General features: G+C 35.9%; 4 protein-coding genes, 1 non-coding gene and 1 pseudogene across 16 annotated transcripts in view; 2 read left to right on the plus strand and 4 right to left on the minus strand.

Annotated features, from left to right (window-relative positions):
- Window positions 1-6,197, minus strand: part of LOC104236759 (U-box domain-containing protein 4-like) — a 10,174-nt gene extending 3,977 nt beyond the window's left edge. Inside the window, exons 1-4 of one of the 7 annotated variants that reach the window (XM_009790759.2) lie at window positions 6,006-6,197; window positions 5,755-5,847; window positions 3,261-3,479; window positions 2,647-2,721 (exon numbers count right to left, since the gene is read on the minus strand). The gene's annotated coding sequence lies outside the window, so the exon portion shown is untranslated. Of the gene's footprint in view, window positions 1-2,646; window positions 2,722-3,256; window positions 3,480-5,754; window positions 5,848-6,005 lie in introns of all 7 variants that reach the window. The other 6 variants (XM_009790763.2, XM_009790761.2, XM_009790757.2 and 3 more) reach the window with 6 other exon arrangements.
- Window positions 6,198-14,315: 8,118 nt separating this feature from the next.
- Window positions 14,316-20,047, plus strand: LOC104236758 (uncharacterized; annotated as a pseudogene).
- Window positions 20,048-21,700: 1,653 nt separating this feature from the next.
- LOC104236757 (calmodulin-7) lies at window positions 21,701-25,021 on the plus strand. Of its 2 annotated transcripts, none has more exons than XM_009790754.2 (2): window positions 21,701-21,920; window positions 24,313-25,021. In XM_009790754.2, exons 1-2 carry the CDS (start codon window positions 21,845-21,847, stop codon window positions 24,684-24,686), a joined length of 450 nt encoding a protein of 149 aa, XP_009789056.1. In that variant the 5' UTR covers window positions 21,701-21,844; the 3' UTR covers window positions 24,687-25,021. The 2 variants fall into 2 exon arrangements, with proteins under 2 accessions (XP_009789056.1, XP_009789057.1); XM_009790755.2 differs by lacking the exon at window positions 21,701-21,920 and adding an exon at window positions 21,961-22,737.
- A 5,006-nt stretch (window positions 25,022-30,027) lies between these two features.
- Window positions 30,028-35,739, minus strand: LOC104236756 (SNF1-related protein kinase regulatory subunit beta-1). Its single transcript, XM_009790753.2, has 4 exons — window positions 35,445-35,739; window positions 31,669-31,847; window positions 31,391-31,553; window positions 30,028-30,510 (listed from the first exon to the last, which is right to left on the minus strand). The coding sequence occupies exons 1-4, from the start codon at window positions 35,658-35,660 to the stop codon at window positions 30,190-30,192; spliced, it is 879 nt and encodes a 292-aa protein (XP_009789055.1). The 5' UTR covers window positions 35,661-35,739; the 3' UTR covers window positions 30,028-30,189.
- A 3,458-nt stretch (window positions 35,740-39,197) lies between these two features.
- LOC104236755 (uncharacterized) lies at window positions 39,198-41,919 on the minus strand. Its single transcript, XR_011402988.1, has 2 exons — window positions 41,827-41,919; window positions 39,198-40,112 (listed from the first exon to the last, which is right to left on the minus strand). It is a non-coding gene; the product is annotated as an uncharacterized protein (transcript).
- A 2,992-nt stretch (window positions 41,920-44,911) lies between these two features.
- Window positions 44,912-51,791, minus strand: LOC104236753 (GCN5-related N-acetyltransferase 6, chloroplastic-like). Of its 5 annotated transcripts, none has more exons than XM_009790744.2 (9): window positions 51,493-51,790; window positions 49,819-50,041; window positions 49,652-49,704; window positions 49,496-49,532; window positions 48,499-48,570; window positions 47,345-47,449; window positions 46,804-46,960; window positions 46,604-46,680; window positions 44,912-45,385 (listed from the first exon to the last, which is right to left on the minus strand). In XM_009790744.2, the coding sequence occupies exons 1-9, from the start codon at window positions 51,606-51,608 to the stop codon at window positions 45,320-45,322; spliced, it is 906 nt and encodes a 301-aa protein (XP_009789046.1). In that variant the 5' UTR covers window positions 51,609-51,790; the 3' UTR covers window positions 44,912-45,319. The 5 variants fall into 5 exon arrangements, with proteins under 5 accessions (XP_009789046.1, XP_009789047.1, XP_070016740.1 ...); XM_009790745.2 differs by lacking the exon at window positions 44,912-45,385 and adding an exon at window positions 45,981-46,277 and having other exon boundaries at window positions 51,493-51,791; XM_070160639.1 differs by lacking the exon at window positions 44,912-45,385 and adding an exon at window positions 45,981-46,337 and having other exon boundaries at window positions 51,493-51,791.
- Between the last annotated feature and the right edge of the window lie 20,298 nt (window positions 51,792-72,089).

Genomic DNA, 72,089 nt, shown 5'->3' on the forward strand with positions numbered 1-72,089 from the left:
AGTTCCAATTTATGTGAACTTGTTTGACTGGGCACGGAGTTTAAGAAAAAAAGAATACTTTTGGAATTTGTGGTCCTAAACAAGTCAAAAAGGAGTCTAGAATATTTGTGTGGTTATAAAAGCTTCTTATTAAGTGTAGCATTGGAAATTTAAGCTAAAATATGTCCAAATTTAAAAAGGGGTCATTCTTTTTGGAACGGACCAAAAAGAAAATAGATTCACATAAACTGGAATAGAGGAAGTATCGTTTAATAACATATCGTATAGTATTGTATTGTATTCTACTGTATCGTTTTGGTGTATACAATGTTTGGCTATATTGTATTATTTGTCGTCGTTTCATGATATCATGCACCAACAATATGAAGAATAAACTTGCAATATTATTTTAACAAAGTAGGATACGAGATAGAATTATTATAAAAATAGGCAGGGCAAAGGATAAAACAGAATTAATTGATAATAAGGAAGGGCAAGATGAGAGGGGGAAAAAAAGGTAAAGACGCGACCATACCAAATCGGTTGTTCCATAAAGTGATACTTTTCATCGTTACGTAACGACGGATTTAACGATACGATACAATAAAATTTAAGTAACAATCAAAACAAACATTGTATTAAAGTAACAATACGATACAATACAACAGGTAACAACCATCCAAACAAGCTGTAAGTAAACATGTCGCTCCATTTAGACATGCATCTATCAAATATTTAAGCATTTGCATTATCTAGTACTAGAAGTTCTAAGTCTCAAATGACATGCCCATACACCCCACAGCAAAATGGGGTTGCAGAATGGAAAAAGAGACATTTATTGGAAGTTATTAGGGCACCTTCCTTTGAGATGAATCTTCAAAAGTCTTTATGGTCTGAAGCAGTGTTAACCTAGGTTTACCTGATTAATAGGGATGCTTTCCGTGGTATTGAAAGGGACCTGTACAAGTGTGAAATCCTAATGCTAAAAACTTTATTCTTCTACCTAATTTCTAAATGTATCGAAGTCCTGGGTAGTAAAGAAAAGTGGGATGCTATATTTCCAGGATTGGGATTCGTAAATATGTTAATAGATTCTTGATCTATATCTTCCATTTTTGGGTGTGTGTTATGTCTATGTAACCGGGACCTCTCATGATAAATTGGATCCTAGAGCTGTGAGATGTGTCTTCACTGGTTATCCGACATCACAAAATTCTTTGATCCCATTACAAAAAGAAAGTATGTCTCTATGGATGTTACTTGATTTTCAAATCAACCCGATTTTCATGACCCAACCAAGAAAACCTTGAGTCATCAACAAGAAGAACCTGAGTCAAGTGATCAGCCGTGTTTTATAATCCCTATGTCATCTGCCCATAGAGAAAACAATGCTACTACTCCTCCAGGGGAAGATGCGGTCAAGACCAATTAGTGGAAGACATACTGACCTGACGAGGTAAGAGAGGACTAGTTGTCCCTTATGTTCCTCTTGTTAACAGCGAGGATCTTTCCCTTGAATTGGGAAATGTTAATATGCCTCAAGATGAAGAGAGTGAAAGACCTAACGGACTAATCCCTTATCTAGGATCGTAGATGCTAACGGGGCGGGAATCGAAGTGGGGGACCCCTCTACCGCCTGTGTCTATCTCCTGTCAAGTATGCTCCCCAGACATAGACTACGTACAGGGTAGTACTCTTGGAAAGATAGAATATCACCGCGTGAACATAACATTACATTAAGTTACGAATGTAACTCCCGAAGGATCGACCACTATTCTAAATATAGTAAGGCGGAGAACTGTTGTTCAGTGGAGCGCCGGAGTGCGGAGGTTGTTCCCATCATTGAAGTCAGGGTGTGGGACTGAGATGTACCTTGTGGGGGGGGGGGCGGCGGTCCCCTGGACATAGTCCTTTCAGGCAGTGGCCGTTTAGTCCATGGTCCATTGGATGGTCGGTGCAAGGCCAGAAATTGGAACACATTGATTCCGCTCGTTCCCGTCCTTCGCTTCAGGGCCTGTCCCTCTTGCTTGTAGCTATTGAAGTGACTCTTGCTTGTTCCTTTCGGTGCCGATGCCTATATTATATCCCCAGCTACTACCAATTCCAGCTTGCTTTTGTTCCTGCTTACACTCCTAAGCCAATACTCCGAAACCTCTTATTCTGGCTTTCCCAAAGTGGCGAGGGGGATGAGCAGAAAAAGAATTCTGCTCTTTTGCTTAGCCTTCGGTATACTATTCCCTGACCAGTATCATCATCTTTCACAGAGCTGAAAGCATAAGTACTTATCTACCTATCATAGGAAGCGAAACTACTCCTGATGATGCTTGCCTCATGGCAACTTATGGAAAGGAGAGTACGAGACAACAAGAGGGTCTGTCAGAGAGCAAAAAGATCGGGAGTCTTCCTTGGAAGATCTCAAAAGGATGCTTGCTGCTTTAAATGAAGAGGGGTTGGCAATAAAGTTCTTTTATTTTTGTTGGTAAGTGACGATGGGCAAGTAAAGAAATTGTGAATAAAAGGAAGAAAGAATTCAAAGAAATAGATGATATAGCTCAACGTATTATGATTTATAGGTTTGATTGTGCACAATAAGGAATAGAGAAGTTAGATCTCACGTCATCTGGAACACATGGAAGAAATGGCTACAATGAATAAGAAAGTACAAACCTTATTAGCAAAAGCTTCAGCTACAATAAGCTGTATAACTTTCTCATATTGTGTATCCAAATAAATCAAGTTAACCTACATCCAAGAGAAATATTCTTAAATCATTATTAATAATATAAAAGTTGTCCAAGGTACCGAGGGAGAACATCCCCTAGTACCTTTAGCAATTCATATTTTCTATTAGTACATAACATGTAACTAAGACAGGTCAACATACGTCTCTGTGATATGGAATAATTTCCCTTAAACATCCACTGCAATGGCCATCATTGTAAAAATATTAAAGAAAGAGTCACTAAGATAGTAAACTGATACACTTAAACATTGCACCACAAGAATGATGAAAAGTTTTGTATATTGCTGACTCTGGTATTACATAGTTGTTAATAAGCACATAATATCACGTTTATGTTCTTCCACTCAAAATTAAGATGAACAGTGTTAACAGAAAAAAAGTACAAAATAGTTCACAAACTTACAAGCAAAATAGCCTGGAAGGTGAGGTCCTATCCAGGTAAGTCTAGAAAAATAAGAATTGAAAGATCTACTACAAGCTTATTCAAATATAGCTATGCCTTATTTAAACATACGATTTCTTAATTTCACATACTTACAACAGCCCAGCTTCCTAATTAGATGAGCCCTCTATCTTGCCCATTGGAACTGTTCATGCCGATTAAAAACTTTAGAGGTGCCTTGAATATCTCTTTCTCTGATTCCTTTCTATGAAAGTAATGAGCTTATAATTTCCCTCTCTCATTCTCTTCGCCTGTTACCGGAAGCAGGATGATTTTAAGTGCAAATATTTCCATGGTACTTGATCTAAATACACTCTGCCAGTTAAGCATTTTTTTAAACAGTTAATACACCTACCAAATCAGCATTAAAAGTTATAATTAAAAACAAATAGTATTTGTGTTAAACATGAGTCAGAACATTCAATTTACAGCATTCCTAACAGCTTCGTGAAATCTGCACCAGATTTGAAATTCTGGCAGTAGTAGCATCACAAGATTCACAATTTCACAGAGTCATTTTTTTTTCTTGAAACGTGTTTGTCAACTCAATAATTACATCGCAGACCAAGATCGAAGATGTAACCAAGCTCAAGCACCTTCATTCATTCAGTTACAAAAGAAGAAACTTGAAGTATTAAAGGATCGGAACTAATTCACAGCATATAAAAACATAATCCTTCTTGATATACAGCATTTGAATATTCCTCCTAGAGTAAGTACTGGTTCAATGATAGAAAACGAATTCAGAGACAAATTATTCAAGTCCCATCCATCAAAGAAGTTATACGGGCAAGACCAAATGGCCAACGCCTAGTGAGCCTCTTAGCACTAAATCTGACGCAAGGGCTTTGGCTCTCAACGAATTGAGCATTAAAGTCATTATTTTTGGTACAGCATAATCAAGGAAGAAGGATATATGACTTCCTTTTAATCTAATACTCCATCCATCCCAGTTTATGTGGCACTGTTTGACCGGCACGGTTTTTAAGGGGGGAAAAAAAAGACTTTTGAAATTTGTGTTCTAACACATGCCTTAGATATTTGTTTGGCTGTAAATCATCTCACTATCGGTAAAGGGAAATTTTAAAATTAAATTGTTTCTAATTAGAAAGGTGACATTCTTTTTCGGATAGACTAAGAAGGAAAATGTGCCACATAAATTGGGATGGAGGGAGTAATTAAGACTTAAGTTCGACATTATTAAAGAAAACCCTATGCGGTAACAAGAAGTAACCATTCCTATTTTGTCCTGTAGTAATAACTTCCTCTTGAGCAAATTTGTATTAGTATATTACTAGTTAATCATGGTATTTAGTAAATTAGAACAAATAATTATATAGCAAATTGAATCCTGGCCACATAGGTGAGAGTTACCTAATAAATTTTTTTCTCGAAAAGAATTTATTTAGCAAATCTCCTTGCCACTGACCAACTTACCATAAGTATCAATCAACATTTGAATTCATTTACTTTAGCCACTAAAAGCATTCATATTAAGTTAGTATCTTTCTACTCTAACCGTATTTCCAGGATCTTTCTGGATGAAATTTTCCATTACTTTATCTTCCACAATTATAGTTGAACTGCTGCTTCAATGTGTCAGAAGATTACTTGAACCTCAAAAACATAAAGTCAAAGCTGGAGTTAATGAGATTTAAAAATTGGAAAGCAAACAGGGCAAGGCGACTTTAATAGCTGATATGCCTATTAATACATAGTAAACTCTATTATTACGTATGAATTTTTCCTCTATATTCCCTTTTCTTAAATGCACTGATGCATCTTTTTCCAGCTAGAGTTTCATCGATATTCAGCTACTATCAGCTCCAACATCATCTGTAGCCCCTACGTCTTAATTCCCCAACACGAGGACGGAGCTCGCTCCTCAACAATTTCAACCGCACTCATCCAAAATATTCATTGTTGTATACTTGTATATATCAATCAATTGTGCCTCAATTCCAACTATTATATGTATACCTTCCACGCCATTCAAACCCATTTCTTTAGTATTGAGAGGATTGATCATAGTTAAACTATTTTTACACTAGTTTTCAACCTACCACAACCCTCTTCCTTTTCTCGTCTCAGGATTCGGTATGCCTTGCAAAACTCATATATGCTCCAAACTAAAAAGGAAATAATCAAGCAGCATATGCATTGACCAAAAATGTGTGACGAAAACAAATGACACAAAACTTTGCATACAGAGATCACACAAATACAAAACGGCATCAACATGGTAAGAATCACAACAACCATCAATCCAGTTACAGATAAATCCAATGACCTATTTCTTACTAAGCTAAAAATGAGAACTGCAACAAAATTACACATAACTATCATACACCAATCAATCAACTAGTTGTAGTCTTGAGTATATGAATCCTTTTTATCCATTTATCGATCTTATTTCATTCCAATACTGGTAAATAATTTGTTTTCTAAATAATACAGGTATCCAATGGAATTGTCGAGATGCCCACAAACTGGCTAGAACACCACTGTCGTAAAAAATAATTTATTATTTAACAGTTTTAAAATTAAAAATAATAATAACAGTCACAATAAGCAAAAAGTAAAAACTCACCTATTAAGACATTGAAAAGACGATCTTTTTTAATATCTTCCTTTTTCGACAAACCGCAATGAGGCACTATTTCACCCTCATGTGGCCTTAGGGCTACAAAAAAAATGAACAAAACCCACAAACCTAATAAGATAATAATAAACTATAGCAATAAAATTCACCTCACATACCCCAAAAAAATCAAAGTATTGAGAAAAAATTCAAGATTTTATAAAACCAGCTTGAGGTTTTGTATTTTGACTACTTTGTACCTTGAATTTTCCACAATTTGTATGAATCAGATCCAGCCAAAATTGCACGAGAAATGTTGAGAGCTGGGGATGGGATTGCGGTGGGGGTGGAGGGTGGGGATTTAGGTTCCTCTGATCATAGTTGCAGGAGTTTTGAAAATGGTGACAGACATGCCGAAGGAGTAGTACTAAAATGAATTTTTGGCTTTTTTGCTAATAAAATAATGAGATTAAAGTTTGATTTTATATGTGTGTTTAATAGTGGTTATTTTCGTTTTTGCTCGGTGTATAATTTAATTAAGAATAAGAAATATTTATATGTGTGACCAAAAAGAATGATGCTTTCGTTTATATGAGGCATCAAATAATTGTTAGTAACATTAAAACTTAAAAGGTAAGTACTATATAGCGGTGGTTAGATGGACTATGTAGTATGAGATACAGTGTTGGTTAGCGAAGAAGTCTCATGTTCATAAGATGAAGGTAGCTGAAATGAGTATGTTGAGATGGATGTGCGGTCATACCAGATTAGATAGAACGGAAAAGGCCTAAAAATGTACTCAACTTTCAGAAATGGTCTATCCATGCCATCCGTTAAAAAAAAACTCATTTCATGTCACTACCGTTATACATTTGGTCTATCCATACCATTATTGACTAACGGCTCAATTTTTATTTGGATCATCCATGCCACTGTCGTTAGTCAATAATAGCAAGGATGGGCCAAATGTATAACGGCAGTGACATGAAATGAGCATTTTTTTAACAAATGGCATGGATAGACCATTTCTAAAAGTTGAGTGGTATTTTTAGGCATTTTCCGTAGATAGAATCAGAAATGGATGACCCTTGGTTAAAATCTGGCATGACAATTCGTTCTTTGGTAACCAACTTAACAAAATCGCCCACCCCTCCATCTAACTTCTCTTGGATATGGATACTTCTCATACAACTTAAGATAAAAGCGTTTGTTTGGCTTCTATATCATAATAGGCTACACACTAAAGTTTACTTAGAAATATTAATTTAATACAAAATGCTTCTTGTATTTACTGCCACTATGAGGATGAAAATATTAAACACATCTTTCTTATATGTGATAATGTTGTTACATACTGGAAAGAATTAGGCCTTAATAATCTTATTACTAATCTAAGAGGCATACAAGGCACAAAAAACTGGTTGCAATCACTAATCAACTCTAATGGACTAACTCTTCCATATAATATAAACCCTAAAACATACTCACCTATAAGCTTGTGGAATATTTGGCTAACTCGTAGTAAAAATAACTTTAATCCATCTAAGGAAAAGATTAATGTAAAACTCACAACCTACCAAGCAACTGAATTTTGCTTACCTAAATGCTTACCATCATAAACCTAAGAAAAAACATGCAACTAATCTTCGATGGAATCCTCCTAAACAAAATCACTACAAGTCAAATACGGATGGGGCTAATGCTACAACAGCAGATGGTATTGGAGGAACAATTCGAAACTCAAAGGGTGAATGGATCCTAGGATATGCAAGAGCTATCCAAAAAGGATCGTCATTGTCGGCAGAATTACATGCTCTAATTACATGACTTAAATTGGTAGTACAATACAATTTGCAACCACTAGAAGTCGAGGTGGATGCAAAAGAAATTATTACAATGTTACAAACTAATAATATTTCATTTGCCAATGTGTTGAATGACTGCAGGTACCTCCTCGACCAGCTTAACAATTCACTCGTCCAACATGCGTACAGAGAACAAAACCGTGTAGCAGATCAGCTAGCAAAGGCAGACAAATGTTTTGCAACATCTTCTGAGCCATGTGTTTACACGGGTGCACCAGTTTTTGTGAAGGAAGTTTTTGAAGATGATAAAAAGCACCTTTTGGAATTAGATCTAAGGCAGGCAACGATTGAATGTAATAGTAATTACAATGCAAACAATCTTATGTATGTTAATAGTAGTAGCACTAGTAGTATATCTTCCTCTAGTCATAGCTTAGTACCATATGATACTAGTATCACTTGTAATGGAAGGCTAATAAAGCCACTCTCTGTACGCAGTATTAATATATATATATTATCTTTTGCACCAAAAAAAAAAGTTATACGGGACAAGATGGGTGTGGCCCCTGTGGAGGACAAGATGGGGAGGCGAGATTGCGTTGCTCCAGCTTATTGAGGACATGATCATGGATAGTATGGAGATTTGCTCCAGCTTATTGAGGACATGATCATGGATAGGAAGGGTATAGAGATTTAGAATAAAGGTAAAGGGTTAGGATAGGTAGCCGAGTTGGGTTGTTATATTTTTTTTTGTTTTGTTTCCCACCTGGTGTCCGTTACCCACATTGGGGCCCGACCAAATCCGGATTCGCGCCGGGAAGTCCCATATTGGTGTTACCCACATTGGGGCCCGACCAAATCCGAATTCGCGTCGGGAAGTCTCATATTGGGGGTAAAGCGCTCCCTAACAAAAGCGACTCCATACCCAGGGGCTCGAACTCGAGACCTTTGGTTAAGGATGAAAGAGTACTTACCACTCCACCACAACCCTTGTTTGTATATTGGGTTGTTATTGTCGTTGTTGTTGTAATGTTATTAGATTATTTCAACGTAATAATTATAAAATTTGTTGGTATTTATTGTAGTACTCTTTACGCAATTCTTAAAAAGTAAATTTTGCTTATAAAAAACTAAAATCTAAGTTCATACCAATATGTAATGTGTTGCTTTTATTCAAATATAAACAGATTTTAGCAGCTCTTTATTATCTTTCACGTTTCAAACTTATAGTAACTAAAAAGAATATGTGGTGAGATTGTTGAAATATTATTTTTCTAATATAATTGTTTCTAAATGAAGTTTCAGTAAGTAATTGTTATATTGGAAATGAAATTGTTGAGGTTCTCGAGTTTTGTTTTTTTTTTTAAAAAAAAAAAAAAACCTAATAGCATATTTACACTTACCTTCCCCTAGTTTGGTTGATTTACATATTTAAGTTGTGCAAAATTTCAAGTAGAAGTTTTCAAGTATCTAATCTATTGAAGCTTATTACTATGTGATTTTATTTGCTGGAAATGATCAGTAACTTTTTTAGAAAAACCAATTGACTAAAACATTCCATATAATTAATAGCACTTAAGACAGAACCGATGATATAAAATAAACATTTTTCAGGAAAAATAAAAAGAAAATTATCGCGCTATTTTTATAGTACATTAAAGTAATATATGTACTTTTTATATACGCTTTTAGCGCCAATCAGTATTAGTTATTGAGTATTTTCACCTTGATCTATTACTTAACTATTTGGCAAGGCTTCTAAACTACTTGTTTTGATAAACACTTTTGTCCAAATAGCTTTTGAGAGGATTTTTTTTTTTTTTGAGAGAAGCGATTTGCGTTTGGTCAATCACTTAAAAAGTGTTTTTATTTGATAAACAGCCTGTATTTAGCCAATTTTTATAAAAATTAATTTGAGTGTCAAATGAAAAAAGACAGTATTAAGTTTTATTTTACAATTAATATTATTAAAATAACGAATATTTTTACATACTTTTATGAATGCTTTGATTAATTTTTATTTATTTATTTATATTATAAAAGTAATATAAAAATATATATTATGACTTTTATAAATATAAATATAGTTAACACAAACATGAGGAGAAGCGGGTCGAAACATTTTTCTGCTTTTGCTTATTGGACTAAGTAGAAATTTATAGCTTCTCCCAAACAGTAGAAAATAAATTTCTTCTTATTTTGTTAAACATCTCAATTCTCCCCAAACAAAAACAAAAATTTGTAAAAGTGCTTTTGGCCTTTCAAAGCTTACCAAATAGGCTAATAATCATAGTAAGTCAATGTGATTTGATGTCAACGTTATATTCCCTCCTCTATTACTCTTTTGACGATTCTTGTGGGTCTGTATTGTGTTTGAGACTTGGGCGTATGCCCGGAATTAAATATGGAAGTACCTAGCTTGAATTATCGCCATTGACAGAAACTAGAAATTTAAAGATTTGAAGAATTCCTAAATTTGGCCATAATTGGATATTTTGTTGATACCGGGTCCCGATTTGGATTCCGAGAGCTCGATCAGCTTCGTAACAATATTTATGACTTATGTACAAAATTTGAAGTTATTCCGAGATGCGTAGGCACGTTTTCCATTAGTTTTTTTATAAAAAAAAAGGTTTGATTTTATAAAGCTTGAATTTCTAAAGTTTGACCGGAGATTTGACTTTTGAGCAAACGACTCCGGAATGGAATTTTGATGATTCCAATAGCTTTGTATGGTGAATTTGGACTTTGGCGCATGTCCGAATTTGAATTTGGAAGTCCATAGGACAATTCGACGCATTTTAGTGAAAGTTGGAAAATAGAAGATTTTTGGAAAGTTTGACCGGAAGTTGACTTTATTGATATCCGGGTCGGAATCCAGTTCTGGAAAGTTTGATAGGTCTGTTATGTCATGTATGACTTGTGTGCAAAATTTGAGATCAATCGGACTTGATTTGATAGGTTTCGGCATCGAATGTAGATTTTGGAATTCGTTAGGTTTTATTAAGCTTGAATTGGGGTGCGATTCATATTTTAATATTGTTTAATGTAATTTGAGGCATCGACTAAGTTCGTGTCATATTATGGGACCTATTAGTATACTTGGTTGGGGTCCCATGGAGCTTGAATGAGTTTTGAAAAAGTTTTTGGAAGAGTTTGGTGTTTTGAGTATAAGTATATAATGATCCAAAGGAACATTTTTAGTTCTAGAGATTGAAATTCGTTTTCAAGACTTCCGGGAGTTTGATAAAGAATTATAGGAATGATCTGGAATGTTTGGTCTAATTTCATCAAGTCGCGATTGGGTTTTTAGCGCGAAACATGAGTTAATTATTTAATGAGAAAAATTGGTATCGCATTGAGCAAATGAGCTCCAAATTGAATTTCGATTGAACGATTAGGTTTGTATTATTATTTGTGACTCATAGGAACAAAAATCGTCGAATTCCGAGTTCGTATGATGGAGTTAGAGCCTATTTAGTGAAATAATAAATTTGTGGTGCAAGCAGGTTCTCGTGCGGACCTTTAGTGATGGGAAATGGACTTTTAGTGATGAAAAATGAACTTTTAGCGACTAGATTAGTGTTTTTATTGGGCAGTCTTTTTATAAGATCATTTCAACATTTTTGGAGCTAGGGAACTCGGATTTGGGTGATTTTTTAGAGGATTTTCACCAAATGGATTGTGGTAAGTGTTTCCTACTCAGTTTTCATTATATTTCAAGATTCCATGATTATTTTCATCTTTTATTAGTGAATCAATTGGAAGAAAATGGGATTTTTGCAAAAACTTTCAGAAACAAAAATTTAAGATTTGAAGGTCGATTCGTTGCCGGAATTTGATAAAATTGGTGTGGTTGAACTCGTGTCAGAATGGGTGTTCGAATTTCGTGATTTTGCATCGGGTTCCAATATACGGGCCCCGTGGTTAACTTTTGAGATGACTTTTAGAATAAAATTGAAAATCGACATATTATTATCCGGAATTATTTTCTATGAATTGTAATTATCTTATGTGATTAATTTGACTAGATTTGATCCGCCCGGAGGTCATTTCACAAGAGAATGCCATTTTGGAATATCGACCTAACTCCGTTAAGGTAAGTGTCTTGTCTAACTTTGTGGGGGGAAACCACCCCTTAGGATTTGAGATGATTGTGTCATTCGTATTATGTGAAGGTCGTGTACGCGAAGTGACGAGTGGATACACGATCTATATGTGGTAGTTGACCGGTTTGGACTGTTAGGCTTCCTTCATGTAATTAATTGCAACTATCGTTTCATGACTACATCTTTGTTGTTAGAATTGTTTGTACGTGCCTTACTTGAAATTGTTAGCACATGTTCCATCTTTGTTGTCAAGATCACATTTTATGCCAATTATTGATTGTAACCACTCGTTGAGTTCATGCTTTACCTGCTACATGCCTTAATTGTTAATTGATGCTCATAAATTGTGCCTTGGCTTATGGATTGTCATTTCCTTGGTATTTGATTTCGTGAGGTATCGTGTAGCCTTTTTCATTAGTTGTGACTTCTTTGTGTAGCCTCGTTATTTCTTTTGATTTTGTGGTATATCATAGTTGTAGATGTGGCCACGCCAACCCTTTCGTTCTTATCGCTCCAGATTCCGATCTATATGACCTCTGGGCGGTACAAAGTAAACCTCTTCCGTAGAAGCAGGTATAATTGGTTGTAAATTGGTTGACTAATATTGTGAGGGATCGAGTTGCACGCCACAACAAATATGATTTAATATTGAAAGGGATCATGTTGTCGCCGCAACATATATAATTTATTATTGTGAGGGATCGAGTTGCACGCCGCAAACAGATATGATTATAAATAAATCATTCAACAATATAAAAGCATTCATCACAAAAGTCATCATATATTATAAAGATATCATAAAAATAAAAAGAAATATTTATACATTAGGAGTGATCAATAATATAATCTCTAATTCTAAGTATTAGATTTAAAATAAGTAAGTTATTTTGATATATACTGATGATAGGCTATAATTACGCATTTTAGTTGATTATTACACTCTAATTTACTGCACTTTAGTTGAGTTTGCGCTTTAATCGCTAGTGTTTTGCAATAATTATGTATTTTATGCCTTGTAGGTGTGATTCCGAGCTATATAGATGTTATGGAATGAATTTAAGTGATTTGAAACTTTGAAGTCTGAGTAAAAGCTCAAGGAATTAATCCGGGATCGTGTTCGGGGGTCAAATTTGATAGTTGAGGACAAACGAAGACTCGATGAGGCATATTGCGCAATGTCTAATAAAATACACATAACTTTTTACTCAGAACTCCATTCTGGCTCCATAATATATTGTTGGAAATATAACTCAAAGGGCTACAACTTTCATGTTTTGCATTTTTCCAAATTCCAAACGGAACAGGATGAAACACCGCGGCAGAACCGCGGTAGAGTGCAGACGCAGACAATTGAAGAATCAGAGGCCATGTTTGGCCGTGGTTTGACCGCGACCGCGGTAGAACCGCGGCAGGAGGCAGAAATTTCACGGACTAAAGTGCAAAACACAGGATTTTTAGCCCAAAACCCTATTTTAAACACTAGACTTCGCCCAAGAGAGGCATGTATTGTTTTGGAGAGTATTTTGGCAAGAAGAACAAGTGTGAGAGATCACCCAAAACATCTTGGTTTCTTTTTCTCTTTATTTTTCTTGCAAGTTTTATGATGAATATTGTTTTAGTTTATTTACCATAGTTATGAGTAGCTAAATCTTTTGTCTAAGGTTTTGATGGAACCTATTTGGGGATGAACTTCTTGTTTATGCGAATACAAATTGCTAGTTTCAATCTTTATTTATTCAACTATGTTCTTGTTGTAGTTAATTGAAAGGATCCTCAATTAGTTGTGCCTATTTAGTGTGCATAACCCGGGAGAGAGTGCATATTTAGGTTATTGTTGAATAACACCACTCCTAAAGTATAAGAGGAATCTATAACTGCGGGTTTAAAGGCGGGATTAGGGATAACGAAGCCTTGGGTGCAATCTTAAGTGAACTGTGTTAATTAAAGCTAGCTAGTGTATCTCGGGAGAGTGCAATAGTATATTACTGTGATTACTCGGGAGAGATTTACGGTAAGAAAAGTGTTCATGATTGATAGAGGTGTGTTGGTCAATTTGTATGAAGCATAAACAGAAGGGATTCCATCAATAGGGAAGTCATTACCTTAGCGTTTTCTCATTATTGTTTACAACCTTAGCATCCTTAGTTTACAACTGTTTATTTAATTGCAATTTTAGTTATTGAAGACACCTTCAATTGTGATTCAAAAGTTTGGAAAATTGGTTCTCAATAGTTTAGTGGGTCTAAAGATTGTGATTGATATGTTAACTCTCAGTGGATTCGACCCTGGGCGTAATACCCGGGTTATATTTGCAACGTCCGCATTGTCCTTTTTATAAGACATAGTTGGGCGTGATCATATACCATATTTTGATAAGTGTATTTTTGATAAGAAGAAAAATCAAAACGGCCTCTGCTTCTGCGAAGAAACTACTTTTTTGTGCTTCTCTAAAACTGCTTCTCAAAAGTAAAAATGCCTCTGCTTCCGGGAAGAAGTGTCTTTTTTGTGTTTCTCTAAAATTACTTCCCAAAAATATATTTTTTTTTCCAAAAAAGCTTGGCCAAATAACTAAAGTTGAGAAAAAGAATGCTTTTTGAGAGAAAAAAAAAAGTGGGGTTCCTGTCACACCCTTGTTAATTCCAATATTCAATTTCTCCATTTTCAGCAGCAAAAAAAAAAAAAAAAAGCCTCTCAAATTCCAATGGCTCCGAAGCCTAAAGACAAACCCAAGGGTTCGCCGGCGACAGTTGGCGCTGTTGGCCTCGAAGATCTCTTCACATCGGTCAATCGCCACATTCAACGATCCGAGTATGAACAATCCGTCAAAGTGTCTGATCAAAGTCAGTTCAATTTTTACTCGCATTTCGTGAATTCAATGAATTTAGCAAATTTATGACATTTCCTTAACTTCTTTTAATGAAATTTAATTAATTTTGCAATTTTTACTTGCATTACACATTTTCACTTATTTATTCTGCTATTTTCTCATGCATCTGTGTTGGATTGTGTATACCGTCTTAAATTTAATAAACTTATGACATTTCCTAAAGTTCGTTTAGTGAAATTTGATGAATTTTGCCCTCAAAGTTTTATCAAAATTAACTCAATTTTACTGCGTTACACATTTTCACTTATTTATTCTGCTATTTCTCTCGTGCATCCGTACTTGATCGTGTATACAGTCGTAAATTTTGTAAGTTTATGATATTTCATGAAGTTAGTATAATGAAATTTAGTGAATTTTGCAATTTTTCTTGCATTACACATTTTCATTTTTTGATTCTACTATTTTTCTCATGCTTCTGTATCTGATCGTGTATACAGTCGTAAATTAAATAAATTTATGACCGTTACTCTGAAATTTCGTTTAGTGAAATTTAATGAAATTTTGCCGTCAAAGTTTCCTATCTAAATCAGTTCAATTGCACATGCATCACACACGTGCATTTCCAAAATTCTGTTTTTTCCCTTCATCTATGTGTGTTTGATTGTGTATAACGATGAATTGGGGACATTTTCTGACGTTGAAGTTTTTTGTATGAGCAAGCCGTTGAAGTTTCAAACCAATGTCAGTGCAATTTCACTTGTATTCACATGTTCATTTTGAAATGGTGTTATTTTGTCATGTCTGTGTACTTTATTGTGTATACAGTATTGAATTTGATGAACTTGTGGAAATTTTAAAGTTCCTTTGATGAAATTTTATGAATTTTGTTTTATGTGAATAAGTGGTCAAATCTCACTTGCATTCCACATTTTCATTCCGAATTCTGCTATCTGTTGATATATGTAGGTTTTAAGTGTGTGTAAGTATTTAATTCGGTGAAATCATGACACTCTCTGAGTTTATGTGATGAAATATGATGAATTTTGTTTATATGAACAAGCAGTCTAAGTCTTTGATTATAACTAGTTCAATTTCTTATACCTAACATGTTCATTTCCGAGTTGTGTCATTTGTTTGCTTGATTGTGCATACCATCTTGAACAAAAAGAATTTGTGAACTTCGTTTGATGAAAATTTATGAATTTGTTTTGAAGTTCTAGCTGTTGCGCCTGGAGATGAGGACGCGATTCGCTGTAAGTGGTGGCATTAATCAAAGCTGATAGTATTGGAGAAGCGCTAGTTGCTATTCAAGAGTCCAAAAAAGCTGCTATTGATCTTAGCTTTTTCAAGGTAATTTATACTTTATAAGAAACTTCCCAGATAAATATTTGAACATTGAACTCTGCCTAACATAGCTGGTGCCGAGTTCGGATAAATGAGAAGGGTTGTTGCAGGTTGAAAGGCTAGACTAAAAATAGTCTAACTATCACGGATCCTGATTTTACGGGCCTGGATAGAGGGGAATGGATACATAGATTTTTAATAGAAAAACCTAATTCGTGATTGAAGTGTTGTTGTAACTTCAGTTCAGAGAGCAATTACTCGAGTTCCCTAACTTGGAAATTTCACCTGAAAGGGAACTTTAATATTTGGATTATCTGAGCTACTTTTGTGATCCTAGTCACACTTTTTTTCTGCTGTGACATAAGATATCTGCTAATATCAGTTCTAAAACATTTCGTTTTACATGAATATGGCGTAGCCATGTAGGTAGATGGCAACTCTCTTTGTACTGTAAAGCTTTAGAAGCTGATCAGAAATGAAAATAATTGAGTGAGAAAGGCTTAAAATGGTTAATGGGCAGATCAGGTGATAACTGACAACCAAGAAAAGGATTCTATTACATGTCTGGTAAGAGCTTTATAATTTGACATTGCTCTCTTTCATATAAGGCCAAACTAATTAAAAGTAAAAGTATTGGAATGATGTTTCTATATTAGACAAAGACATACCATACATATAGAAGAGTGCTCTGGTATATTCATATACTACTACATTCTCCATAACTGGTAACAATCAGACGCTCTATTGAGTGGCTTTTAGTTGAGGTGCCTTTGTGCAGTGGACTCCCTAGTTAATTTAAATGTTGGAACAATGAAGAGACCTTAATAAACCTTTGGAATTTTGCAGTTTGATTGCTTAATTGGACATTTCAAATGGATTTTAGAAGGCAGGAGAAGCTTCTGCTATTGAAGAGATATTTGTAGTTGTTGAGCCTTTTTGTGAGCAGTTTTCTCTGGAAAGTGTTAAGGAATAACGAGGAAACCAAGGCATGTCAATGCTTATGGATTTCCATTTGCCTTACACCCTCACAGTTTTTGTTTCTATTAATATGTTTAGAACTTGAGCGATGAAGTTACTTTCGAAAATCCTTATAAAAATTACTTTCTGAAATATTTGGTTTCTCAGTCAAGACTTCGCTATGAATTTAATTGTAAGGAGATTTAGCAATATGATTTCTTTGTTCACCTTATTGCAAACCCCTATGCTTACCAGGAAAAGAGTTCATTTTTCTTCAGCAATGGAAGTTATCTCTCATTAACATGTTCCTTTTCATTGTGATGTTGCTCTTTCGAAGGCTTATTGCTTATATAGGCAAAATAAACTGGATCAAGCGTTGGAGTCCTTAACGGGGCAAGAAGGAAGTACTGCATCAATGCTGTTGGAATCTCAGATTTTATATCGTTTGGGAAAGATGGAAGCTTCTGTGGATATATATCAAAAGCTCCAAAAGCCCCAGATAGACTCCTTAGAAATTAATCTTGTTGCTGGTTTGGTTTCTGCTGGAAGAGCTTCTGATGTGCAGGGAACTCTGGATTCCATCAGAGTTAAAGCAACTAGCAGTTTTGAATTGGCATATAACACCGCCTGCTCTTTAATTGAGAGGCAGAAGTACAAGGATGCTGAGCAACTGCTATTGTCAGCTCGAAGGTAGGAGATTTTTGAAGCTTATAGTTTACAAGGTCATACATGTCACCGGCACGGTTTTTAAGGATTAGTGAATTTGTTAAGTCTTGTATTTAGTATGAGATTCTTAATTAGTTTCTCTTTGATGAACCCCATGTGACAAACTTGATTTGGAACAGTTAAGAGTAATTCAACATCAAGAAGTGTGGAATCAGCAGAGAACATGTTCCTTTAAGCTGATTAATATAACCCAAGCTACACTTTGTGCTGCTGAAAGGATCAAGGATCTACACTGTATCAAGGATCTACACTGTATGCCTAGTACCACAAGTCTGAAACAAATATTAATAACCGTTATAAGAGATTGCCTATTCTTTTTCCATGTGGTGCTTGTCTGTGCTGTATTGACTGTAGGGTTTGGAACTTCCAGTTCTTAATATGTGCTTGGACACAAATGAGATAACTTGCTAATTTTGCTGGTGAAATAACAGAATTGGTCAGGAAACACTAATGGAGGAGAATTTAGCTGATGATGATGTTGAAGTCGAATTGGCACCCATTGCTGTTCAACTTGCATATGTTCAACAGGTAAAATTATTTTATAACACGAGTTCGACTTTTCTGTTTGCCTTGATGTGTTGCAAATACATGAATATCTATGTGTTATTGCAGATTCTAGGAAACACACAAGAAGCTGTTGCATCTTATACCAACCTCGTGAAAAGAAATTTGGCAGATGAGTCGTCACTTGCTGTGGCAGTAAATAACCTCATCGCTTTGAAAGGTCCTAAAGATGTATCTGATGGCCTAAGGAAACTTGATAAGCTAGTAGAGAAAAGTGATGGACCACAAAAGTTCCAGCTTGGTCGTGGACTGGACTTGAAGCTTTCTCAAAAGCAAAGGGAAGCTATATACACCAATAGGATGCTACTGCTACTTCATTCTAATAAGATGGATCAGGTAATTAATCTGAAACCTAACATTTCATTTTGTTTCTTTTTTCTTTTTTCAAGGTTAAATGGAAATACATAAGAAGCAAAAAAGAAGACCCCGAGCTACGGCTGGTTATTGCGTGTTCTTCTTTAGATGCTTAATTTTAGTTCATGGATTATTACAGGCTCGAGAACTTGTTGCAGTTTTACCGGATTTATTTCCTGGTAGCTTGATGCCAGTACTTCTTCAAGCTGCTGTGCATGTGCGAGAGAATAAAGCTGGTAAAGCTGAAGAAATACTAGGACATTTTGCAGATAAGTTTCCTGACAAGTGCAAAGTCATCCTGCTTGCAAGGGCACAGGTTGCTGCTGCTGCTGGCCATCCTCAGATTGCAGCTGAGTCTCTGGCAAAAATTCCTGACATTCAACACAAACCTGCAACTGTTGCGACCCTCGTTTCTCTCAAGGAAAGGGCAGGAGATATTGATGGTGCCGATGCTGTGTTTGATTCTGCCATCAGATGGTGGTCAAATGCAATGACAGAAAACAATAAGCTCAGTAGCATCATGCAGGAGGCTGCTGCTTTTAAGTTGAGGCATGGAAGAAAGGAGGAGGCGGCGCGCCTATATGAGGAGCTTGTGAAAAGCCATGGAAGTATTGAGGCTTTGGTTGGGTTGATCCAGACTGCTGCCCATGGAAATGTAGAGAAAGCAGAAGCTTATGAGAAGCAACTAAAACCACTACCCGGCTTGAAATCTATTGATGTCGATAGTTTGGAGAAAACTTCTGGTGCAAAGCATGTTGAGACTGTTCCTATTGTCGGTGTTACTGAAGCCAAGGGTAAGGATAAGGCAAAGAAAAAGAGGAAGAGAAAACCGAAATACCCAAAGGGCTTCGATCCAGCCAACCCAGGGCCTCCACCTGATCCAGAGAGGTGGCTTCCGAAGAGGGAAAGGTCTAGTTATAGACCAAAGAGAAAGGACAAGAGAGCAGCTCAAATTAGAGGTTCTCAGGGAGCAGTTGCGAAAGAGGCAGCGATTAGTAACGATACAAAATCAAACCAGCCAGCCAATTCCAAATTAGCCTCTCAGAATGCAAGCACCGAGCAATCCAAGCCTTCATCGAAATCAAGAAAGAAATCTAGGAAGTGATCAAAGAAGTTTCATCAGTTCTTGGTCGTGGTTTTCGGGCTTGTAAGGCATATTTTTATGGTGCCTTCAGAGTCTAACCTGAGTCTCTTTCACAACTCTATCTGATCCAAGGAGTTTGTCACTTTATTTTCACATAAAGTCCTCAGACAGAGAATTCTGCTTGGTCTGAACTATAAGGTATGGATAATCAAAGGCATGGATGAGTCCTTTGTAACCTTTTTGCTCTTAACATGTAAAAGCCTGTCTTATAAGCAGTGGCGGAGCCAGGTTTTAACAAGGGAATTCGGAATATTAAAAAGTTAACAGACGAACATGCGAAGGGGATTTTAACATCTATTATTTATGCATAAAAAATAATGTTGTTCTTTCAAATAACCCCCTTCCGCCACCCTAGCTCCGCCCTTGCATATAAGTTGAGAAGGTTAGAATAGCATGTTCACTATTAATCGAGTTGTGAGTCGTGCTGTGATTGCTCCCGAATTTTTTCAGTTATAAAATTAAACAGTTACAACATGGGTTTCAACTCTTTTCAGGATATGATATTCTCAAGTCAAGCCATAGGGGTGATGAATAATCGAAAAAATTCTCTCCAATTTCAATTCAAGGACATGACAGATGAATTACTTCCTCTGTTCCAGTTTATGTGAACCTATTTTCTTTTTGGTCCGTTCCAAAAAGAATGAACCCTTTCTAAATTTGGTAACAATTTAGCTTAAAGTTACAATTCTACCCATAATGAAAAGCTTTTATAACCACACAAATACTCTAGACCCCATTTGGACTTGTTTAGGACCACAAATTCCAAAAGTCTTCATTTTTTTCTTAAACTACGTGCTCAATCAAACAGGTTCACATAAATTGGAACCGAGAGAGTACTACTTTTGTTAATACTGAGTACTTTTTGTGACGTACATCCATCATTAGAATAGACAACCATATGTCATTCAAAATGAGAGGCTAGTTTTGTCGAGTGATTTGTAATCTTTCCTAATTTAGTGGGTTCATTTGGATTTCTTTTGTCCTATGGTAGATAGAAGTAGTAATCTCCCAGCTTTCTGAGAAGGAAAAAAAGGTAAGAGAATGTAAAGAAGTGGCAGAGTTTTCTCTTGCTTCACTCTTCATAGGAATTCTTTTCTTTAGTTTATACTCTTTTCGGCCTAATTTGTTTGATATTATTCAATCGGATATAAAGTTTAAGAAAAAAAAAAAATTATACAAAAGCTAAGTATGAAAATATTGCAAAGAATGCCATAGTGAGAACTAAGAAACAACTTGTTTTTTTCTATCAAATGGACACAAGTCGTCATATCATTGAGAAAGTGAGGATAAAATAGCAGACTAATCTCTAATTATAAGAAAGTGCTATAGTGCCAAGTAATTTGAGATGGCAATAGCAATAATAAGAAAGAAAAGTGTAATATTTTGACTAAACAAATTTCCATAAACTCATAAACAACTATAAAAGCAAATTTTTGTTCCCTTCTATGATAAGTTAAGAATAAACGACAATATTATATAAGAAAGGAAAAAAGTTTCAAGCTTGATTGGTAGAGTTGTCTATTAATGCAAGGTATGCCATAATTGAGGTGCGAACCAGGCGAACACCATTATTATATTATTATTATTATTATTATTATTATTATTATTATTATTATTAGTAGTAGTAGTAGTAGTAGTAGTAGTAGTAGTATTGAGGAGAAGTAATTAGACAGGACACGATGTGACTTCAAATTTCTAGGACATGACCTTTGATAGGAAGATGCGGAGGTCGCACGTTAGGATTGTAGGTTAAAAGGTGATTGAGGCTAGTCTGATAGGGTTGTGTCTCCGACTGCTAGTGGTTAATGTTGTGTTCACACTATTCTCTATTTTCATTGTGCCGGACTTTATTTACTGGTTATTGTTATTGTTTTTCTTATGTTGTTCTTGATTTTTCTGTTGATGATACTAATATAGTGTTTCTTTTCGTCGTCTTGAGCCGAGGGTATTTTGGAAACAACCTCCCTATCTCCTCGGGTCGAAGTAAGATCTACGTACACACTACCCTTCCCAGACCCAATTATAATATTTTACTGGATTGTTGTTATTGTTGTTGTATAATTATTAAAAAAAAGAAAAAGGAAAAGCATAAGATGCCCAACCCCACAACCCCTCCAAATATTTGGACCATTACTACCCTATATAATTGCCACCCCATATTTCCAAGTTGCCACGCACTTGTTCATTTTTCTTCTCAATCATCTTTGTCCCATTTTTCTCTCATTTTCCACTTTGCAAACTTCCCTTTGAAATCCTAAAAGAAGAAGAAATGGCAGATCAGCTCACAGATGATCAGATCTCTGAATTCAAAGAAGCTTTCAGCCTTTTCGATAAGGATGGAGATGGTCAGCTCTTTACTATTCCTAACATTTTTCTTCATAATATACCATTTGTTTGAATAAAAATTGTATCTTTAATCACTTTCGATAATACCCAGATGCCAAAATTATTAAATTTGTTGTTTTTTCTCCTATTTATGTGTTTACTTTTTCTGGGTCTGGCCTATAATTGATCCTAGATTTAGAGTCGATGGCTCAGAACCCTTACTTTCTATTTATGTATATATGTGTGTGTATCTATTTAAATTGTTTGTATGTATGTATATATATATGGTTTGAGCTAAAAGCAGTGTGATTTGAAGGGCTAGATCCACATGTTGTGTTGCCTTTTCTTGACCAATTTGTGATCTATGAGTGACTTGATGTTGAGTGAGGATGAGTGGATCCGAGGTAGTAGGTACCCGGTGGATTATTCTAGGTGCAAGCGAGATGACCCGGACACCAGAATAGTCAAGGTGCAAGTGAGATGACCCGGACACCAGAATAGTCAAGGTGCAAGCGAGATGACCCTGACACAAGAATAGTCAAGGTGCAAGCGAGATGACCCGGACACCAGAATAGTCAAGGTGCAAGCGAGATGACCCGGACACCAGAATAGTCAAGGTGCAGTGAGATGACCCGGACACCAGAATAGTCAAGGTGCAAGCGAGATGACCCGGACACCAGAATAGTCAAGGTGCAGTGAGATGACCCGGACACCAGAATAGTCAAGGTGCAAGCGAGATGACCCGGACACCAGAATAGTCAAGGTGCAAGCGAGATGACCCGGACACCAGAATAGTCAAGGTGCAAGCGAGATGACCCGGACACCACAGTAAAAAAGGTGGATCCAACTTTTGAAGTGAATGAGTGTGGAATACCATTGAAACCAATTACCCTTTGTGAAAATGAGTGCAAACTTATTTTAAATTCATAAATATTAGGAAAGATTATTCCATTCAATATATAGTTTGAATGGAGACAACAACAACATACCCAGTGTAGTCCCGTAGATGGGTCTAGGGAGGGTAGTGTGTATGCTGACCTCACCCCTACCTTGTGAAGGTAGAAAGACTGTTTTCAATAGACCCTCGTAGTGGAATGGAGACCATTGATACAAATGCACCCACTGCCAAAACCTAGCATCTTTTCACGGTGAGTATGGTAGTCAATTTGTATCACTACGTGGAAAACTTACACTTCAAAATAACCTTGGGGATGCTCTTTCTTTGTTTTTATTTGGAATATGTTTGATAAAGATTTGATTTTGAACCTGGGTTTTGCTTCAACTTGTAGTCGAAATGGATGTGAGTTTGATCTATGTGAAGTTGGTGGATTTTCAGTGTTGGTCAACAGCTGTCCTTGTTGGTATTGTTAACTTGTTTGATTGATTGTGGGAACTTGAGGATTGTTTGGTTTTGACAAATGGGCAATTTGGGGATTGCATCAGAATGGTGCTGTTGAAATTGTATTTGGCTGAAATCAGTTAACATCTCTTAAAATGGTTGAACCTCTTAAGCGTTTCCTAACTAGCAGTCCTTCTGTTGATTCATGATATTTTTGGTTTAATGATGAATATAATCCATTTTGTTCGGTATGATGACTTGTTGGTAGTGGGATTGTGTAAGTTTTCATAAAATGCTTTAACTTGTGAGAAAGTTTATGCTTGTCTTTTGGGAAGGATGTTCACTCAAATGGTTAAATGAAATGTTCTGACTTCAATCCGCGTTAGACATTTTGGCCAGTGTGACTGTTCCCTAGACATTACTGATGTTCCCTATCTCTATTTTTAAATATGCAGCAGTTAGTTATATCATTTGAGAAAATAGATGAATAGATAGGGCGAAGCCAGCCGAAGGAAGGGAAGGTATAGTAAGCTATGAATGACCCCGTACCGAATATTGGTAGAATGGTAGTAAGGTTGCGTACACACTATCCTGCCCAAACCCCACTTGTGGGACTATACTGGGTTTGTTGTATACAGCAGTTAGTTCATTATTCTGGTGCAGACTGACGTTTTCCAGTATATTGAGTTATATACTTATGTTTGCTTTTCTTACCCGCTAGCTGATAAATATTCCCCCAGGAAGTTTCAGATTTAGCAGTGTTACATAAGCTAATTTTTTGTAACACCTAAAACAGAATAGCTGCTTTAATTTCTCTTCCTTATATTTTATAAATTGAAGTCGTGGAGGTGGTTAATGGTGTGTTAGTTTTTATCGTACATCTTTCATCTCTTTGATGAAATCTGTATTCGGCTATTCCCGTTGTTTTGTACTTGTCTTGAATTTTCTAGTTTGATCCGGATCACTGTTTTGCTGGTAGAATGAATAACATGAGTAAAAAGCCTTTTTAAGTATTGTATGATTCTAACATAATGTCTATACGTATTTAGTAATTATTGCGAAATATGCTACAGGTTGCATCACCACTAAGGAGCTTGGGACAGTGATGCGGTCATTGGGACAAAATCCAACTGAGGCTGAGCTTCAAGACATGATCAATGAAGTAGATGCTGATGGAAATGGAACCATTGATTTCCCGGAGTTCCTTAACCTGATGGCTCGCAAGATGAAAGACACTGATTCTGAGGAGGAGCTCAAGGAAGCTTTCAGAGTGTTCGACAAGGATCAGAACGGATTTATTTCTGCAGCCGAGCTGCGCCATGTCATGACAAACCTAGGCGAGAAGCTTACTGATGAAGAAGTTGATGAGATGATTCGTGAAGCTGATGTGGATGGTGATGGCCAGATCAACTATGAGGAGTTCGTCAAAGTCATGATGGCCAAGTGAGAACTCTGATCAACTCGACTTAATTCTTAGAAGTAAAAAATTACAAAAAAAAGCTGGAAACGGAGCAGATAAATTGGATGAGATTTCTATATTTGGTTAGGATACGTTCTTTGACGTTGTTAGATTTGTTTGGGTGCTTGCCTGTTTTCGTACTCGCATTGTTTTGTAGTGCTACTCTTCAGTATATGCTTGTCTGCTCTGTTTGTCAGCAAGTCTTAGTTTTTTCTTCTTAAATTCCAGCATTTTGAACTTATGACAATTGGAGATTTTATGTGTTTCATTCTGAGTGGCTAATTTTGTTGATATTCCAGATTCTTGGGTATGTTTGCTCTTTATTTCTGACTTCTAATTCGTGTCGATTTGCCTTTCAATTTTATGTTAGAATGTTCAATTTTCTTTTTAAGCAAGCAAGATTCATCTTGTGGAAATACAGTTGGATTTTGTCTCGTGTAAACACTTTTGGCTTCCATGCTCCCAGGGGTCCTCTTGGTCATTGTGGTAGAATAGCTCTCATTGTGGTAGAATAGCTCGCTAGTCAAAATAATACAAATAAACTAGAGTGGCTAGGAAGTTGCTAGTGAAGATATCTGGGACGACGATGTCGCCACCATAACAAGTGTCACAAGCGTGTTTTATGTCACACTAAAACAACAGCCCGCGCGGCAGCCAAGTCTCGACTTGACTTTAGCCTGCTCCAACACTTGGCCAAAATTTCAGTAACTTTAGACTTAGATTAATTTAGGCAACTTTTCAACGTAGTAAGCTTAGACTGATTTTAGGCAACGAAAAATAAATAAAGGGACAGAAAATTAAAGTGAACAAAAGGCACAATATACAGGAAACTCTTTTCCCAACTTTGTATTTAACTCGAGCATACAAAGAAACTGAAACTCAAAAGTACGTCCGCGTATAGAATGAAGATCACTCTTGACCCTCACAAGACTACTCTTTAGGACTTCTTCCTAACTCACTCTTACACGTTTTTCACTCTCCTCTCCAAAGGGAAAGGGTGCTGTCCATTTATAATGTATGAACCAACCCTATTTATACAATAGTTGCCTATTTTTAGGCTTAGGCACTTGCCCACTCAGCCCACTACTTTAGCTTAGTGTAGTTGACACCCTCAACTACTAGGATAATGTAAATCATGCTAAAGGATAGTGTGATCATGGCCCAAAAATGTTGCTAACTCCTGCCAGCATTTTAGCAAAGCCCAACTGCTGTCCATGTGCACAGCATGTGCCGTAACCGCCATTGACTTCGTCAATCCAAGACTTGCTGCCCAATTTTGTGCCTTGGCTTGGACCGGGCGCCAATGCCATTGTATCCAGCTGCATTGTGCCACAATTTGCCTTTGCCATTGCCTACAAACTTGGCCCGTTTGCCGCAACTCAATGTCATGACAAGTCTGCCCGCGCACTGCCTTCCCGTTGCACATTAGCCTGCCTTTGCCTCATCGTTTCTGCCTTGGTATGGCATCAATGCCTCATGCCTTGATGCCTTTGTCATGATCAAGTGCCACCCTCAGCCCGCAACTCATTGTCAAGCCCATGCCAAGTTGCCTCGCCTCCGTCAAAGCCTTGGCCATCACTTGCCTGTTTCCCATTTTTGCCTTGGTGCTGCTCCTGCACCTTAGCTTAGCAACACTCTTGCTGCCTCATGACAACACTCTTGTTGTCAAGTCGAGCTCAATTGGCGGAGGTTTAACAATAAGCGACCCACTAGTTGTCGCGAATAGGTAATTTTGCGACTAAAATAGCAACTGAAGATATAATACTAGTAGTATTTAGCGACACGGTCGCCACTAAGACAAGCAACCTACCATGCAAATAGGTTGCCCAAAATTCATGTACAAATATATTTTTAATTTCAAATCAAATTTCACCCATATCAGCTTTTTTTAAAAATATTTGGAAATCTATGTCTAAACAGGTCCTAAGTCAATGTTGTGGAACGCTTCTTTGGTAGTGTATTTGTTGCTTTTTAGTGACGAGTTTAGTTGCCGCTAATAGGTACTTTTGGAGCTATTGTAGCGACGAAGGCTGACAGTAAAGGTATAACAAAGTTGACTTAAAGCGTATTTGTGGCGACAAAGAAGAAAGATGTCAAAAGTTTGATTTTATTCAATCAGCTTAAATTCTACGCCAAAACAAGTGGACATGAACAAAATACTACTTGGGATATTTCGCTGAATGTGGAATAAAAATATTTGAATTTTGGGGTGGGTTATCAGGCGTGTGAAGAGGAGAGACATAGATGTTCCGGTCAGGAGATGTGAGAGATTGTCCATGGCAGGTGTGAGGAAGGGAAGGGGCAGGCCTAAGAAGTATTGGGGAGAGGTAATTAGACATGACATGTCATTGCTTCAGCTTACCGAGGATATGACCCAAGGTAGGAAGGTGTAGAGATCGAGAATTAGGGTTGTAGGTTGACAGCTAGTAGTGTGTTCCTCCTATGCTGACCAGTAGTACTAGAACTATTTCTGTAATTTCCCATTTATGGTTCTTTATTATTACATGTTGTGGCTTCCACACCTATTACCATGTTACGTTGTTGCTACTATATATTCTTTGCTACTTGGTTGCTTTATTTTCATTGTTCTTTGAGTCAAGGGTCTATCAAAAACAGTCTCTCTATCTCTATGAGGTAGGGGTAAGGTCAGTATACACACTATTCTCCTAGACCCCGTTTATGGGATCAAACCAGGTTTGTTGTTGTTGATGGGTGGGTGGGTGGGGGGTTATCGGGCTGCACTCAGTGATTATTATGGTTGTGATACTTGAAATGGTCTGTGTCTAGGCATCTATTAGGCTTGTCTTCTAGTCTTTACCAAGTTGATATGAGATAAATGTAAGAGTGAGATGAGAATCCAACCTTCCATCTCGATCGCAAGGTACGATGCCAACATTAAATAATTTTTATTTCTCTAGGACAGTGAAGGTACCATCAAAATAATATGGAGATATCTAAAGTTTCCACGATATCTCATTTAGACACCACAAGTCGGCCTTGTTTCAATTGAATACCTGTTGTAGGCCCAAAGGTGTACAAGTTCCACACGTTCTGCTGACATGATTGATAGCGTGAGTCGCACTGTATTTGAGCGCATGAAAATGCAAAATAAAAGATTGATGCGACTTATAAGAGGTGTCAATTCTGGTCAAGAGCTAATAGAAGCTCACCTTGGAACAAACTTCAGATGCAAAGCCCCTAGAATGAGAATATATGAATTGATAACAGAAGCTTTCCTCGTAGGGATGGCAATTGAGGCGGGACGGGGGGCGGAGGGGGTTAACAAAAGCTTTCCTCGTAGGGATGGCAATTGGGGCGGGGCGGGCGGGGCAGGGAAAACTCTTAATAGGGCAAGGCAGTGCAAAATCTAAATAGGGCGGGGCAGGACAGGGGAAAATTTTATTTTTAAAAAATTTTAATAGGGCAGGGCAGGGGCAAATTCCAAGTTAATAACTGGGTTAGGTTATTTTTGTTCTTTTTTCCCAATTCCTACTGTGAATATACGCATTATAATGCGTTTTATGTATAAGCTCAGGTGTTGTAGAGTTCACCTTTCCAATTGTTTTCTACTAATTATTAAAAAAATATTTCCTTTCTAATTATCTCCCAGAAAGAAGTTCAATGACTGATGTTTATAATTAAAACTTGTTACAGATAAAATGATTAGGATGAACTCTTGAAATGCCAAAATCGTTGATGTCCTCCAAACTGAAAGGAAATTTGTCATTATTTGATTGTCTTTGAATACAAATTATTTAATTAATTTGATTTGTAATCTCCAATATATATTTCATCAATATGTGCATATTGTTTTATTCACGAATGTTTTAATTTTTCCATTCTCACCTTATTTCAAATATATCATAAAGATATGAGAAAATCTTCTTTTGGTTTCCTTTTGCTCTAATAATCCCACATTTTTTGTAAAATCATATGTTTTAAAAAAATTAAATAGAATATTACAAAATAAAAAAATGAAGAAGAGTCTAAACGGGGCGGGGCAAGACAAATTCTGAAAAATGCTAAATAGGGCAGGGCGGGTTAAAAACTTAGTAGGCCAAAACTTGTCCTGCCCTGCCCTACCCCAATTGTCATCCCTATAATTCCTCGTGATTTTAAATATTAAAAACCCTTTACTTTAATTGATCAAATTGCCTCGAATAATTTTCTAGTATCCATTACAAGGACGAGTAACTTTTAATTGGAAAATTAAAAATAAGCTACGAGACAAGTAAAAGCATTAAACCTTTTGGGGCTTATTACTAACATGTCCTTTCCCTTTCATCATTTTCCATCTTTGCTATAAAAGATGCAAATTGAACTTTCCTTTCATCTTGTTTACAAGACAAAGATTTGGCTTCATTTGGATCGAAATCACAAGGCAAAAGATTTGAACTCTCAAGATGAACTGGTTATACAATGAACAAATTTCATCTTGTACACACAGAAGACGCCAAAGGAGGATAAAACTAACACAAAAAACAACTTTAACTCGAACAGGAATGGAAGGAAGTTCATGAGAGATGCACAATCCTGTAACTTCTACAGCATATTCAGACTAGACATGATAGCTACTAGTGTTCGAATAAGATCCTCTCCCATGACCAGCAGTAGAAAAGACAATTTCACATCCGTCACAATAGTAAAAATCATCTATTCATTTATGCTAATCTGAGAACCTGTTACCTAATTCTTTCTTAGCATTAGATACTAATTTTTCAGCTTAATCGCACGCAGGGGCGGATTTAGGGAAAAATTACACTGTATATATAAGGCAAAATCTGTTTTTTACCTCTATATATTAAGTTTTGAACCCCCTTAACACAATCCAAAAGTGTAGTTTAGTGGTCAAGGGGGTTCAAAATCTACATAAGGTCATGGGTGCAATTCCCACTCGCTACAAAAAATTTTTTTGAACCCCCTTCGTGGAGATTCTGCCTCCGCCACTGATCGCACGGATGACCTTCAAAGTTGTTCTCAATATGAAGAATGTAAACGCTAAAGAATGCACAGAACAGGGACTTGCACAAAAGAACATGCATTGTAATGAAATGGGATAATTGCATAGTTGTTATTACAAGCCTATGTCATAGGGAAATGGCAGAAAAGAAACAACCAGCTTAGGTTCGAGTTAACATCCCAATTTTTTCTCTCAGAAATCATGGGGATTTAACATGCGATGCAATATTAGCTAACTATATATTCTTTTCTCATTTTGCACATTAATCCTTCTAAGTGTTGTAATAAAAAACTTTATGAACATAAAATCACCAAAAAAGGAGGTGAGAAAAGAATTTGAGTGCAGTAGCGCTTAAAATGCCTAAAGATGTTTACTTGCAAAGAGAATGAATATGCATTGCTGATAAACTTGGAACTATTGTACAACAGCAGAGGTTAAAGAAAGTTGAACCTTGAGCAGGTCTATTAACAGTGGAATCTTAAAGCAACCACACTCGGAAAGCTCCAAAAAGATTAGAACGTAAACACGGGGTCACCTCTTCAGTGGCTTGTAGAGGACGACAGTAACATATTTGGACTGGAACCTTTGCGTCAGACCAAGAGCAACAACGGATTGAGAAGCCCATCCTTTCTCTATAAAGAGGTGATTAAGCACTACATGCTGGGGCTTCGGAGAAGAAGGTGTTTCTTCTGAGTTTTCAGAACCAAGAACAGTTAAATGAAGTTGGGGTGGAACTGCCACTGGATCCTTTGCAAAATCCTCATCTCCCAGCAAACCTTGCCCATAGCTAGAGTCAGGTGATGGTGGGGCCTCAAACTCTGCAACACTTTCGAGGTTCTCTGGCACATTATCCTGTAGGAAGGATGCAAATTGTATTATCCATGTGTATGAGCCGATATCCTTAAGAAACAGCAGGCATAGCAAAATATTCTTTTTAGCCTCCGACCAAAATATACCAGCCGTAGCATTTGCGCATGTCACACATGAAAATACATGGTGAATGGTCCTTCTAAGTAACGCTGCAAGCTTCCCAGTCACATGTTTATGCATTAATCCGCCATCAACTAATTTTTTCCATGAGATTCATTTTCCTTTTAGACAAGTTTTCCCCTTACCTTTCTGAATGATATATCAGACTGCATATATGTATAGAGTGAATTACCTTGTTCTTAAGTAGCTTTTCACTTTTTAAACTTTTGATTCCCCTATCTCAGTGGTTTTATTACCTTGTTCAGTAGCTTTTCACTTTTAAAAACTCTTGATTCCCCTATCTCTACCAACCAAACCCGTTTAGCTGCATATAAATTTAAGGAAGCTATATGTGAATAATCCCTTGAGATAAATTTCTCTCTTTTGTGATCATACTGAAAAATAACCCATTTATGCATAAAATATTAATTAGGATAGTTTCATACCACCGGTACCACCTAAGGTCTGAAGAGATATTTTCACCTTTATTCCTAAATACAAGAGAAGCACATTTCCTCTTTGATTAGAACAAGGCAAAACAAAATGAAATAAAATGGCAATGCCAAGCTGCAACATTGCAAACTCTGCCTACCCTTCCGCTACAAAGTTATTTGTCAGTATTTCACTAATTACATTAATGAAGACTGCTAAATGTGCTAAAGTTATCAAGATGCCACTACTGCGATAATGCAATTAGCAATTCACTAGCCAAAGGTAAATCAGCTTCCCAACCAACTAATCAGGAGGCGGAAAACTCACTTACATTAACATCAAGAAGATTAAAGACAACGCCTGTCTCATCTGCTACACATGGAAGATCAGGGATATATCTGACTTCTCCATCCACAATGAATTTGTAATGATATATCCCCATCGGAAGGACCAACAGAATGGTGTGGTCCTTGCCTGATCTTTGCAGAATCTTCCTGCAAGCAAATATCATTGGTGGAAACATTCAGAAACTCCATTAATAGGAATTGTCGCAGCAGCTAGTACTTGGTTGAATCTGGATCAACTCCTGAACAAGAGGCCAGAGTTTACCTTGATCTCCAGTTGTCCCAAGATCCTTGGACAGCAACATTATTACCACCATAACTCCATGTTATCAAAATAGGTATGCCACTCTCTGGAGAATGATCAGAGGCATCCTGAGATTCATCGCCCCACATTTGGTCGGTAGCAGGATGGCCATCCCCTGCTTGTAAAGGAACTACTGGGACCTGAAAAGGAGGATAAAAAGAGAGGATTTGAGTCTCGAAATCAGACAATCCTAAGTATTTATGGGATATATTGGGGTGCCCGAGAAGCAACTAACTTCTCCTGCTCTATCTCCAAGGTAACTACAAAAAAGAGGCGCTTGCTTTTGGTTATTGGTCAACCTCATAGGGACATGTTTCCCTTCTTGGCCGTTTAGAAAAGCTATAGTTTGAGCGATAATGTTGATTATAACAACAACAACAACATCCCAGTATAATCCCACATAGTGGGGTCTGGGGAGGGTACGCAAACCTTACCCCTATCTTTGTGGAGGTAGATTGATTATAACAGCATAAATGTTAATAATACCACATAAGCAAACAAGAAATGAAACTCATCAGCCACAAAACCATTTTTGAGATGGAAAGCCAGAAAATATGTTAACTTCGCTGTGGAGTCCTGCTATCAATATTTAATGGCAGGGTATCGAAGAAAATCCCCATTAAACATAAGAGGTTTTTTCTGTTTGGAACTCCAGATGGCTGTGTCACCCAATCAAGCCTCCAGAAGAGACTATCGCTTATGTGCACAAGGTGTTATATGTCCATCGGAATATACAGATCGCCTATTCAAATTGAGCTTCAGAGTTATTTTCTCTAACTTATCCAATGTAAAGTGGCGAATGCCACATAATTCGAGGGTAGCATTCTGGAACTAGATGTGAAGAAAACTACCAAAAATCACATAGAGCCTTTTCGATTACAGGCCCTGCCTGCATATTATGGCTCATTTTGAGAGAAAGAAACAGTAGGTGTTTTGAGAAGAAGGAAGCTGCATCACGTGCCTTAACATATCAGTATATATTAATATTTTTGGACAAAAATTGAAAGATGAATACAACTTGGAAACACTTTTGAGTTACTAAATACTTTATAGGAACTCTAGGAAGAACTTGTATATCCACTATGCTGAAAACTTGTATACAGATGCACTTTCTTGGTGCTTCTACAGTAATGAAACAAAAGACATGAAGCTCATCAGCAGTGTCATACAAGTAATCAAATGAAACGGGAAAAGCATTACTGCAAGTTCCTGAATGGACCTAGAACAATTCTTCGAACTATGTTCCCACAGCCCCTTCCTCCCCCCCCCCCCAAGATAATAAAAAATAAAACCAATTCCCAAAAAGAAAACCTTAAAAAGTTATAATAGGAACCCCCAAAACTGAAAAGCTTTCCTGAAGAATGGAAGAGCACAGATTAGGGGAGACAAGGGAGGAAAAAGGTAAAAAGTACTGTCACAACCAAGGTCCACATACTTACGCAATGCGTGCAGCCATACCCACAAATGCACTACCTTTTACCCCGTCAATGAGATATTCAATTGGAGGGAAAAGGTATGCGAGGGATAGTGGCCACGTATTCAGATGCGACAGATGATTTCTTTTTTTGATGAAGGTATTTCATTAAAAGGCATCAAGGAGATGTAAAATCACAAAAGAACAAAAGTACAAGATTCTTACCCCCTTTACAATGTGTCAATCTAAAACAAGGGAGCTAGCAAAGTCCAAAAATGGTCAGTGCTAATTACGGGGGTTAACCTAGTCCAACAAAAAAGATCAATCAAACATCTAGCTTTGAGAGAGTGATTTGGAGTTGAGGTTCCATCAAACCATCTTCGATTCCTTTCAGTCCATAGGCACCAAAAGTAACTGCAGGGATCATCACCCAGATACATCAGATGATATTATGACAAGTCTAAAATGAAGGACATATGATCTAAGGCTTCACTTAGGCTAAGAGATCTGAAATGCACAATAATGAATCTGATTCAAATGTTTGTGAAAAACCCAATTCCCTGTACTTATGGGTATCGGATTCTATCAAATTCCTAGCCAAATACATAAGTAGATTTCAAGAGGCAGCCAAAGAGGTGTCAATTAGCCAATGATCCATGTAACTCATAGCAAACCCCACCATCCCCTCTTCCATCTATCACATCTGTCCATCTCAGTTTTTTATCAATCTTTCCCAATGTATTCTAAAGTCTCCACTGTTTTCTGCAAAACTCTATTATTTTCTATCTTGCAGCACCATCTCCATCGCCACCTGAATAGGATATTAAACCCAATGACTTGCATAAGTGAACAATTAGCAATCAGTAGCTTATTGGTTTCCAAGAAGCCAATAACATGTAACCCAACTAGGGAAGATCTGATTCTACATGGCAATGATTACCACATATTAAAGCAATATGAACTATGTTAATGGACTCAATTACGTATGTAGCTGATAAAGGTGTAAGTAACAGGAACTTTTTGCAAATTTCTATTGTATTCCTAAGTTTCCACACGGAACATATGAATACCATCACTGCTGCTCGACATGGGTACACACAGGCAAATAAAATGAACATAGTTCTGAACTAGTAACTAGGGATATCCATAAAACACCTCTCATCTAGCTCCATCCCCAGCTATTTTTATCTGTTTTTTGACATCCAGACATAGTAAGTGATTCCATAAGGGATTTCTGAAGTAAGTTATTTATCTCATCTAGTTCACTATCCCTAAATCTACCCTACTCATTAAGCAACGGATGTATAAGCATAATTTGACGACTGTATTATTCACCATTTGAATTTTTATCGTTCATGATTTATTATTCTAAATTTGTTAAAATCAGAATCTTCTTATCCATTACTACCATTTTATCCATTTAGCTTATTTAACTCGACTTCCTATCTCCAAACAAAAATACATGAGCACAAAATTTAAATCTTTATGCCTTTGTTTAGACAGATGAACAGAATTTCAAATCTGTTAGTGAAGATAGCTAAGACGAAAGAGTTAGAACATTTACATCTTTCCAGGGTCTTGTATGAGCCTCACCTAGAAGAATTTAAACTAATTTTTGATGAAGAGAATTTAAACTAATTTCATCAACAAGTATAAGTTTGTAAAATAAAAACTCAACTATTGTGAATAAAAATTGCCTTAATCAGAGCAAAGCTCGCACAAACTCCAAATTCAATTGACTAAGAATTCACTAAAGGATTTCAATAATCCTACTATTTTTATTCTTTTTTGATAAGTAATTTCAATAATCCTACCATGATTGAAGCATAAACTTTTTTTCAACCGCCTCTTTCTCGGGGATGCATTAGGCATCATTAGTACAGAAAATTCATTGGGAGACATTGTAGCTTTTGCGTCTACCCTAAACTTTATGGGATGCTCTTCCCTTTTTAGTCTTCCCCAAAAAATAATACCTTTCTATAAAAGAATTTAACTTTAAACTTCTTAATGACATGATTTATAGCCACAAAATTATCTGTATATGGTTTTAAACAACAAGTTTCAAGAGTCTTCCTTCCTATTCTTTTTTAAAAGTCGTGCCCAATCAACTATTTAACATAGGGTCTAAACTCTAATGCTTCGAGGCCAGCACTCAAACACACACTATTCCTATAATGCAAGTATATTTTTATGCTTAAATTCAAATAATTTGTACTACACAACTACTTCAAATCCTAAATCCGCCTCTAATCCTACCACCACACACACAAAAAGAAACACACACATACACGCATAACAGAGAAAGTAACAGAAAAATGGAAACCTGAGGTCCGAACAAGAGAGGTGAAGCAGAGCGATGTGGGCTTTGCGGAGGAGAATTGACCATTAAGTCAGCTGAAGCCACGCGCGTTGTCCGAGCGTGATCTTCACCAATATTTGCAGATTGAATATTACTGGATCTTCTTTCCGACACCTCATCACCACCGCCACCGCCTCCGCCAGCGACGGCGCCGTCTTCTCTGGCGTTCGCATTCCCCATGTCTTCACCAATAATGCTACTGATTATACATGTGTATGTAAATATATAGAGAGAGAAAGTAACAGAAGTCACGTTCTCTGGGTTTATATAGTATTCTGTCAGACTTATTAATAAAGAAGGTGAGATTGGAGGTCGCTTAAAAAAATAAGGCATACTATTTGAGTTATTTACGATCATTGCCCTCAATTAAACCAAGTATATATATATATATATATATATATATATTCGTTTATTATTTTTACGGCGGTTATACAGTATCATTTTTCCTACTAGTTTTGATGTGAAAACTCATGAATTTATAATTTTAAAAGTATAGTATATTTATGAAAAATCTTAAAGTCGAATTTATTAAGTTAAAATGTTGAATTTCTTTCTATCTAAATTAATCTGCGATCATCATATTCAACCTACAAACACAAGTGTAAATATTGAGTAGGAGTATATTTTTTTAAAAAATAATTAAATAAATAATAAGAAGCTGGAAGGGCAGAGCTGGAAAGTGAGATGAAAGAGAAAAACCGAAAAATGGAAAATTTAGAGGATAAATATGGATGACGTGGAAAGATCAGAGACGTTGACAAAGGATAACTACAAAATGGAAAGTAGAGATTCGCTGGAATTTAGTGTATGTACAAAACAGTCAAATCAAAGGTACTTTTCGGCGTGCTTACACGACAAGTTTTATTTTGTGTCTCGTACAACTTACGCTAGTTGAATGAGGTTCATTTTTGTCTCATAAATTTGTGGACCCCAATCTTATACTTCTGGGTCCATAGAAATCTGGGTCCACAAAATTGTGAGACAAAAAAATTATCTCATATAATTAGTGTCAGTTGTATAAGACACAAAATAAAATTTTCATGCTTATATTACCCCCTTTAACTGTGTGCCTACGTTGGTTTTAGAGGAATGGTGGTGACATCCCCAAATATATATAAGCAATTAATAATGTGGAAAATACGACAAAATTATCCTCGAAAGGGAGTAATCCGTCTATTTCAATTTATATGAACATATTTGGTTGGATACGGAGTTTAAGAAAAAATAAAAATTAGTATAAGATTGGGGTCCACAAATTTATGAGACAAAAAAATTATCTCATATAATTAGTGTCAGTTGTATAAGACACAAAATAAAATTTTCATGCTTATACTACCCCCTTTAACTGTGTGCCTACGTTGGTTTTAGAGGAATGGTGGTGACATCCCCAAATATATATAAGCAATTAATAATGTGGAAAATACGACAAAATTATCCTCGAAAGGGAGTAATCCGTCTATTTCAATTTATATGAACATATTTGGTTGGATACGGAGTTTAAGAAAAAATAAAAATTAGTATAAGATTGGGGTCCACAAATTTATGAGACAAAAAAATTATCTCATATAATTAGTGTCAGTTGTATAAGACACAAAATAAAATTTTCATGCTTATATTACCCCCTTTAACTGTGTGCCTACGTTGGTTTTAGAGGAATGGTGGTGACATCCCCAAATATATATAAGCAATTAATAATGTGGAAAATACGACAAAATTATCCTCGAAAGGGAGTAATCCGTCTATTTCAATTTATATGAACATATTTGGTTGGATACGGAGTTTAAGAAAAAATAAAAATTAGTATAAGATTGGGGTCCACAAATTTATGAGACAAAAAAATTATCTCATATAATTAGTGTCAGTTGTATAAGACACAAAATAAAATTTTTACCCCCTTTAACTGTGTGCCTACGTTGGTTTTAGAGGAATGGTGGTGACATCCCCAAATATATATAAGCAATTAATAATGTGGAAAATACGACAAAATTATCCTCGAAAGGGAGTAATCCGTCTATTTCAATTTATATGAACATATTTGGTTGGATACGGAGTTTAAGAAAAAATAAAAATTAGTATAAGATTGGGGTCCACAAATTTATGAGACAAAAAAATTATCTCATATAATTAGTGTCAGTTGTATAAGACACAAAATAAAATTTTCATGCTTATATTACCCCCTTTAACTGTGTGCCTACGTTGGTTTTAGAGGAATGGTGGTGACATCCCCAAATATATATAAGCAATTAATAATGTGGAAAATACGACAAAATTATCCTCGAAAGGGAGTAATCCGTCTATTTCAATTTATATGAACATATTTGGTTGGATACGGAGTTTAAGAAAAAATAAAAATTAGTATAAGATTGGGGTCCACAAATTTATGAGACAAAAAAATTATCTCATATAATTAGTGTCAGTTGTATAAGACACAAAATAAAATTTTCATGCTTATATTACCCCCTTTAACTGTGTGCCTACGTTGGTTTTAGAGGAATGGTGGTGACATCCCCAAATATATATAAGCAATTAATAATGTGGAAAATACGACAAAATTATCCTCGAAAGGGAGTAATCCGTCTATTTCAATTTATATGAACATATTTGGTTGGATACGGAGTTTAAGAAAAAATAAAAATTAGTATAAGATTGGGATCCACAAATTTATGAGACAAAAAAATTATCTCATATAATTAGTGTCAGTTGTATAAGACACAAAATAAATTTTTCATGCTTATATTACCCCCTTTAACTGTGTGCCTACGTTGGTTTTAGAGGAATGGTGGTGACATCCCCAAATATATATAAGTAATTAATAATGTGGAAAATACGACAAAATTATCCTCGAAAGGGAGTAATCCGTCTATTTCAATTTATATGAACATATTTGGCTGGATACGGAGTTTAAGAAAAAATAAATTTTTTTTTGAATTTGTGACCCTAAACAAGTCAAAAAAAGATCTAGAGTATTTGTGTGGTTATAAAAGCTTCTCATTAAGGATAGAATTGAAAGTTTAAGCTAAAATCTTTCCAAATTTAGAACGGGGTCATTCTTTTTTGAACGAACCAAAAAGGAAATAGGCTCACATAAACTGAAACAGAGGGAGTACCTTTTTTGAAGGTTATCCTGAATTTAAAGTTTATGAATACGAGTCCGAAATTCTATCATAACTCATATGATTTATTGGGTTCAAAATTAATTATTGTACTTATTTACTGAATTCATAATATGTATAAGTCCAAACAAAATTATTGAGTTCGAATGAACCGATAACTTATACATCCGCCCTGTCTCCATCCATCAAATATCTTTGCAAGAATGTGTCTCTTCTTGCTTCCAAATTACTAGTTTACAAAGGCAGTGGCAAACCTATCTGAACATTTTCAACACAATGGACGCAAAGGAAAGTTCGGTATACTAAGATCCCGATATGCGCGGGATCCGAAAAAGAGCCAGAACAAGGGTCTATTATATGCAGTCTTATCCTGCATTTCTGCAAGAGGTTGTTTTCACGGCTCAAACCCGTGAACTCTTGGTCACATGGCAATAACTTTACCAATTACGTCAAGGCTTCCCTTTTCAACACAATGGACATTTCTGCACAAAATAAAAAAAACAACTAGCAATATGCCATTTGCCAAGTAAAACAAGTGATAAATGCAGAGACCTACAAGCTCCAGCAACTATACCTTAACTGATACTCCAGGAACCTGGCAATAGAATAAGAATAGAACTAGTAGTTGGCATTAACAGCCAAAAATGCGATACATGCTAAGATTCATGACACTAGGTTGCACAACATTCAACGATAACAATAACAAACCCAGTGTAATCCCACAAGTGGGATCTAGGAAGGGTAGTGTGTACGTAGACCTTACCTCTACCTTGTGAAGGTAAAGAGGTTGTTTCTGACAGAACCTCAACTCAATAAAGGTTTCACAATATTCGTAATGAAGAAAGGCCCCTACAGAACAATATTCTAGTTTTCGGCAATCAAAATTCCTACTTCAAAAGTAGATGTACCCTGACTAGAAGCAAACATGCTAAACAACAAGATTTATGACCTATGACTGGTTGAGTTTGTAGCACTTCTAACAGTATTCCAAATTTGGACAACCGAACTTGCAACACGAGGGAGCACTTGAAGAAGGCCACCAGAGGCCAATCCAATGGCAAGCGTTTGAGGGTAGCCTGGCTTGGAGTCAACTTTCATATCAAGGCTGAGCAGTCGAGCGTTTATGACATCCAACTTTCTGGAGGTTTCAGATGACATGTTCCTATTATTGCGATTCTTGTCATTTCGAGAAGAGCTGACCATCCTGAAGAGAGCACCCTGGAGGTCGTCAATGACCTTAAAGGAAGCTTCTTGGGAGTCCATACCTTGCGATTCATAGTGTGATACAAGCTCTTTCGGGCTTGGCAACTTTCTTGTCGCCTTCTTTTTGCTGCTCTCGTTATTGTTGCTGGCATTCGCAGTATCAATCTCTTTCATCTCCCCCTTCCCATTTTGAGGTGGTTGGGAAGGTTTTGCCATTATCTATTTATATTTCTCCTCGTGCTCTCCCTGATTTCAAACAGTTTCAGATTAAGCCTCTACAACTGGCAGCAAGAAAATCAATAGAAAGAGGCTAGCGCTGCAATTATAAAACTCAAGCAAATTAGCAAATTGAAGCATAACAAGGAAATAAGTACACCAGCCAAAACAAATGTCTGAAAACAACTCTCTGTAGGCAACAAATCATATTCCAGGAAAGAATGTATAATACAAAATATGTATAATCCAACAAATCTTAGTATATTTTTAATAATTAACAAATGACTAACTACTTAAATAAATAGATAGGTGAAAGTTCTCACTGACATAACAGTGAGCAAAACTGCAGACATAAGTGAGGCCACGGATAAAAAGAACAGGAAAGAGCGCAGAAAAAGATAAGATACTGTAAAACCCACTCACAAAGTAAGAGCACAAGCCAAGAGACTACAAAAATCAAATTCTCCTTTTTCTTTTTCTCTGAACACGATATGAACTATGCCTACGAATCAAAGCAGATTATGTAAATACAATCGGCCCAGCTCCTTTGATTTAAAAAGATAATGCAGGACAAATAACAAGCCCAACTAGTCTGGTATTGAGGTCGATTGATATTTTGAATCCCCAAAAAGCCATTTTTCACCAGCAACCAGTATGGCAGTTGATCAGAGCCCTTTATCCCCCTCAAACAACTCATATGTTTCACCTTCTAATGAGCAGACATGAAATAATTGTTGCATAAAATATTTCATACGAGTGCTATTTCCACTGAACCAGTCAATAAAGTGATGAGATCACAAGATAACCCGTTTCAAAGCTAACTTCCACTTGACTCATGAAAAAAAAAGGCCACACACAGAGGGGAACAGCAGTGAAATTGAATTTGATCAATTATAAATGCTAAAAGAAATTTATCTTAGTGTTATTTGCTTGCAGGCACAGCATGAAAAATATCGCCAAATGTTATTTCCTATTTTTGAAACCAAATCTATAGACAAACGCATTAACACCGGCTTTCAGCTTCCTTTGGATATGACTACAAAATTGATATAATTAGGTGAACAAGCATTTAAAAATACTGCATTTCTAAGATTACTATTCTACTCAATACTTCCTTTAGATCATTTCCTCCACTAGGGACATAGAACTACCAGAGCCACAAAACATGCCATTTTTTTCAAAATAAAATTGGTACCGGGTTGTACAAGTAGAGACAGAGGCGGATGCAACATATTAGTACCGGGTTCAACTGAACCCAATACTTTTGACTTGGAGCATAAATTTATATGTAAAAATCTAATAAAATTGCAATAAATAGTAGCTCTGAACCCGTAACGTTAATAATACAATGAGTTCAATGCTAAAAACCTTGAAGGTTGAACCCGTAAAGTTTAAATTCTAGATCAACCATTGGGCAAAGAAGTTGTTTCATATAGACCGTCGGCTCAGGCAAGCATGTTTAGAAAAAGAAAAATAGTAATAAAGAAGCATACATATATTTTAAGTGGCATATATTATCTACTACTACAACAACAACAACAACATTCCCAGTAAAATCCCATTAGTAGGGTTTAGGGAGAGTATAGTGTACCTTACCCTGCCCCGAAAGGGTAGAGAGGCTGTTGGCATATATTATCTATACTACAAAATAAAAGGATACATAGAGATATGATTTCATTGCTTGAATTGAAACAAGAATAATTAGACCTCAAAAGACATGAGCTTTCGACTGTATAATTTCCAAATAATTACGTATATTTATAGAAATTCAAAAGAATCAAAACCCTTTTTGCTTCAGATATAAAATACCATACCTGTGACGAAAATTGCCGGAGAAAACAGTGGGGGGAATTATAAAGAACTGTTGAAGCTGTAGCTAGGGGATAAGGGAAGGGGTTTTACGAGAGGGAAATGGAAATATTTGGGGCAAATTACACTATAGTTCTTTCTTATATTAGATTGAAATATTTAAGCCCTTATAGTTTAAGTATATGTGTATTGGTCCCTTGATTGAGAGTTGACTTGAAATATTGGTCCAATTGATTGTCAATTAGATTTATTTTTCAGAGGAAATTAGATAATTAGAATATATTTTTTGGAAGCTTAAGAATTTATATAAAGTTGCTTTTTATAAATATATGGAAAACACTTGTCAAATTATGAAGGTTAAGTGGGTGTTTGGACATAAGAATTGTAAAATTTCGAAAAAAAGTGAAAAAATTTTTTAAGTAAAAATAGTATTTAAAAATTAGAGTTGTGTTTGGACATAAATATAATTTTGGGTTGTTTTTTAATTTTTGTGAGGGACCTGAGTAAAAATTTTGAAAAAAAACTTTTTGGAATTTTTCAAATTTTTGAAAAATTTCAAAATTCATCTTAAAAAAAAAAAAAAGTGAATTTTTTTTGAAGAAAAGTGAAAAGAATTTTATGGCCAAACGGGCTCTAAGTCTTCAAAATCGAATATGAGAGATTCAATTTGAAATGAAAAGTCGCAAAGCTCTTTTTGGCGTTTTTGGAACTTCCAGATTTTCTTAGTTGCTTTCTTTTATGTCTGCTTTGCTTATTATAAGTTTATAATTTGAAAATAATGAGTTGACTATACAGAAATATGGATTGGGGAAGAGGCATTGAAACATAATAGGAAATGAAAGTTGTGGAGGATTTATAAATTAAACAAACATAAAATGAAAAGCGACTCACTAATCAGTAACAATTTGAATGTCCCTTTTTTTCCACCTCAAGCCAACAGTCTCCATGTCTCCAACTCCGCACAAACAGCCCACCACATCTTCAAATGAATTATAGGAAGTTTCATGAAGAAAGTTGATGAAATCGGTGGTGAAAGTATGGCCAAAGGGCATCACCGGTTAAACACTTTTGTTTTTCAACTACATGAATAATTCAGTAATTTAATAACCAATGAAATTGGACGATTAAGGTCCAATTCCTTTGAGTCCTCATTCAATTCATGCTTCCACATTTTGTGTAAATAGATAATTGTCGTTTTATTTTAAATAAGATCATATAAGTAACCGAAAGAACGGTTGCTATAACATACTTCTTTTAGGAGAGCTAATTGTTTGGGCAAGAGTAAAAGTATTTTCTACGCAAAAATAGAAATTTCATTGATACTTTAAATATTATCTTCGTTTTACTAGGAAAAAGTTCTTTGTTTTCTTCAATACCCTTGCGACCAAAGAGTTTGTTTTCATTAAGATAAGTTTCAATTGTGTTCTATATTTACCTCTAGGTTTCATTGTAAGTTTAAATTTGAACTATTTAAATCTATGTTTTAAAAGGCAGAACTGAGACTCGCCTGGGACTCGCTTCGGGGCGGAGCACTCGTAAAACGCCCCTGGACTTATATGTGGGGCTTAGTTCCGTGAGACTTACGCCTCGGCTATTGGGGCTTACGTCCCAGACATGTCCAACGTCCGGCGTACTGGGCTCGCCTAATAGAACTTTATGCAATTGTATGTAACTAACCTTGTAAATCTTCAAATTTTCTTAATAAATTATTGGCTACTCAAAATTACTTTTTTCCTAAGTATAAATTATTAAGTTAGGAGTATTGTCATAATTAAAATAAAAATTATTGCATGTTATCCACTAAGATTGCTAGTTAATTTTAAATAACTCTTTCATTTAAAAAGTATTTATTTATTAACTGTTGTTATGTCTTTACTATATAATAGTCCATAATTTTTTTTCTAATTTTTTTTCACGTTTACGAGATACAATACTTATTAATTGAATAGCTCAGTATTAGCTAGTAACTATGTACAAATAATTAGTTATCATGGTATTGTATGGTGAATTATGTGTCACTTTATTAACTTGTTAAAATTTAAAAATGAATGATGCTTGAGAATCATATTTAAATTATGAATTATGTTTTATATAAATTTTCTTTCAAATAGAAAGCATATTAAATAAAAGGAGTATTTTAAGAAAAATATCAAATTATAATGTCGAAATTCTTTCAGGATTCATTACTCCTTAAGAGATACATATAAGATTTCGTATCAAATACATTACTTTTGATGTTTGAGTTGTAACGACATTGTAATTATTTACATATTATGATATATATGTCATACTTTTCGTATTATTTATAGTTGAATTATAATTTATTAATATTTTAAATATATTATTTGTTATAATTTTGTGATTTTAATGTAATTTTTATAATTATTGTTTATTTTATACTATCTTAAAATTCTTGAAATTAGTAAAATTTAAAGATCCGTGGGACTTACGGCCTATGTCTCAGGGCTTACGCTTCGCCTCATCAGAGGTAAAACGTGTCGCCTCACGCCCCCGCTTTTTAAAACATTGATTTAAATTTATACAATCTATTTTTAAATGTTTATATTAGTAATTTGACTTTGTTTATTTAAATACAAGGTATGTACTATCCAAGAACAAGATAATTATGTTGACCGAGCAAGAGGCTTTTCTCAAATGCCTTTTTGTTGTTACAATATTTTTTCCTATTTTACCTATATATATATATTCATCTTTTAATATACGAATAATTATAAATTTTAAATATGTTTATATATTCTTAATATTAGAACTTTTCTTAATAACATAAACTTAAATTCATTGATGTCATATACGAGACTTTTTGTTGCTGATAAAAAATTTTGTAAGAAAAATTATAATTGAAATATGTTTATTTCGTAATTAGTAGTCTTAAGATAAAATTTATCTAATTTTAATTTTTGCTTGAGCTTTTTATATTCTTAAAAAAATTTCTTAATTAGATAAAAATTAAATTTAGCAATATCATATACCACCGCGCATCGCACGGGCAAATTTACTAGTTTTTCATAATTGGTGTTGTGTTTAAATCTCTCATATCAATCTTCATCCTTCTCAGCATTGTAAGAAAAATAAACAACAAATATCCTTTTTAATAAGAAAAAATAACAATATCTCTCAGCTTAATGTTACATGAATTCTTCATTTGTCTATAACGTATTCATGTCGAAATGTCTGATACGAGTACAAAATACAGTCTAAATTCTTTAAAATACGCCAAAAATACTGGACGCGCTTGTATTGGATACTTAAATAACGCGTATCCAATACGTACCCGTTCCCTAATCCATATAACACAGCTTTCACTCACTACTAATTGAGCAAACAAATAATACAACTTTCTACACATATATTATATTCTCTTGTAACCAACTAATTTTCTACCCAAAGATACATATATCAACCTACAATAGGCTTCAGACCATGTAAATATACAAACTAACACATCCCCTTAGTCAGAAAGTGAAGTAGCAATGGAACTTATAATTCCAAGGACATAAGTAATCTCTGTTCTTTTGATAGAGACGACGAAGTTTCTTCCACAATCTGCATAGAATGACAGAGCAAGTCAAAAGACTCGCCTCTTTTATACATCAAAGAATTGATTTGTAACACCCCAGACTTTAGACGGAGTCCCACATCGGCAAAACACAAGAGGGATGCTGGATATATAAGTTAACAAGCCTTAGACCCTAGTGACGCGTTTTAAACCCGTGAAGGCCTAGGCCCAAAGCGAACAATATCAATAGCGGGTTGGGCTGTTGCATGATTATCAAATAGAACAAGATAAATGAAGTAAGCATTTTCAAAAGGATTTAAGTTATACATTGTAAAAAAGTTACCTCGTGTTTTAGGTCAACTTAACCAGTAAAAATCTGTATACTATTAGTGCACATAACTTAAACTCTTGGGTTTCGTAATGTAGCAGAATCAGAAGTGTAAGGGCTCGTTTCATAAAGTTTACATTTAACAATTTTTGCTCCTAGAATGAATGCCACCATCAAACGCTCGTTATATATATATTATCTTAAACTCATTTTGCTCTTTGAATGAATAACATTGTTAACCGAAGTGATATGACCAGAATACACTTCCAAATGAATTTATCTAAAGCATAGATCATGACTTATGAAGCGCGATATAAACAAGGCTTCAAACATTATGAACTCGTTCACAAAGAACAAAGCTCAAAATAAGTGTAACCATAATCTATTTGTTTGAAGTGATGAGAAAGAAATCACAAAATAGAACTCCACGAACAGCGGCTTTATGCAATACGCGAAATTTATACTTTTTGAGCATGATGTGTTGCCAAGTGACAAGATATAATAGCTCCTATAAACCAGGAAACTTGGGTTTCTCTAAGCTCGTGTGGCTTTATTTCCATAAGTTTTTTCGGCATTCCATCTGGCGTCCTTCATATTCCAACTTATTTTCTCTAAAAATGTGGAAAGAAAGAGTTTTATTTGATAAACCTTCATTTTCTGGTCCCTCACAACTGAAATCGGATAAGGTTAACAGTCTATTAACAATGTTTTATGGTCACCAATAGCACTGACTTCAACTCTTGGGATGATTATGAGGGATATAATGTAGACATTAAGATATCTGAAAAGAAAAAACACACTAACGAAAACAATTGTTCACTTATCATAAAAGGGAAAAAAAGGCTAATAAAAGATAATCATTCACATACAAAGATATACTGCACTACACAATAGCAATAAGATGCTCAGTATATGGAAAAACGGATTGAAAGCTAACCTTAAAGCCAGTTTTTTTGTATAGTTCCTGGCCAGGTATGTTGTCTGCATTTACATGAACAAACAGTTGCTTGAAACCTGCTTGTACACGCAGAAAATAAGATTAGTAGTTTAGCGAAATTAATTAAGAGGGACGGCAATTCTGAACAGGTAAATTCGTATGAAGAGCACTTTAAAAAGTTTAAAGCTGAAACAAGGCACCTTGTAAGGAAGCCGCATCAGCAGCCAAATGTATCATATTTGAAGCAATACCCTGACGTCGAGCAAACTTTGCAACACAAACATTTGCAATGTAAGCATATTTATGTGAATCAAAGGGATCTTGGTGTGCCAATACGGCAGATAACCTTTTGATTTCCTGGAGACAATGAGAGGAAAAGGAACTCAGCGGGTCCAGCACAAACCAGTACACATTTACCTCCGGTTTAACAGAGGAAAAAATACAGCTCAAGCTTGTCTTCTTCCTTTTTTCCTATTGAAGAATTTTTTTTTTTTTGGGGGGGGGTGGGGGGGTGGGTGGAGCACAATGAAAAAGACAGAAATAGAATGACTTTGGCCAGAAAAAGAAACAAAATCATGTAGGCATCCCCACTATTTGAACAGGACAACTGACAATATATGCAAAGTTGCAATAGATTCAAATACCACTTGTCGAGTCAAACAGTTAACCCCAATCACAGCACAGAATAAAAGCAGATGCATTACAATTTAAGATTCAACTAAAAAAAATTTAAGTTGGTACCCCTGGGTATCTCTCCCTTTGTACAAATTGTCGGACTGTCAGGTCCAAAGTTCCCACCACGCTGTTAAGTACTGTTCTTCTAACATTTTTCTCTTCCTTTTTGACCTGAAACATTTGAAGGCTGAGAAATATCCAATATACCTATAAGCTTTTGAAAAGAATAAATATCACATAACAATCATTCTCAAGTATGCTTATTACACTTTGAACATATATTTTGCGTAAAGTAGAACTAGTTAAGAAGATGTCAGCACTTGGAAGAAGCATTAGGCCACTTGGCCCAAAGTGGTGAAGTTTAATTGCTCAAAGGAGTAAGAATCTTCTCATCAAAATTCAAAACGTAGGAAAAAAATTTAACTTTTTTATCTCATAGGTGGTATATCTGGTTCAAGGTTTAAACAGGAAATTTCATTTTGTAGTTTTCGTGTTACTTCCTAGCTGGAATTCATTGGCAACATCCAGCACAATCTAACCGTATTCATTCTCAGTGAACGAAGGAATTGCTCAAAGGAGCAGACCTAAGCGCTTTTGCAGTTTTTTAATCGGAAAATAGGTGTTAAGTTTAGAAGCAGACAAGCAGTTAACTCTTGTCCAAGAAGGAAATTTGTGAACACGTACCAAATAGCGATAGCCTGAAAAATGTTTCCTTTGCTTCAGATAATGTACTATAAGACCACTTAGGTATTTGACAGCTTAATATGAATGAAGAGGTCTCATCTAACGCAAAGGCGGCAGGAAAAGCTCAGTTGTTAGCTTGGTTTGCCAGTCTTTCGTATGAGGTACTTAATTTCTTCAGCCTATGAACCAGCACCCAAGTTCCCAACTTCTTTTCAGCTATTTGCACATAATAAATCAGAACCGCGACTAGCACTGGCTACAGAGAAATTAGAGACAAGTCCCAAAATTAAGAATAAAAATCTCCATCATTACTTTCTACCAATTAAAATTGAAGAAGCTTAGAATCTATGATATCGGCAACAGGCGAAAGATTGACAGGCTAGACGCAAATCAATACATTTGAAATCAATGCTAAAATGAAAGCCATTATGAAAGTTGGAATGCCATCTAAATCAACTATGACTAACCAGTAGCAACTTATACATAAGCAACACTAAGGAAGGATAAGGAAATTATCTAGAAGCCGCTATACGTACCGCAACAAAACAAAAGCACTTCAAGCAATTTCCATCCTGACCAGAACATCTTCTCTTTAAAGCATAAAACTCCTGCACACAAATAGTGGAACAAAAGAAAAGCAAAGAAAATGAGGGTGTTAGGCAATACTAGCGGCAGAAAATAGAGCAACATGAGATGATCCATATTTATGCAAATGGAGAAGAACATACAGCAAAGGTGTTGCTATTTATATATATCAATATATGTCATTATCAAATGTTACATGTTTAATCAAATGCAAGGTCATAAACCATGTGAAACACCTTTTTTCACATTAAAATTACCAACTTTTGTCCTAATAGCAATCCTAGAAAAAATATTTCATTTATTGGCATTGAAGCTCGATATCAAATGAGACCTGTCCCAAATGCTAAATATTATACTATTTAAATTTCGAAGTAGGCAAAGATCTGTTTTTCCTCTTTTCAAGTCTAAGTAAAATCACATAAACACTGAGCCAATACCGGAAACATGAATATGCAAGCTCACATGATCTTTACATGTGAATTTTGCCTAAAGCTTTTACAGAACCGGGCTTCTTCTAGCAGAGGATACAACTTCCATTTGCCGCCTAACAATTACTGAAACTTCAGCCTCACGCAGCTGATACAAACCTCGAGTTGGTATGAGAAGAGTAGCTCTCAGAATAACAAACTGTTTATGATAAGGAGCTCTCACACTAAGAAATAGATATAATGCAGTGATCTATATATGTGTTTCATCGAGAAATATGTGAGGGCCCACTGAAATTATTACTAACTGGCCAACCTATAGATATTTATAAAAGTTATGATAGGACAGAGCATTGGAGCTACGCCATGAGACGGGGAAATTTTTTAAAACAACTAACTGTTAATGTTATTCTACTGAAGTCATAGGAAAAAGGGGGAATTGTTTGATGGTAAAATTTAAACTTCAACCAAATAAAATTTTAACTGCTAACAAACAAAAAGTTTTTTTTTTACTGCAACTGACCTGTTCGGCATACTTTCTTTTATATGCGTCAACATGCCTAAAATTAGCAAAAATACAATTAATATTTACCATATAATAACTCAGGCTTACATCTACAAAACAATTTTAAACAAGTCCTAACTATATGAGGGACAGGTGATAAGAGCGAGCTCTAACCTCATATACGACACAGATTCCCAATGAGCTTCTGCACGTAACCAAGCTGCCGTCTACCATTGACAATAAGACAGAGAAACAAGAAAATACCAAATACTTTTAGGAAAAGTAACAAAGAAGAGCTATGACATTTTTATTTAGAAGATTATAGAAGCAGCGGAACAAACCCAATATTCTTCATCCAGCACGGCCTCACGAGCAATGAAACGACCAAAGTTCCGCTTTTGCAGTCCGCAGTACCCGTCATCAGTCTGCTGCAGCCGGTTAAAAGATAGCTCGGGCAACTTTGCATTGTCCTGCTTTGACAGGGGTGTCTGCCGGATACTTTGGTCATTATTGCAATGTACTTCAATATTTTTCCATCTATCATATGAAACGGGAAAAGCCTCCCTAGGAACAAATTGGATACCATCAGAGAAAAGAGAAAAGGCAGAAGTGAGATGATTTTTTAGATGCCGAAAAGAAATATAACTCAATAAATCTTTTGCCTTCCATTGGGTGAAGAACAAGATATCTTTAGAAGTTAAGCTTCTTTTCTTGGCATGTTCTTGACGACAACATTATCCCTAAAAACAAATCTAGAGATTTTCACATACATTACACAAATGTTCAATAACACGTCGAACTAGTATCAAGCTTTTTATACAAATGGTCCAGCGGCCAACCTTAATTATTCGGAAACATAAAAGCATTTAAAATAACTTCTTCGCTACCACTCTGTTTGCAATCTGGTTAACCGGAAAAAAGGAACCAATTTTATTCACAACCAACCCTTTAAAAAATACCAAGTTTAAGAATACCATTAGCTTCACGTATATCCCACAAATTTGATTTGGGATTACATAAATCACAAACTAGTTTCCTTCGGCTATATATAAATTTTCTATGACTACACAACTCCATTGGACCCGTTTCATTCAGAATCACAAACAAAAGAACCAGCTTTATTTACAAGTTACCAATTAAAGAGATGCCAAATTTCAGAAAACCATTAGCTGCATATATATCCACCAATTAAATTTGGGTATTAAGTACAACAACAAACCCAGTGCAATCATACAAGTGGGGTCTGGACAGGGTAGCGTGTACGCAAACCTTACCTCTACCTTGAGAAGGTAGCAAGGTAGAGAGGTTATTTTCGGTAGACCATCGACATAGGAAAGACAAAAAGGAAGGAGCAACAATACCAGCAAACCAATTAGAAAACTGAAGTGAAAGAAACAACAAGTAATATCCGAAATCTAAGAATAAGAAAATACAAGACTGACACTAGTGCACTAAAACTACTGGTATGAACAAGGACAATGCTCACCTATTTGGGTATTGAGTAAATCACTAAATCTCGAACTAGTTGGAGTCAACTATATACATCTTCTATCTATTCCACTCCATGGCACCAACTTCATTTAGAATCACAACTAAAAATGCAACTTTATTTACATTCAAACCTTTTAAATAAATACCAAGTTTGAAAAAACCATCAACTTCATATACATCCACCAATTCAATTTGGTTATTAAGTAAATCCCTACATCTAATTCCATTCCACCCATTTCATTCAGAATCACAAAATTTTAAAAACAAGCTTTATTTAACACTCAACCTTTTAAAGAAATAACAAGTTCTAAAAAACTATCAGCTTCATATATATCCACCAATTCAATTCCTGATATTAAGCAAATCATAAACTAGTTCGGGTCAGCTATATGAATTCTCTATATCTATTCCACTCAATTCCACCAATTTCATTCAGAATCAAATAAAAAAAAAATATTTAAGTAGATCACAAACTAATTTGAGCCCATTTTTATTTTTATTTTTAAAAAGGAAAATCATAGTACCTGCTAAAAATGTTGACAACAAAAAGGGGTTTATTTTTCCCTTGTTTAGAGAAAACCCAAGTGAATTGAGGCTGTTGAATCTTGAATTGAGGCAAGAATTTACTATTCAGCTCCATTTTTTTTGTTCTTTTCCTTTTTCTTGTCGAAAAAAAGGGAAAGATTCAAATTTTTTTCTTAAGATCCTAAGAAACAGGAGAAGAAAAAGAGTATAAAGGAAAAAAAGAGAGAGGGTCAACAGTACTATTCCAGCATTCCTTGTGTAGGTACTATCTATTTGTTCTCTCAAAAAAAGGGGGAAAAATTAGGGAAAGAGAGAGAAAAAATAATAAATAAATGGGATAAATATATATCCACTTTATCCACTTTCCTAATTTATGCAGGGTCTATGTAGGGCCCCACATAATGATATTTTAATGCAGCCAAAGTGGGTTGATTTTTTGATACTCACTCCGTTTCAATTTAGGCGAGGTAATTTGATTCGACACGAAATTTAAGAAAAAGAATAAGACTTTTAGAATATATGGTCTTAAAAGCTCAAGGGATAAAAGTTTTGTGAGATCATCATATTTGTGTGGCTATAAAAGTTTTTCATTAAGATTATTTTTAAATATAGAAATGTGTCATTTATTTTGGAACAAACTAAAAAGGAAAGTATCTCACCTAATTTGAAACAGAGGAAGTGATAATTTTAGTGGGCGTTTGGACATAAGAATTGTAAAATTCCGAAAAAAGTTAAAAAAAAAATTCAAGTGAAAATGGTATTTGAAAATTAGAGTAGTGTTTGGACATGAATATAATTTTGGGTTGTTTTTGAATTTTTATGAGTGATGAGTGAAAATTTTGAAAAATAATTTTTCGGAGTTTTTCAAATTTTAGAAAAATTTCAAAATTTATTTTCAAGTAAAAATTAAAAATTTTATGATCAAATACTGATTTTAAAAAAAATTAAAAGCCAAATGGGCTCTAAAGTTGTATTTACAATCGGAGCGGATAAGTACAAAGTAACGACGGAATCAAAAATTTAAATAATTGAGAAAAACATAAAATAATCACATTTAAGATAACTTGCATCAAATGAATTATACTATTTATATAAATAGAAAAGTTGTTTTATTCATTGTAATTTTTAATAAAGGGATTTAATTTACCTAAAGGTAATATGCCCTTTGGGGAAGGAAATAGTAAATATTGGATGTATACGAGTGTTTAGATTAAAAAAAAAAATTCAAAAAGACGTAACTACTAGAGTGAATTTAGAAAAAAAGAATTTATTTACCTTTAAATTGATAACTTTTGACGTTTTCGTGTCTCTCCCTCTATATGTTTATTTTTTCTAAGGAAATTAGCAGTTATGTCCATTTACAAGTAGCTTATTATAAAAATTAGTTAATTCATAAAATATTATAAATATTAGCCAAATGTTACCAATATTAGCCAATTAGCTATTTGTAACAAAAAAAATTACTTTTTTTGCGTGAGTATTATTAGAATAAATTGAGTACATCTTAAGGAGCTTGAATCTCAATTTTGAGATGATTGGTAGAGTTTTGAGGTGGTTTGAATTAAAAATTCAAAATAGAAAATGAACATTAAAATAATTATATGTGTAGCACACTGTATATCACATATGTATCGTATTTGTATCCATGTATACCTGTATGTGGGATACATGCGTGATACATGTGTCTTAGAAGAATTTTTTTAACTCGATTTTAACTACGAATTTTGATACCAAATCAGTCCAAATCACCTCCAATCTTCCTTAAATTTTGTAAATTGACTCAGTGTACCAAAAATACATTGTGTAGACAGGTAAAAAAAAAAATTATATGTATATATACTAATGTTGTATGGTGGGCCAGGCTGGGACCGGGCTCGCGGTCCTAACGGGCTAAACGGTCCTGGTGTGCCGGTCCTTAATGGTGCAAAAAGCCCGAGGCGGGCCGGGTCACATAAAATAGCCCACGAGCCCGGGACCGCTAAGCCCGGGACAGGCTGGCGGGCCTGGGCCGGTCTTACCGGGCCTCTAACGGCTACTTTTTAAAATAAAAATAAAAATAGAAACGGTCAAAAATTAAAAAAGTAGTTGTTGGGCTGCAATTTTGACCGTTTGGAACTTTCAAAAATAGCCATTTGGCTCCCAAACTTTATATAATTACACTTTTTCTCAATTCTCAATTATAAATACCCTCTCATTCTTTTATTTTTACTCACCGATTCATCAATCTCTCTCAATATCTCTACTATAATTGCTTATTTTATTGTTGAAATTTCGTGAAAAATTGTGAAGTTGGTGAATTGAAGTATTTCAAGTCTTCAACGATTTTCAATTTTCAAGAAGTTGTTCGGCAATTCGGTAAACTCGTTTCAACTCTTAAGTTTTAAGAATATATTTTTGTGTGTTTTAGTTTGCATAATTGTAATTAATATGGCATCTTTGATAAAAATGTTTGGTGGTAAGGGAAAGCTAAAACTGGTGAAAATAGTGGCCAACCTACTACCCTTCCCCCGGCAACCCGACCCAGACCTGGTAGACGTCCTGCTGCTCCTATTATTCTTGATAGTGATAATCCCTGTTTTCAATTTTCCGATAGTCAATTTTGCCATAATATTGCACCAGATGAAAATTTAGATGATGAAACTATGAATGTTTTTTATCCTAATCAAACTATCTTTGAAAATGATGGGGAAAATGAGGATGAAGATGAAACCTAACTAGATTTAGATGATACACCTACTAGTCCTTTTAATAACCCAATTGATGTACCGCCCGACCCACCTGTAGAAACCCCTAGTTTTAATAGACAACCTCCTAAACGCCTAGAAACATCATTAGTTTGGAATTTTTTTACTCAAGTAAGAGAACAAAATAAGGCTAAGTGTAAAACATGTGGGAAATTACTGGCGCATAAATATACTGGAGACCGTAGCGGCACGGGTAGTTTGACTAGGCACATAAAAACACACCCTAGAGATAAAGTTAGATATTTACAAATGAAAGCGCAGCTAGAGGGGACACGTGTAGATTCTGCGGATAGCCCTAGTACATGTTCAAATCTAGTTCAACAAGGAATTAACACTGTGACCGGAGGTATTTTATATTACGATCCAAATAGAGATCGTGAAGAATTAGCAAAGATGGTTACCGTTATTTGCTTACCCTACTTTTCCTTCTAATCCTAATTGGGTGCATTATATTAGAAGAGTTTTTAATCTTACTTATAAAGGTTGGCCTCGCGCAACAGTTAAGAGCGATATTTATAAATATAAACATGAATATGAACAATATTTGCGGTATTTATTTACTCATATAACTAATCTGATTTCTATTACTATTGATATTGGTAGAAGTGGTAATGATTGTGATTATCTAACTGTTACAAGTCATTGGATATATGAGGAGTGCACAATGCAAAAACGCATTATTGCGTATAGAATAATTAATTCACGTCACACATGTAAGTTTATAGTTAACACTGTTGCAGATATTTGTAGATATTTTTGCTTTAGAGATAAAATAATGGCAATTTCTATGGATAATGCTTCTAGTAACACTAGTGTTATAGGCATACTTACAACAACACTAAATTCTGCATTTAGGAATATACTCCATGTTAGATGTATTTGTCATACTTATCATTTAATTGTCGGTAATGGTATGCGAACAAGAAATACATAACATAAGGGAATATATATACATAAAATACAATATATACTACAAGAAAATATATAAGGTAATATATATACATAACATAACATACTATATATATATATATATATATATATATACTACAAAACATTATAAGAAATTATATTTGGAAATATATATACATAACATACTATATATAGTATACTATACTAGTATAATATATATATATATATTATATATACTATACTACTATACTATATATACTACAAAACAAGATTTTTCAAAATTCAAAATGAGGGCCCCACCTCCAATGACCACCAACGGCCATATTGCACAAATAGCCGTTTTTTTTTCAATTTACAAAACTAACCTTCTCTAACACTATAAATACCCCCTCTCTCTTCTTCATTTCAATACTCAATACTCATTTCTCAATCTAAATTTCTCTCAATCTCCAATTTTCAAGACTTCAAGTCTCAATCTTAATTTTCAAGTTACATCATGCCTCATTCGGAAAGAGTGCGCTTATTTGTTTCGCACTACTATGAAGTGCTTGAAGAAAATGAAGAAGGCCAAATATTAAAGTGCAAGAACTGTGGAAGAGTCTTAAATTTTCGTTCAGGGTGTACCACAGGCATTTTAAGGAGACATATAACGTATTTTGTTGATGGTATTTATCCGCAAATTCGTCTTTAAGATTTTTCAATAATTTGTGTTATTTTAAAATTATTAGACGTATTTATGCTTCATGTTGTACTTTCTTATTAATTTATTATGCATGACAATTTAGTTTTACTATTGTTTTGTTATTTTACTTTTTCGTTAAGCACTTTAATAATTAGATTTCTACATATATACTACATATATATTTTTTATATAGCCATGATATGGTTTACAAGAAATTGCCTTAAACAAAAAAATTTAAAAAAAGCCCGGAAATAAAAAAGCCCGTTAGGTCTGCCACACCTCCTTTTTCACTATACCCCGGGAGGGCATAAGAGAGTTTTTCCAATTTAAGTGACAATCGAAGCGGGGTTATTTATTTATTATCAGAGTCGCCACTTGGGAGATTTATGGTGTCCCAAGTCACCGGTTGAATCCCGAATCGAGGAAAATATGACTATGTTTAACAGTTCGCGAACCAAAATTCGAGTAAGGAATTCTGTTAACCCGGGAGAAGGTGTTAGGCATTTCCGGGTTCCGTGGTTCTAGCACGGTCGCTCAACTGTCATATTCGGCTTATTTATCTGATTTTAATACATGTTGAACCTATGTGCCAATTTTAGCTTTTAACCGCTTTTATTTAATTATTTTAGGAAAGATTCAACGTTATTTAAAACATGCCTTGAACCACGCCACATGAAATGCGCCCGTGGTCTACGACACATTTTATTTAACGTTGTTGAGAATTGGAATTGGGTCACATTAAATGCACACCCGAGTTTAAGGAAGTTAATTTAATATTACACACATAAAGCAACTATACGTTTTCAAGTTTGCGAGAGTCGTGGAAAGTTCGCTAATGGCACACCTCGATTATTCTAAAGAATTAAGATTAATCAAGTGAGGGCCATAGGTTATATGATTCAAATGTGTGAATGGCACACCTCAAAACTATTCAACTAAATGAATTAAGGATATACTTATTTAAAGCTAATTTGAAATTATGTACCACAACTACGCCACGGGAACCGTACCGTAGTCACGATAATTTAGTTACGATGAACACTATTTTAAGTCTAAAATTCTTTCCCCTTTCACTACCTTACACGATTAACTTGCCTTCATTTCTCAAATTTTAAATTCATTTGCATTGAAACTAAAAAAAAAACCTCTCAATCAACAGGAATTAAACGAACAATACACTAACCTGACAATTATTTCTAACACGTAACTTAACTCAGAAAAAGTAATTAACAAAACTCTATCAAAAGATTTTAAGCAAAGTACAACAAAACTAGACAACTTTTTATAAACTAACAATAAAAAGAATACAAAGTGAATCATGTATGCTACACATGAGAACCAGCGCTAATTTCTAACAAAAATGTAAATGAAACTCTAATCACAGAAACATGATCGAATTGATTGTTATGGAGCACATAGTGGTAGCGCAGCAAAACAGGGAATACATAGTGAACAATATGCGGCAGAATGCAATTCTATTCCTAGAGATATCAACAACTTAAACAAACATGATATACATATTTTTAAGGGTTCAAATACGTATTATGAAGACAAAGTCATCCTTAGAAATTTCAAAACGCAACAATCAACCATGAATCTCATTTTAACAAACAGACAGCCTACCCAGTCGTTATAAGATCATATACCTCATGCAAGGTCTAAAAATGACACGGACAATAGTGAAAGAAGTAGATGTAGTAGTTATATTCAAATAACTTACAAAAATATTGCTTCAGATAGAAGCGAACAGACCTGAAAATGAACAAAGAACGACGAGCGGAACCTCGATGACGACCTCAACTGCTCGATGACCGGAAAACTCTCATGTACTGTCACTGTTTCTGTTGTATTTCCGACCAGGTGTGTTTGTGTGTGTGTTTTTTCCTTTGTAATTCAAAGACCTACTGCTTCTTAAATAAGTGAGTAATTAATGGTTTAGATGGTAGAAGTTTTCTTTTTGGATTTAGGTCCAAAAATTCGTTATTCTGCTAAGTGTATATATAGTGTATATAGCGTGTATACATATGCACTAATTTTTCAGCTCTTTTTTTTCCAGCTCTCTCCCCTCTTTCTCCAGCTCTCTAATCTCCAAATAGGCATCAAATTAGTGCATTTTCCATTACAAATTATACTTTTAACTTCTTTAATTATCCACTAGTTAGTGTTATTAGTTAATTTTCATTAGTGTTAGTTTTACCCTACCAATATAGAAGCTTCCTAATTAGTTAGGTAAGACTCTTTTTTTTTTCATTTTTTTTTAAATAAAACCTAAATTAATTTCTATCCCCAAATTATCTTAGAAAATTAAATTAATTAACCCTAATAATTATTACAACTAATTAAAAACCAAATTAAAAGAAAATTGCCAAAATTTGAAAATTAAAGAGTAAAATGTAACATGACTATTTTTTAATGATTTTTTTCTATTTTTTCAACAACTTACTTAATTAATCTAAAAATGTAAAATAAAATCCAAAATGCAGATGCAATATATATTTTTTTGTATTTTTTCATAATCTGAAATACTACATAATGCATTTTAAAATAAGATAGAAATATTGCACAATACTAAAGCTAATCCTAATTAATTAAACTAAATATAAACTATTTTTGTGTTTTCGAAATTATATAAAGATAAAAATAAGGTACTATTTTTTAAAATTATTTTTTATGAAAAGTACATAAACTAAAATACTTGTTTGTAATTTTTATTTTTCTTGTAAGAAAATAAAATAAAAGAGTTAAAATGAGTTGAAATAGCTATATTAGGCCTAAATTAAATATTTACGTGCTAAAATATAAATTTTTTGGGGAAGGTCAAAAATCACATGTCTACATTTGTCCCTCTTTGACTGGAAACGTGAAGAGTTTTCAGACAAAGAACGACTAGACTTGTTTTTTGACGTGACCCTTATTTAAAGAGACCAAAACTTAAGAGAAAAGGGAAATGTGACCGAGCCCTGGTATTTGGGCTTCCTACATATCCTTGGCTATAAAGGAATCAGGTCACGTGTAGTTCAGAAGTGAGTGAGATGATTGAGTATGTCGAGGTGGAGAGCCAGTCGAGGTGCCGTTCCGTCAAGGTTCTGATTCGCGGTCCTGTTATTACATCAAAATGAAAAAAAACTACCTAAGTCTATCAACTATGAGTTACAAGATTTCTATCTACATCTTCAAACTCAATCTTGCAACTCTTGTTGCCATGTTGACTTGTATTCTCCCGGTGAAATCCATTGTTGCCGCTGTGCACCGACTTCTTGAAATGATCTCCCTCTCGCTATGCTAGTACCTGATTACTTATCCTTTAAATGTCTCCATCTTGATCATTGTCGTCTTCCTCTGCTCTCTAGGCGAGCTCCTGACTTCTTGATCTTGAATGTATTTCTCTTGATTTTTGTTGTATTCCTCTGCTCTCCCGGCGGGTTACTGACTACTTGACTTAAAAAGGTATTCCTATGTTCTCCAGGCGGGCTCTCGACTTCTCTATTTTTCAGGCGGGCTCCTCACTTCAAAACGTGAAATGTATCCCTCTGTTATCCAGGCAGGCTCCTGACTTCGACATTTGAAATGTATTCCTCTGTTCTCCAGGCGGGCTCCTGACTTCTCTGTTCTCTAGGCGGACTCCTGACTTCAACACTTGAATTGTACCCTCTGTTCTCCAGGCGGGCTCCTGACTTCAACACTTGAAATGTATTCCTCTATTCTCCAGGCAGGCTCCTGACTTCAGCAAAATAGATATAACAAAGAAAATCTCTTGCCCCCGTTTGGTGGCTGAGCATCATACTACCAGATATTGATAAGAATTTGAAAATTAAAACTTGAATTGTAATACCTCTGTTCTTCAGGCGAGCTCCTAACTTCTGAAAGTTGAAATGTATGCCTCTGTTCTCCAGGCGGGCTCCTGACTTCAACACTTGAATTATAACAACCTCCGTTCTACAGGCGGGCTCCTGACTTCATCAAATCGACTTAAAATTTAACAACCTCCGTTCTACAGGCGGGCTCCTGACTTCATCAACTTAAAATTTAACAACCTCCATTCTACAGGCGAGTTCCTGACTTCATCAACTTAAAATTTAACAACCTCCATTCTACATGCGGGCTCCTGACTTCTTCGACTTAAAATTATAAGAACCTCCATTCTCCAGGCGGGCTCCTGACTCCAACTTAAAATTTAACAACCTCCATTCTATAGGCGGGCTCCTGACTTCATCATTAATTACTTCCCTCAAACTAGTGTTTTCACTTCTCTGAAACCTGTCGGGGATAAAACTGCTGGAGAATTATCTTCCTTCTTTAAGACTAGTTACTTTCTTCCTTTTAACAATGGTGGGGATGATACTGATTCAAAGACCACTACCCTTAAAACTTGTGTTATCTTGCTTCTTCTAAGATTGTTTTCTTTAAAACTTGTATTGCTTTCTCCCGTAAACTGTTGGGGATTCCACTTCCTTCAAAACTTGTGTTATCTTCCATCTTCCCCAAGTGGGTATCTGATTTCAAGAAAATTTTTGCAATGAGAGAAAATTTTCTGCCCCAGTTTGATAATCTTCTTTGTGGCCATTGTCACACCTCCTTTTTCACCTGTGCCCGCAAAGGCGCAGAGGGGGAGTTTTTTCCAATTAAATGACAACCAAAACGGGATTTATTATTTAATTGAGAGTTGCCACTTGGAAGATTTTTGGTGTCCCAAATCACCGGTTGAATCCCGAATCGAGGAAAAGATTGACTCTGTATTACAGTCCGCGAACCAGAAATCTGAGTAAGGAATTCTGTTAACCCAGGAAAAGGTGTTAGGCATTCCCGAGTTCCGTGGTTCTAGCACGGTCGCTCAACTATTATATTTGGCTTAAATATCTGATTTTAATACAGGTTGAACCTATGTGCAAATTTTAACCGTGTACCACTTTTATTATTATTATTTTTACCGAGAATTGCAACATCGTGAAAATACATCTCGAACCACGTCACATCAATGCACCCATGGTTATTGACACATTTCAACTCTGTTGAAATTTGGATTTGGGTCACATAAATGTGCACCCGAGTTTAAGAAGATAACATTATTAAATACGTGCCTAAAGCGACTAGCGTATCATTATTTGGGTAAGGCCGTGAAATTTTGCTAAACGGTCCATCCCGAAGTCTAAGTAATTTTACCAACACGTATAGAGGGCCCCGCAGCTTGTGTATTTTTGTTTGTCGAGGCTCGTCTAATTCATTATTTTTAAAAGGAATTTGCAACGTCGTGGAAATGCATCTCGAACCACGTCACAATCAATGTACTCGTGATTAGCGACACATTTCGACTTCGTTGAGATTTGGATTTGGGTCACATAAATGTGCACCCGAGTTTAAGAGAGTAAATTATTTAAAGCGCACCGGAAGTGACTTGCGCGTTATTATCTTTTGGGGAAGGCCGTGAAATTCGCTAAACGGCCTGTCCTTAAGTCTATGTATTTAAAACAAATATTTATTGAGGGCCCCACAATTTTGTATTATTTTATTTATTTAATAGGCGAGTCTCATCTCATTTTTATTCAAGGATATCCTAAAGCGACTATGATTTTTCTATTTATTGGTCTCTAAGAATAAAGTAAAATCCTAATCAATTAGCATTAAAAGTTCGGGCTTCAAGTTCAAGTCCGGGTCCGAACAAAAGGAAACACCTTCTAGTTTGAACCCGCTACCTAACTTAAGATCCGCCGCCTGCCGTTGTAAATATTAACAAACCAGCTACCATTTCGATCCAGTTCAACTTTAGCTTTATTTTATGAATTGAACTATTAGAATTAACTATGTGGAACACAAAGCCATTTTGAGCTCTTTTTACGATTTGTTGAAAAATGCATCAATGCTTAAAAACTGAAATCAAGCTAACATTAATCACTAACATTTGAGAACTAACATTAGTTACTAACATTATTTACATTGCTATTTAAAATGATGTTATTTACTCAAGTGAACTCGCAATTTCAGAATTAGACCTGTTAAACCAACATGTTGATTTCCATAAACTATTTGAACCTGTTTTGTGACATAAACTATTTGAAACTATTTCACGACTGCTGAAAAAAAGAATTAAATACAATATATTTCCTAACTAGTAATCACCAACTAAGATTAATTACAATTGATATTCCATGTTCGTAAAAATAGATTCAATCAGTCCAGTTTATGCATTCCAAAGTCATTCCAATACATACTATGAAATATCAAGTGAACTACTGCTTATACATCAAATTAAACACAAAGAAACAGGGAAAATTTAGAAATCCATTCCAACAACTCTTTACTTCCTTTCCATTAAATTTGAGAGCTTTAGAATGTGTACCTGGATAATGGAAATACAAGAAGATGAAGGAGCAGTCAGCAACAGTAATAACAGAGCAACGTAGTGACAAAACAACCCAATGACAGATTAAAAGGAAGGAACCAGCAGAGTTCCAGCAACACCCAATGAAAATAGTAGCCAATAACCAATAGCAAACTCAGGAAGAACCAATTGAAAGCCCAGAAATACCAAACAGCAACACCAATGAAACAACAACAGTACTAGTTCTGATATTCAACAGTAAAAGAAAAGACTCACTTTTCAGTTTCTTAGCTCTCAAACACTGAACCCTTTAGGATTAAAAGCCAACTTATTTTTTACTCTCAAATTACTGAACTTTTAAATGTTAAAAACCCAACCTAAACTTTCTGGAAAAAAAACTGAAAGAGAACTCCTCTTTTCCTTCCAAAAACCAGCCCCTTTTCTGTCTTGAAATGACCTATTTATAACCCAAAAACAGGTATGGGCAACATATTTTAATCAATCCTTTTTAAGCTTTTCATACCATTATGTTTTGTTCCCCACACTTGCATGCTTTGTTCCCCACACTTGCATGCCTTGTTCCCCACTAGCAAATGTCTTGTTCCCTACTAGCAAATGTCTTGTCCCCCTACTAGCAAATGTCTTGTCCCCCACTAGCAAATATCTTGTCCCCCACTATGTATTAAACAATACCTTATTTTAATATTATTAGTACTTAGTGGACAGAGCACTCAAATTAATCATTTTTAAACTTTTTCAATTCCCAAATTACCCCTTAACCCCTGTGTATTACTGTTATGCCCTAAGCTTCATCAATCTGTTTTCTAAGTTACAAACTTACTAACTGATTTTTAACTGATCACTAAAATACTACAGCTATAACCAATTCACACTTAAATTCAAACAATGATTTAATCAGAATTGAAGCAGTACGAATCAAATTATTATCAGGTTATTCAATCAAAATTGAAGCAACATGAGTCAAATTAGGTTATTCTAACATTCAAGCATGTAAAACTAATTGACGACACTTATCCAATCGACTACACGAATTACAACACATACAATCAATAGCAAATAAGAATCGAACAGACACACAGGTGATTCGAAATGTATTGATAGAAATAGGGATTCATAATAAAACTTAACTAATCGGCGACACTCATTCAAATCGATTATATAGTTTATCATATACATTGACCATAACCAGAAAAAGTTCGACCAAATAAAAGGTCATTGAAGAAGGACAGAATCAATCGACAAAAAGAATTGAAAAACCAATAAAACTAAACTAAACAAATAAACAGATATAAACACATACAAAACGGAACCAACAGGAAAGGACAAATACCTCAAGAACTCGGACAAAAGATGATCCTGACTTGGACTCTGACTCGGACCTTTTTTGAGGTAGAACGGACCTTAATCGAGTGTTCTCAACTAAGAACACTTCGACTAAGGTCCACTGGACACCCAAATTCCTTTTCTTCGGACAAACTTCAACCTTTGGTTTTTAGGGTTTTTGGGGGTTCGATTTGGGGTTCAAACGGTTCTGGTCTGATTCGAACCAAACCAATGGTGGTTTGGTGACGAGGAAGGTCAGAGAGATGTCTGGTATGAGTTTGGGGCGGGTTGGGGTAGGTTTAGGTTCTGTTCGAATCTTCGATTGAAGATTCAAGACGTTGGAAGTTGATTCGAGGCAAACCGTTAACGGATCTGTAACGAGGGTGGTCAGGGGGTGCCGTGGTGTGTTAGTTTCATGGTCATCGACGTTGTTTCCGCCGGGTTTACGACGAAGGGGTTTCAGGGCGGCTAGAGTTTTGAGGGGTCTAAACATGGGGGTTTGATTTGGGGCGTGGGGTAAGAGATTAGGGTTATATACGGAGGGAGTGTTTTAATCCTGGTCGTTGGATCAAGCACGATCAATGGCCTGGATCAATTCACTTTATAGGCACGATGTCGTTTGGAGTAGTATTGGGGCAGTTTGAACCGGGGAACGGGTCGGGCCAGGGAATGGGTAAGGGAGATTGAATCTCAGCCGTTGGATCGATTTAATCCAACGACCTTGATTAAGAGTGACCAAATGACGTCGTTTTAAGACGTCTCTGGCCAGGACAAACTGGACCTGGTTCATGGGTGATTTGGGCCTGATTTTTTGCACTGGAATTGACCCAATTTTCACTTTCTTCTTCTTTTTTCTTTCATTTTCTTTTAATTCCTTTTCAACTAAAAATCCTAATTAAAGTATAAAATTGACAATTAACTAAAACATTAACTCTTAATAATAGCTATCACACGAAATTAAAACATCAAATAAAGATAAAATCACACAATTCGGACATTAAATGCAAGAATGCAAAGTACATATTTTTTGTGATTTTTCCATTTTGTAAAACAAACTTGTTTGTTTAATTAATTCCTAAATTGTAAAATTAAATCCTAAATGCACATGCAACACATATTTTTGTATTTTTCTTAATTAAAGTAGAAATAAACATGCACAGAAAAAATACAAATAAATCACAAACAACACAAAACCATTTTATTTTTGAATTTTTGGGAGTAGTTCTCATAGAGCAAAAATCACGTGCTCACAGCTGCCCCTCTTTGTTCGAAAACACAAAGAGTTTTCGTGCAAAGATAAAGTGAGCGGATACGAGTGATTTTTGCCCGTTGGAATACTCCGTGTGAAGCATTTTTTGAAAATATTTAACCGAACCTTTGCTTCAAAGGTTTTCTACATATCCCTGGCTAGAAGGGAATCAGGTTAATGTAGTTCGAGAAGTTTTGGTAGTTGGGACTATCATGAGACTGCATTTTTGTTGTTACTGCTGTTGCATGCTGTTGCTACTGCTTTTCGATCTCCTTATTATACCGTGCCCAAAAGAAAACAATAAGCTAGACTTAAACTAGGAATTACAAAATCTTATGTATCTCCGACTTGCTCTTGTAGTCTTCTTTCTGATTTCTGAGATGGGATTCATACTGGGGGTATTTTTGTTGTAACCCTCCGCATTACTGACTTCTGGCTTGATTTTGAAATGTATTCCTTCGTTCTGCAGGCGGGCTCCTGACTTCAACTTGAATGTGTACTCCTTTGTTCTACAGGCGGGCTCCTGACTCCAACTTGACTTTAAACGATAATACGACCTCCATTCTACAGGCGGGCTCCTGACTTCAACGACTTCTTAAAAATATAACACCTCTATTCTCCAGGCGGGCTCCTGACTTTGACTTAAAATAACAACCTCCGCTTTACAGGCGGGCTCCTGACTTCAACAACAGCTTGAAATTCAATGACCTCCATTCTACAAGCGGGCTCCTGACTCCTTCAACTTAAAATTTAACAAACTCCGTTCTACAGGCGGGCTCCTGACTTCGACTTGAAATTGTAACAACCTCCGTTCTACAGGCAGACTCCTGACTTCTTCGACTTTAAATTTTAACAACCTCCATTCTACAGGCGGGCTCCTGACTTCTTTGACTTAAAATTATAACAACCTCTGTTTTACAGGCGGGCTCCTGACTTCAACAACAACTTTTAAAATAAACACCTCCATTCTACAGGCGGGCTCTTGACTCATTCAACTTAAAATATGACAACCTCCGTTCTACAGGCGGGCTCCTAACTCCTTTAACTTTAAAATATAACAACCTCCATTCTACAGGCGGGCTCCTGACTTCTTCGACTTAAAATTAACAACCTACATTCTACAGGCGGGCTCCTGACTTCAACCACAACTTGAAAGTATAACAACCTCCGTTCTACAGGCGAGCTCCTGACTTCATCAACTTCAAATATAACAACCTCCGTTCTACAGGCGGGCTCCTGACTTCAACAACTTAAAAGATAATACCTCCATTCTCCAGGCGGGCTCCTGACTTCAACTACTTCTGAAAAATATAGCACCTACATTCTCCAGGCGGGTTCCTAACTTCGATAAACAATTTAAAGATAATACCTCCATTCTCCAGGAGGGCTCCTGACTTCAACTACGACTTAAAAGATAATACCTCCATTCTCCAAGCGGGCTCCTGACTTCAACAACTTCTTAAAAATATAGCACCTCCATTATCCAGGCGGGTTCCTGACTTCGATAAACAATTTAAAGATAATACCTCCATTCTCCAGGCGGGCTCCTGACTTCAACTACGACTTAAAAGATAATACCTCCATTCTCCAGGCGGGTTCCTGACTTCGATAAACAATTTAAAGATAATACCTCCATTCTTCAGGCGGGCTCCTGACTTTAACGACTTCTTAAATTATAACACCTCCGTTCTTCAGGCGGACTCCTGACTTCAACAACTTCTTAAAATTGTAACACCTCCGTTCTTCAGGCAAGCTCTTGACTTCAACAACTTCTTAAAATTGTAACACCTCCATTTTTCAGGCGGGCTCCTGACTTTGACCACAACTCAAAAAATATAACACCTCCATTCTTCAGGCGGGCTCCTGACTTCAACGAACCTTAAAATTTTAACACCTCCGTTCTTCAGGCGGGCTCCTGACTCCTTCAATTTAAAATATGTCAACCTCCATTCTACAGGCGAGCTTCTGACTCCTTTAACTTGAATCATCTTCTTTCAGAACTGCTTCCCTCAAAACTGGTGTTTCATTCCTCTGAAAACTGTTGGGGATAACACCGGTGTTTTATTCAAAAATATGTTATTTTCCTTCTTCAAAGACTACTTCCTTTAAAGCTGGTGCTTTCTTTCTACTGGAATTACTTCCCTTAAGACTTATGTTATCTTCCTTCTGCAATTGCTTCCTTTGAAACTTGTTTGGCCTTCTTCCGAAAACTGCTGGGGATACCCTTTTTTCCTCAAACTTGTGTTATCTTGCTTCTTCCCCAAGTGGGTACCGGACTTCCAGAAAATTTCAAAATGAAAGAAAATTTTCTGCCCCAGTTTGACAATATTTCTTGTATCATGATGTCTTTTCATCATCTATAACATTTCCTGTCCCTGCTTCAAATCAAAGAAAAATTTGTTAGTTTAAAACGTGGTGAGTGGTCGTGCCACTCCTTCTGGGGATGGTTTTTCCCTTTTTCCTTTCCTTGCTTTGCGTTTTATTACAAAACTTGTTGGGAATGATATTACTTGTTGGGGATGATATTCCTACTGGGGAAGGTTTTTCTTTTCTCTTCCTTCCCCGCTCTGTGTTGTCCAACCATCGCGGAACTTGGTCGATAATCTGTCGGAGTTGTTCCTGCATCTCGCAAATCTACTGGGGATCCTCTTGGAATTTGATCCATAACTTTTCAACTGTTGTTTTTTTTCTCTTTTTTTCTCCAACTTCCCCTGGAAATTCGGTCCTCTTGGAATCTAGACCTATTCATCATTTGGTCTTGCGACAAACGTCTTTTCGCTTTGTCGCCTTATCTTTGGCCCGTCCCATCCACATTGTGTTTTTGCACCATCTTGGCAACTGGTAATAAGCTCTGAAAATCCTTTTCAAAAACAAACTGCTGGGGAGATAAAGTCTTTAGACAAAAAATGAAAAAAATGATGATTTCAAAAGATAGAAAAAGAAGAAGTCTTTCTGAACAAATGCTGGGGAAAAGAAAGAAAAGAACTTATCTGAATGATATAACCGATCCCAACGATCATGTCGTGCATTCCGGATTAATCAACCCAGTCTATTTATATCAATCAATCTTTCGGACGGCCTCATCTTGCTGGGGGTAAACATGTACTCAACTCTTTGCCAAATGCGGATCCTTTCTGCCAATCTTGTCTTGTCGCCTCCTAGTGCCCTTCGAGGGGTTTTCACGAATAAGACTCTCTCATTTCTCTCAACTCCCGTAGACTTATGGTGTCTGTGAAGGTTTTCACCGATAAGACTCTCTCATTTTATTTTTCTCAACTTTCGTCGCCTTATGGTGCCTGTGGAGGTTTTCACCGATAAGACTCTCTCATTTTATTTTTCTCAACTTCCATCACCTTATGGTGCCTGTGGAGGTTTTCACCGATAAGACTCTCTCATTTTATTTTATTTTTTTAGCTGGGGATTGGAGTGTTACCGATATGACTCTCTCTGCTGGGGATTCTTTCGGCTACCAATTCATTTCCAGCTTATGATCCTCTTCTCTATTAGGGATCAAAGTGTTATTCCCGACTTCTGTTTACATGACTTGGCACTTCTCGGATACTGATCGGGAGGTCTTTTTTGGACATCAATATGGGTTTTTGTGTATGGCTAAAAGAAAAAGGGTAAAAGGTTCAAAATAATTTTGATGGGTAAAACATTACAACTCTTGGAATCAACTTTCTTTCCCAAAATTATAAACACAACTTCTGCCCCAGTTTTTCTTGCTTGGGGATTTTTTTTTGTTACACTATGACCGAGCCGTGATGCGCCTACGTATCCTTCTTTGAGGAATTAGGTCAAACGTAGTTCCCAATTACTTTGTTTTTCTTGTGACTTTTCTTTTGTCTTTATTATAATTATTTTCTCTTCTCTTTTTCTTTCATTTTCATTACTGATTCCAAAAGAGGGGTATGAAAGAATAAATAAGGCTCAAAAGGGGAAGCAAAGGTTAAAGTGTTTGGATAGAAGAAAGAATTGCCTCTGTCATTTCATTCTCCGATAAATGCCAAGTACAAATAAACAAAAATTACAATCAAAAGAAATCATACATAATATCTCTTAACTGCGTCGGAATTGATAGCCATGTCGACGCATTTCCCTTCGATATCTGTTAAACACAGAGCGCCATTGGACAACACTCTAGTTACAATGAATGATCATTGCCAATTCGGGGCGAACTTGCCTTTTGCTTCGGTCTGATGTGGCATGATTCATTTCAACACCTGCTGCCCCACTTCAAACTTCCGGGGACGCACCTTTTTGTTGTATGCTCTTGCCATTCTCTTTTGATATAACTGGCCATGACACACAACTGCCAATTTCTTTTCATCAATCAGGTTCAACTACTCCAAACGGGCTTTGACCCACTCATCATCATCAATCTCAGCCTCAACGACAATCCGAAGGGATAGAATTTCAACTTCTGCCGGTATCACTGCTTCAGTTCCGTATACCAACAAATAAGGAGTTGTACCTACTAAAGTACGAACAGTAATGTGATAACCCAACAATGCAAATGGTAATTTCTCATGCCATTGTCTGGATCCGTCTATCATCTTTCGAAGTATCTTCTTTATGTTTTTGTTGGCTGCCTCAACTGCTCCATTCGCTTTGGGACGATATGGGGTGGAATTGTGGTGTGTAATCTTAAACTGTTGACATACCTCTTTCATGAAATTGCTGTTAAGATTAGCACCATTATCTGTGATGATTACTTTTGGGATCTCAAATCTACAGATGATATGGGAATGAACAAAATCTACCACTGCCTTCTTGGTTACTGACTTGAACGTTTTAGCCTCAACCTACTTAGTGAAGTAATCGATGGTCACCAGAATGAACCTATGGCTGTTGGTAGCTGCCGGCTCAATAGGTCCAATGACATCCATGCCCCAGGCAACAAATAGCTATGGTGCTGACATTGTATGCAATTATATCGGCAGAGAATGAATTAGATCTCCGTGTACCTGACACTAATGGCATTTCTGCACGAAACTGATATAATTACGCTCCATAGTGAGCCAATAATACCCTGTTCGGAGAATCTTCTTAGCCAATACATATCCGCTCATATGTGGCCCACAAACTCCAGCATGTACCTATGTCATAACTGTCGCGGCTTGACTAGCATCTATACATCTCAGCAATCCTAAATCTGGTGTTCTTTTGTACAACACTCCTCCACTAAGGAAAAATCCGTTTGCCAGTCGCCAAATGGCTCTCTTTTGATCTCCGGTGGCCTGCTCCGGGTATATCCCCATCCTGAGGTATTCCTTGACATCATAAAACTATGGCTCGCCATCCATTTCTTCCTCTATCATGTTGCAATAAGCATGCTGATCACGAACCTGGATATGCAATGGGTCAACATGAATTTTGTCTGGGTGGTGCAACATCGATGCTAAAGTGGCCAAAGCATCGACGACCTCATTATGAACTCTTGGGATGTGTCTGAACTCCACTGATAGAAATCATTTACTCAGATTAAGCAAGCATTGTCGATATGGTATGAGCTTCAAATCCCTTATTTCCCATTCACCCTGAATCTGATGCACCAGGAGGTCCGAGTCTCCCAAGACCAAAACATCCTGGACATCCATGTCTGCAGCTAGCCGTAGACCCAAAATGCATGCCTTATACTCAACCATATTGTTGGTACAATAGAAACGCAGCTGAGCCGTAACAGGATAATGATGTCCTGTTTCACAAATAAGTACCGCTCCTATTCCAACTCCTTTCGCATTTGCGGCTCCATCAAAGAAGAGCTTCCAACCTGGTTCCTCAGATAATTCCAACTCATCTACATGCATCACTTCTTCATCAGGAAAATACGTCCTCAATGGCTCGTATTCTTCATCAACAGGATTCTCAGCCAAGTGATCGGCCAATGCTTGGGCTTTCATGGTCGTCCTCGTCACATAGATGATGTCGAACTCCGTGAGCAATATTTGCCATTTCGCCAATCTCCCTGTGGGCATAGGCTTCTGTAAAATATACTTCAATGGGTCCAGGCGTGAAATGAGGTAAGTAGTATAGGATGACAGATAATGCTTCAACTTTTGGGCCACCCAAGTTAGGGCACAACATGTCTTCTCAAGTTGAGTGTACTTAACCTTATATACTGTAAACTTCTTGCTGAGATAATATATGGCTTGCTCCTTCCTTCCTGTAATGTCGTGTTGCCCCAGTACGTAACCAAACGAATTCTTCAGGACCATCAGATAAAGAATTAACGGTCTTCCCGGCTTAGGTGGAACCAACACAGGTGGATTTGATAAATATGCTTTGATTTGGTCAAATGCTTCCTGACATTCTGTTGTCCATTCTACCGCAGCATATTTCTTCAGTAGCCGAAAAATGGTCTCACAAGTTGCTGTGAGTTGTGCAATAAATCAGATGATATAATTGAACCTTCCTAACAGACTCATTACTTCTGTCTTGGTCTTCAGCGGTGGCAAATCTTGGATGGATTTGATCTTTGATGGGTCCAACTCAATGCCTCGCCGACTGACGATGAATCCCAACAGCTTTCTAGATGGAACACCAAATGCACATTTGGCCGAGTTGAGCTTAATATCTTACCTTCGAAGTCTTTGAAAAAACTTCCTTAGGTCGGCTACGTGGTCTTCCTGATGCTTGGATTTTATGATCACATCGTCCACGTATACCTCAATCTCTTTGTGTATCATGTCATGAAACACAATAGTCATTTCTCTCATGTACGTTGTCCCAACATTCTTCAAACCAAATGGCATTACCCGGTAGCAATAAGTCCCCTACGGCGTAATGAAAGCCGTCTTTTCCGCATCTTCTTCATCCATCAGAATCTAATGATACCCCGCATAGCAATCCATAAAAGACCCGATCTCACATCCGACATAATTATCAATCAAGATATGGATGTTGGGTAATGGAAAGTTATCCTTTGGGATTGCCCTATTCAGATTGCGGTAATCGACACACACCTTGATCTTCCCATCTTTCTTCGGCACTGGCACCACATTAGCCAACTAATCAGGATATTGAGTGACCCGAATAACCTTTGCTTGCAGCTGTTTGGTTACTTCCTCTTTAATCTTCACACTCATGTCTGTTTTGAACTTCCTCAATTTCTGCTTGACGGGAGGGCATGCCGGGTTAATGGGCAATTTGTGAACCACTAAATCCGTGCTTAACCCCGGCATGTCATCATACGACCATACAAAAACATCTTTGAACTCAATAAGAGCTTTGATTAGTTCTTCCCTGATATTTGGTGCAATGTGGATGCTTATTTTAGTTTCCCTGATATCATCTGCATCCCCTAAATTGATGGCTTCTGTGTCATTTAAGTTGGGCTTGGATTTCTCTTC

The sequence above is a fragment of the Nicotiana sylvestris genome, chromosome 10, assembly GCF_000393655.2.
Source record: "Nicotiana sylvestris chromosome 10, ASM39365v2, whole genome shotgun sequence".
Lineage (NCBI taxonomy): Eukaryota > Viridiplantae > Streptophyta > Magnoliopsida > Solanales > Solanaceae > Nicotiana > Nicotiana sylvestris.

Coding starts and splice junctions, on each gene's coding strand:
- LOC104236753 (XM_009790744.2), bottom strand. CDS start 51,608: ATGGAGCTGAATAGTAAATTCTTGCCTCAATTCAAGATTCAACAGCCT. Junction 50,042..51,492: donor GTTGTCAACATTTTTAGCAG/GTACTATGATTT, acceptor ATTTGTTCCTAG/GGAGGCTTTTCCCGTTTCAT. Junction 47,450..48,498: donor AGTGCTTTTGTTTTGTTGCG/GTACGTATAGCG, acceptor CAAATGTTTCAG/GTCAAAAAGGAAGAGAAAAA.
- LOC104236757 (XM_009790754.2), top strand. CDS start 21,845: ATGGCAGATCAGCTCACAGATGATCAGATCTCTGAATTCAAAGAAGCT. Junction 21,921..24,312: donor TTTCGATAAGGATGGAGATG/GTCAGCTCTTTA, acceptor AATATGCTACAG/GTTGCATCACCACTAAGGAG.
- LOC104236756 (XM_009790753.2), bottom strand. CDS start 35,660: ATGGGGAATGCGAACGCCAGAGAAGACGGCGCCGTCGCTGGCGGAGGC. Junction 31,848..35,444: donor CTCTCTTGTTCGGACCTCAG/GTTTCCATTTTT, acceptor CCTCCTTTTCAG/GTCCCAGTAGTTCCTTTACA. Junction 30,511..31,390: donor TTAATCTTCTTGATGTTAAT/GTAAGTGAGTTT, acceptor TCCTTCCTACAG/GATAATGTGCCAGAGAACCT.